This window comes from Carcharhinus amblyrhynchos, chromosome 1 (assembly GCF_965287045.1).
Source record: "Carcharhinus amblyrhynchos chromosome 1, sCarAmb.v2.hapA, whole genome shotgun sequence".
In the NCBI taxonomy this organism is placed as follows: domain Eukaryota; kingdom Metazoa; phylum Chordata; class Chondrichthyes; order Carcharhiniformes; family Carcharhinidae; genus Carcharhinus; species Carcharhinus amblyrhynchos.
In genome coordinates, this window is record NC_137324.1 from 26,263,461 (window position 1) to 26,335,549 (window position 72,089).

Sequence of the window (72,089 nt, forward strand, 5' to 3'; positions counted from 1 at the left end):
CTTTATGCAACAACCTGTCATGTGGTGCCTTGTCAAAGGCCTTGTTAAAGTCCATGTAGACAACATCAACTGCACTGCCCTCTTTGATCTTTTGGTTACCCCTTCAAAAAACTCAATCAAATTTTTTTGACATGATTGTCTACTCACAAGGCCATGCTGACTGTACCTAATCAGTTCTTGCCTCTCTAAATGCCTGCAAATCCTGTCTCTCAGAATTCCCTCTCACAACTTACCTACTACAGATGTTTGGCTCATCGATCTGTAATTCCCAGGCTTTTCTTTGTTTCTGAAATAAAGGTACTCTCCAATCTTCAAGCACCTCATCTGTGGCTGTCAATGATTCAAATATCTCTGCTAGGGGACCCACAATTTCCTCTCTAGTCTCTCACAATGTCCTGGGATACACGTCATCAGGTCCCAGGGATTAATCTGCCTTGATGCACTTTAAGTCTTCCAGCACTTCCTTCTCTGTAATATGACGTGGAGATGTCGGCGTTGGACTGGGGTAGGCATAGTAAAAAGTCTCATAAACACCAAGTTAAAGTCCAACAAGTTTATTTGGTAATACGAGCTTTCAGAGCGCTGCCCCTTCATCGAATGAGGTGCTCACCAGCACTCTGAAACCTTGTGCTCCGATTTAACCTGGCGTTGTGAGACTTCTTAATGCTCTCTGCAATATGTACACTCCTCAAGACATGACTATTTATTTCACCAAGTTCCCTAACACCCATGCCTTTCTCATCAGTAAGTACTGATGAGAAATATTAGGATCTCACCCACCTCTTGAGGATCTGCACATAGATGACCTTGTTGATCCTTAAGAGGCCCTACGTCCTAGTTGTTCTTTTTCCCATTATATATTTGTTTTACCTGCCAAAGTCTTCCCCACAGAAATAATAGGGGTTCCTCATTCGTTCTTTGATTACTGGACGAGACCACCAAGAGAATTCCAGTCTATAAATCAGTGTTCAAATATTAAACATAGCAGTTCTGAATTATGAACTGACCCAAAATATATCTATACATGTCCCTTCACATCTCTTAGCTTCACAAAGTTCTGACCATACAGCAGCATCTGTTGCTAATATCTATATTATTAAATCATTTGTAAATAGTAATTCAATCTGATATTGCACCATCCTTTATGATTCAAATGCTGTCTTGTGGGATAGATGTTTTCAGTGACAACAGGTGTACATATTGGGCACTTGTGTTGTGCAAATTAACAAAAGCAAAATACACGATGTTGGAAATCTGAAATAAAAACTGAACAAGCTGGAAATACTCAGCAGGTGTGTGCTGAGAGATATTCTAGGATGGCACGGTGGCACAATGGTTAGCACTGCTACCTTACAGTGTCAGGGATCTGGATTCGATTCCCAGCTTGGATCACTGTCCATGTGGAGTCCATATGTTCTCCCTGTGACTGCATGAGTTTCCTCTAGGTGCTGTGGTTTCCTCCCACGTTCTAAAAGACGTGTTGGTTAGGTGCATTGGCCACGCTAAATTCCCCCTCAGTGTACCCAACAGGTGCCTGAGTGTGGCGACTAGGAGCTTTTCACAGTAACTTCATTGCAGTGTTAATGTAAGGCTACTTGTGATAATAATAAATAAACTTCAAACAGTGACCTTCCAGCAGAACAATGAGTAAATTAACTTGTCTAACACAACAACGGGAACCACAAATTAGATGCCTGAAAAGTGAAACAGAACCAGAAAAAGCTGCAAGCGCAAAGCATTTTCTGTTTTTGTTTCAGATTCCGGCATCTACAGTATATGTCTGTTACATTGGAATCTGTGTAGTACATGCTCTTGTTCAGACCTGTAAAAGAAACCAGGCGTATAACAAGATCCAAAGATGAAGGGAGGCTAAACATCAGAGAGCAAATATCAGTGGGATGAGGTATGTAATGGCCAAAATCAGTGAAGAAAGAGACAAGATGGTTCCACTTGGAGGGAAGTCCAAATATAAGAGTACCACTAATAAAGCCAGTTGGGAATTCATGAGGAACCTCTTCACCCAGAAAGTGTCACTTTACCATTGGGAATAACTGAGTAGAATAGTGTAGATGAAACTGGGAGAGTACACGAGCGAGAAAGGAACAAGGATCTTCAGGTAAAGTTAAATTATTTCATTAATTACTTTGAGCACTTAGCTTATGAAATCATAGAATCCCACAGTGCAGGAGGTGGCCATTTGGCCCATTAAGTCTGCAATGACCACAATCCCACCCAGACCGATCCCCATTCGCCCATGCATTTACCCTTGTTAGTCCCCCTGATACTAAAGGGGCAATTTTAGCATGGCCAATCCACCTAGCCCGCACATCTTTAGAGTGCGGGAGGAGACTGGAGCACCCAGAGGAAATCCACGCAGACACAGGAAGAACGTGCAAACTCCACACAAACGGCGACCCAAGCCAGGAATTAAACTCGGGCCCTTGGCGCGGTGAGGCAGCAGTGCTAACCACTGGGCCACTGTGCGCACTTATAAAAAGAGATGGACTATGGGGTTTGGAGGACACCATTGCCACCCCCTCCACCCACCGAAATGATATTTCACTTTGATTTGATAAGCTTCCTTTCAGATTTTTATCTTTTTAAAGGGTATGAAGACAGATTTTTAAAAAGATAAAAATCTGAAACATCTTAATTTGCCCATTTGTTTCATGCTGTTTTTAAAAGATTATAAAGAGAGCTGATAGTTTTTGTTTGGAGTTTTGTTTCTGCTGTGCCCTTTTAAGAGGTTATTTTGTTAATTTGTTCATTCATTTTGAGTTTGTACATAATGGAGCATAAAGAGAGATGCAATGGCATACCTCAGGCCTGCTATGACAGGTGGGCAGCGTGGGGCCTAGAGTATTCCATCAGCCCCTAGAAGAGTATATTCATTTCAGATTTCCTTTATTTTCTTTTGCTGCGCTGTCCTTTAAGGGGATATCAATGTATTTATTTGCTTTATTTGATTAATCGGTCTATTTTACTTCCTCTGCACTCAAAAGAATATAAAGATGGTCCTTTCGCACACAGTTGGAATGCTCCATGGTGTTGGGCTGCTTTATCAGCCTCAAAAATACCATTTTAATATCACTGAAGTTGAAGTTGAAGTCTATTTATTGGTCACGGGTTTGAGTTATAAGGACAGGCTGGATAGACTGGGACTTTTTTTCTCTGGAGCGTAGGAGGCTGAGAGGTGATCTTATAGAGGTCTATAAAATAATGAGGGGCATAGATCAACTAGATAGTCAATATCTTTTCACAAAGGTAGGGAAGTCTAAAACTCGAGGGTATAGGTGAGATGGGAGAGATACAAAAGGATTTGGGGGCAATTTTTTTCAATGGTGATTGTCTGGAAACAGAGGTAGTAGTAGAGGCAGGTACAATTTTGTTTTTTAAAAAGCGTTTAGGCAGTTACATGGGTGAGATGGGCATTGAGAGATATGGACCAAATGCAGGCAATTGGGATTAACTTAGGGGTTTAAAAAAAAGGGTGGTATGGACAACTTGGGCCAAAAGGCCTGTTTCCATGCTGTAAACCTCTATAACTATGACACAAGTAAGGCTTACATTAACACTGCAATTAATTTACTGTGAAATTCCCCTAGTGACCACAGTCCAGCATCTGTTTGGGTCAATGCACCTAACCAGCATGTCTTTCAGACTGTGGGAGGAAATCGGAGTACCTGGAGGAAACCCACACAGAAACAGGGAGAATAGTGACCCAAGCTGGGATTTGAACCCAGGTCCCTGGCTCTGTGAACCAGCAGTGCTAACCACTGTGCTACAATGCTGCCCTATATAGTTGTGCAAATATCCTTTAATTTTTTTGTATTTTGTTCCAGGTGCCCTTTTAAAGGGCTGTCAATTTGTTAATCAGGGTGGCACAGTGGTTAGCACTGCTGCCTCACAGCACCAGGGACCCGGGTTCGATTCCTGGCTTGGGCCACTGTGTGGAATCTGCACATTCTCCCCGTGTCTGCATGGATTTCCTCCGGATGCTCCAATTTCCTCCCACAGTCCGAAAGATGCGCTGGTTAGGTGCATCGGCCCTGCTAAATTCTCCCTCAGTGTACCCGAACAGGCTCCAGAGTGTGGCGACTGCGGGATTTTTGCTGTAACTTCATTGCAGTGTTAACGTATGCCTACTTGTGACACTAATAAATAAACTACACTAATACCTTGCTTGGGATCTATTCAAAATGACACAAGCACTCTGCTTCAGCACACCCTCTGCTAAAAATTACAAAGGAATCTGCAATATGACAGACCTCTCGTGGGTTTGAAAGACTAACTAGGAGAGAGTACATGCTTCATTCGTAAAGGGATCAGTTTTTCAAAGCATGTTCACGTCAGGGTCTTTGGTATTGAACATAGAATGTAAATGCACATCAGTGAAAGCCTACTTGTCCCAGTGGCTGAGGAATTTGTAATTAACCGTTACAAAAAGACGTCTCTTTTGGCAATTTGGTAATTATTTAATGGAGGAAAAATATGGGAAGTATAACTTGTCACGAAGCCACAATAGACAGAAACACATCCAATCAGATAACACAAAAAAGCATGATTGACAAAAATCAGTCAGCAATTTACATGGGTGTAAATTTCTCTGGTTAGATGTCTGCAGGACAAAGAGAGAGATGACTTCCTTATTGGTTCATTAAGGAACTGAAGGCAGATTGCCAATACCTTTAACTCTACAGGGCAATTTGCTGAACTTACTTCCTATGAATGGTTCTTGTATTGTTGCACAGTGAGTTACGCTTAAACAGTGATAATACAAGGTTGTGAGGACTTTTGTAGATTTTCTGAGTGTCTGGATAAATTAGGCTATTTAAATAAAACATCTCAGCTAGTGGGGAAGAAGGGGCTGCCCAGCTGAAATGGTTACAGGATGATCAGAATAGTGCAAATGCTACAAAGAAAAAGGTTTATTTCAAAGGAAATAGCAGCAGACTGCTGCACTAATACTTGTAGTATCAGGGTACCAGACATAGAACAGCAAACAGTGCAGCACAGGGACAGGCCCTTCAGCCCATCAAGCCTGCGCTGACACACGATGCCTTTCAAAGATGCCTGTCAAAGAACATAGCAAGGGTTAACGTGGGACTGACAAACAGTACTGCACACAGCGTGATGTAAAGAGACACATGACCTGAGACTACAGACAGTTGTAGATTAGTCAGAGACCTGTGCAGATGCAAGCATGTGGTTAGATCATACACCATCGCCCAAACTACATGCACATAGTTATCAGTTATTAATAAACACTTAATCTTCAACCATACAAGACTCAGGACTCTTTATGAGACTGAGTGAATATGCAACATGATGGCAGCTAATGGAAAAACCCAGTACCTGAAAAGAAGCTGGAGAGGAAACTCAAACGCTGCAACACTAAAGGAGAAGTATTAACAAAGAACAACAAAGAACATCCCAGCACGGGAAACAGGCCCTTCGGCCCAACGAGCCCGCGCCGCCGCATCTCCCCACACCTACCCTGTCCTGTGTGTATGTGAGTGGAACCCCTAATGTAGCCAGATTCAGGGGAGAATAGTGTCAATTTGGTAAAACCAATCAGCCTAAGAGCACATCTTTGGGGTGTGGGAGGAAACCGGAGCGCCCGGAGGAAACCCACACAACCACAGGGAGAATGCACAAACTCCCACAGACACAGGCCCAAATCCATGTATCTGCACAGCTAGCAGCGCTAGTCACCGAGCTGTTGTGGTGCCAATTATTCTGACCTGATTAGATGCATCTGAAGTAAAGATCACCTGAAATAACCTCCTCTGTTGAATTGGGGCAGAAAAACGGCAAGAAAATGGCTCCTGGCAGCTGAGGACTCCACAAGATCATGTGGATGTCTACGGTGAGTGCACAGAGTATATCAAAGAACAAAGAACAACACAGCACGGGAAACAGGCCCTTCGGCCCAAAGAGCCCGCGCCGCCATTTCAACATTGTGAGTCCCCTCTCCACCCATGACCCTTATCTAAGCTTATGGCACTCCACATTGGAAACCAGATTGAGGGGAGACTAATTTAGGGACAATTTGGTACACGAATCAGCCTAACAGCACATCTTCGGGGTGTGGGAGGAAACCGGAGCACCTGGAGAAAACCCACGCAAGCATGGGGAGAATGCGCAAACTCCCACAGACACCGGCCCAAATCCATGTATCTGCACAGCAAACGGTGATAGTCACTGAGCTGTCGTGTTGCCCAGCATCTGGTCCAGTTTAGGCACACACTAACGACATGAAGCACTGGGCTACTCTCAAAACATCCAAGAGCAGCCCTCGTACGACCCATCGCGTGTATGCCCCTCGTTGGACAAGGTGGACCGAATCACCTGTGAATTAAAAGAGAAAAACATTATATCATCCACATCCTTATACAAACATTCAAGGAAATCCCCAGAAGCTCAAAAGTAAAACAAGTGAGCAAGAAAATATGTTGGAAGGCCCATAGGAATCAATTGATTCCCAGGAACGTCCCAAGGCTCTTGATCCTTATTGAGAACAGTTTCCTGTATCCCTCCATCTCCATCTCGCTCATGTGCCTATCTAAGTAAACCTTAAACAACTCTAGCATGCCTGATTCCACCACCTTGTTTGGCAGAGCATTCCATATCCCCACAACCCTCTGTGTGAAAAACCTCCCTCTAACATCCGTGTTATACCTCTATCCCCTCACCCTAAGCCCGTGGCCCCTCGTGATACTTGTTTCCAATCTAGGAAAAAGCTTACCACTGTTTACCCTATACCCTTCATAATCTTATATACCTCTATTAGATCTCCCCTCAGTCTCTGTCTTTCTAGGGAAAACAGCCCCAATTTGCCCAATCTTTCCTCATAACCCAGTCCTTCCATACCAGGCAGCATCCTGGTAAACCTCCTCTGCACTCTCTCCAGGGTCTCCACGTCTTTCTGGTAGTAAGGCGACCAGAACTGGACGCAGTACTCCAAATGCGGCCTAACCAATGTTCTATACAACTGCAACATTAGACTCCAGCTCTTGTACTCTATACCCCTTCCTATAAAGGCTAACATACCATAGGCTTTCTTCACTGCCTTCTCCACCTGTACTGCCACCTTCAAAGATTTGTGCACTTGCACTCCCAGATCCCTCGGTGTTTCTATACTCTTAATAGGTCTACCCTTTATCATATAACTCCCCCCTACATTATTTCTCCCAAAGTGTATCACCTCACATTTATCAGGATTAAATTCCATCTACCATTTATCTGCCCAATATACCAGCCTATCTATATCCTGTTGTATTGCCTGACACTGCTCCTCAGTGTCTGCCAGTCCAGCCATCTTAGTGTCATCTGCAAACTTGCTGATCACACCACATACTCCCTCTTCCAAGTCATTTATGTATCCTACAAATAGAAGAGGTCCCAGTACTGAACCCTGAGGCACACCACTAGTGACAGACCTTCCACTACTACTCTCTGTCTCCTATTACCAAGCCAGTTATCAATCCATCTAGACACCTGTCCTTGTATTCCATGAGCCTTAACCGTTTCAACCAACCTACCATGAGGGACTTTGTCAAACGCCTTACTGAAATCCATATAGACGACATCAACAGCTCGTCCTTCGTCGACCGTTTTTGTCACCTCCTCAAAAAATTCTACCAGATTCGTAAGGCAAGACTTCCCCTTAACAAAGCCATGCTGCGTATCCCTAATCAGATCGCAACGCTCCAAATGCTTATACATCCTATCCCTAAGAATCCTCTCCAACAACTTCCCTACCACTGACATCAAACTCACCAGCCTATAATTACCAGGGTTACCCCTCCTACCCTTTTTAAACAACGGTACCACGTTTGCTATCCTCCAGTCCTCTGGGACCTCACCTGTGTCCAAAGAAGTGACAAAGATTTGCGTCAGAGGCCCAGCAATCTCATCTCTCGCCTCCCTAAGCAGCCTAGGATAAATGCCACCAGGCCCCAGAGATTTATCAGTTTTTATGCTACCTAAAGGCCCTAACACTTCCTCCCTCGTAATGGATAGTTCCTTCAACTGGTCTACAGCTCCCTCCAAAACAGTACCGGACATCAAGCCCCTCTCCTTCGTGAATACCGATGCAAAGTATTCATTCAGGATCTCCCCCATTCCCTCGGACTCTAAGCACAGTTCCCCTCCTCTGTCCCTGAGAGGACCAATTTTTCCTCATCAAAGGATATAGCAGAGCTGAGCAAAAATTCAATTCTCAGCCATGACTAGCTTAAAAAGCTTCAGTGCTGTTAAAAAAAAAGCTCGTTTCTGAAATCACCGCGACCAGCCAGGGTCCGAACTGGTGCAATGCCGTGTAGGGAGCTGAACTCACTGGAAGAATAAAACTGTAGAAAATCTAAGAATAAAACTGTTCAAAAATCTAAGCCAAAGCTGGGAATGGGCTATAAAATGCTCCAAAATCTTCCCATGCATAGCTAAGAGACCCAGATGGGTGATCCCAGGACAATCCATGGAATTGAGATATCACACCAGGAATAATCACACCAGCCATGGTTCTTGAGTGAGGTCAAGGATCTTGGATTCTGTATTTTGGAATGCAGCCATTTCAATAAACGGTCACCTCACTAATTTTAAATTGGACACTGGAGCCAGTGTTGTGGATCTCTCAGATAAGGAACCTTAGCTGAGAGACCACTGGCTATGAATGACAGACACACTATTCTATGGACCTGGAGGAACCTGACTTCCAATCATAGGCATGACCCTAGAATTATTACTATATGGTGACAAGCAGATATAAGTCATGCATGCCATCCAAAGCCAATCTTTTTCTCTCTTGAGCACAGATGCTTGTGCTGTCAACCTTCTTAAAATAGCATAAAACTTCAAGACAACATTTTTCATTAACTACATGGAACTGTAAGTCCCCAAGGGGCCTACCAGTAAAGGGACTATCGATTGAGATTGGTTTTCACTCTTCGCAGAGCTAGTTTGTCCAATCTCTTACTTCTTGATACGCTCAAGATGGAAAGTTTTCAGTATTCTAAATTGCATTAAAGTAAACAAGTCCCCAGGGCTGAATGGGATCTATCCCAGGTTACTGGGGAAGGCAAGGGGAGGAATAGCTGGGGCCTTATCTCCTCACATTCTCTTTGACCACAGGCAATGTTCCAGATGACTAAGGAATAGCCAATGTTATTCCCTTGTTTAAGAAAGGATAATCCAGTAAAGTATAGGCCGGTGAGCCTGACATTGTGGTGGGGAAGCTTTTGGAGAAGATACTGAGGGACAGGATAAATGCACATTTGGAGGAAAATGGACTAGTTAGTGAAGGGCAGCGTGGTTTTGTATGGGGAAACGTAGAAACATAGAAAAACTACAGCACAAACAGGCCCTTTGGCCCACAAGTTGCGCCGATCATATCCCTACCTACTAGGCTTACCAATAACCCTCAATCCTATTAAGTCCCATGTACTCATCCAGAAGTCTCTTAAAAGACCCTATTGAATTTGCCTCCACCACCACCGACGGCAGCCGATTCCACTCACCCACCACCCTCTGAGTGAAAAACTTACCCCTGACATCTCGTCTGTACCTACTCCCCAGCACCTTAAACCTGTGTCCTCTCGTGGCAACCATTTCAGCTCTGGGAAATAGCCTCTGAGAATCCACCCGATCTATACCTCTCAACATCTTATACACCTCTATCAGGTCACCTCTCATCCTTTGTCTCTCCAAGGTCTCACTGACTTGATTGAGTTTTTTGAAGAGATAATAAAGAAAATTGATGAGGGAAGAGTTGTGGATGTAGTTTATATAGACTTTAGTAAGGCTTTTGACAAAGTCCCACATGGCAGACTGGTCCAAAAACTGAAAACACATGGGATTAGGGTGGGCTGGCTAGATGGATACAGAACTGGCTTGTTTGTAGAAGACAGAGAGTAGCAGTTGAAGGGTGTTTTTCAGAATGTAAATCTATAGCTAGTTGTTGTTCCACAGGGATCAATGCTGTGACCTCTGTTGTTTGTAGTATGTATAAATGACCTGGAGGAAAATACGGGTGGTCTGATTAATAAGTCTGCGGATGACATAAAGACTGGCGGAGTTGCTAATGGTGCCGAGGATTGTCTGAGGATACAACAGGATACAGATAAATTGGAGACTTGGGTACAGAAATGGCAAATGGAGTTTAATCCAGACAAATGCAAGGTGGTGATGCATTTTGGAGGATCAAATTTAGGTATGAATTATACTGTAAATGGCAGAACCCTTAGGAACGTTAATATAAAGAGGGATCTGGGCATGCAGGCCCATGGTTCCCTAAAAGTGACAACACAGGTGATTAAGAAGGCATATGACATGCTTGTCTTCATCAGCTGGGGCATTGAGTATAGGAATTGGAAAGTTATGTTGCAGCTATATAAAACCTTGGTTAGGCCGCATTTGGAGCATTGCATGCAGTTTTGGTCACCACATCATCAGAAGCACATGGAAGCTTTGGAGAGAGTGCAAAGAATGTTCAGCAAGATGTTGCCTGGTCTTGAGGATGTTGGCTATGAGGAGAGGTTGAATAAACTAGGATTATTTTCACTGGAAAGACGGATATGAGGGGAGACCTGACAGAGGTCTACAAAATTATGAGAGGCATAGGCATGGTGGACAGTCAGAGGCTTTTTCCAAGAGTGGAAGTGTCAATTACAAGGGGGAACAGGTTCAAGTGAGCGGGGCAAATTTTAAGGGAGATGTATGGGCTAAGTTTTCCATGCAGAGAGTGATGAGTGCCTGCTACACACTGCCAGAGGAGCTGGTGGAAGGAGGCACATTAGCAATATTTAAGAGGCATCTGTATGGGTACATGAATAATGAGGAAATAGAAGGATAAGGACTGAATAAGGGCAGAAGGATTTTTCTTTAGTTTAGTTCAGGCATCGTGATCGGCACAGGCTTGGAGAGTCGAAGGGCTTGTTCCCATGCTGTACTTTTCTTTGTTCTCTATACAGATTAGGTAGATTGACCACACTAAATGCACATGGTTACAGAGATAGGCGGAGGGTTGGGCCTGGGTGGGATGCTCTGTCAGCGACTCAGTGCAAACTCAATGGGGCAGATGGCCTATTTCTGCACTGCAGGGATTCTATGGTTCTATGATACTATACTGATTGAAAATGGTTGACTATTTTTTCTCAGCTTTACAGTGATAAAAAATACTTACGATCATTTTGTGTGCATATTTAAACCATAGGGAATGCAACATTGCTCAGAATAGGAGATGCGTTGTTCTTGCTCACTCTGGCCCATAGGGAAAACACCAAAAAGAAATTAAAATGTTTACTTTTCTGGGCCTTTGCTGATTCTGGACCCAGGTTTCCACAGCTTTAGCCTGGAGCCAAAAGCACAAATTTGTCATCACTCAGATCGCAAAATTCTCACTATCAACATCCTCTGGCTACAATTGTAAGTTAGAAGCTGTGTATTTACTGTAGAGTAACTCACCTCCTGATTCCCCGCAGCCTGCCCAACATCTACAAGGCACAAGTAAGAAGTGAGGCTTGACTTGCCTTGCCTGGATAAATGCACTTCCAACAATACTCAAGAAGATTGAAACCAGCGAGGACAAAGCGACTCGCTTTACCAGCACATTATCTATACTCCAACCATTCACTTGCTCCCCGTAGCCATACAGAAACAGCAGTGTGTGCTATCTACAAGACTTCTTGGACAATCCAAATCCATGACCTCTATCACTGAGAAAGACAGAGGGAGCAGGCATATGGATACTTCACTACCCAGAAACTCCCCTTGACTTCACAAACCATTCTGAGTACCATATTGCAATGTTGTGGGAGAATGTTCACCATAAGGACTTCAGCAATTTAGGAAGGCAGCTCACCACTTACTTCTCAAAGATAATTAGGGATGTTGCACAGTTCTATTTCCTGCCATTTGTGTTCGCCCATGAGGAGCAGTTCTACATGGGGGGAAGCGGATTCAATAATAACTTGTAGAAGGGAATTAGATAAATACTTGAAAAGGGCACAATCACAGGGCTAAAGGGAAAGAGCAGTAGAGTGAGCCACATTCAATAGTCTTTTTGAATATTAGGCATCAATTTGATGGGCCAAATAGACTCATTCTGTTCCATGTGGGCTATGCTTCCCCACTCCATTGCTGGCTCAGAGGTCTGGGGCTGGGGGTAGGAGCTTACCCAGGGGAACATGAGCAGCCTCACACCTACTAGGCTGGAGGCTGGATTTCCACGCTTCTGGATCAGGAAATGCCGCCTCAAGAGTGTTGCCAGCTAGAGGAGCATGCTCAGTTAGGTATAATTGTGGGGTCTCATCAGGTGCCATGCTGGCAGCCCTGGTGAGGGAGGGGGTGGAGTGGGTGAGGGCCTGGCTTGGGCCTCTCCTAGTGCCTGGCTGCAGTGGGATGAGGCTAAAAACAAATTACTGCAGGTGCTGGAATCTGAAACCAAATGAGAAAATGCTGGGAAATCTCAGCAGGTCTGGCAGCATCTGTAAGGAGAGAGAAGAGCTGACGTTTCGAGTCCAGCTGACCGTTTGCCAAAGCTGGGATGAGGCTCTTAGGCGGCCATTAATTTCCCACCTATGCGCCTCAATTGGCACACTGGCGGGCAGACTGTCCGACATCACTCCTGCTGCTGATATAACTGAGGCAAGATGGGTATGATGGCAGAGGACAAGCCGGCTGTTGGGTTTGATAAGTCCCCTACCTTCAGACCAGTCAGTGGGTGAGAGCATTCAATCCATCCTTATCATTCTATGACTGTAAGAGACTGCGAGAGAAAATATTCAGTAGATTTCATCTCCAAGAAGATGGACCGAGTATTTTTTAAATTTATTAGTCCCGAGTAAGACTTACATTAACACTGCAACGAAGTTACTGTGAAATTCCCCTGGTAATCTTACCGAGGCCAATCTTCCATCACCATCACCCTTCATTTATGATGTGCTCAAAGTGCCTACAGTGTACAGGTCAGCCCTGAAATATTTCGACTGCAAATCTAAATGGAACCAGTTGGTTTTAAAACCTCCTTTGCTGCTCCTTCTCTATTGAGCAAGCCTCCGCTCGGCTAACAGGGGGTCATATTTTATGACCCCCATGGGGAAATTTATTGATGATTCCCTGAGACCGTTGTAACAATGCGGAAGTAGTATAATTAGGCAAGGAATGTTATGCAAGGAAGAATTGGCACTGTATCTGTTTCACCCTGCGGAGAGCTCCCCTCCTGGATCATGGTGCAAGGATAACCTTGATAAGAGATTGGAATCCAATCCATCTGCTCTGTGACTATAGGATAATGAATGAACAAGGAAGATTAGACAAAACTCAACAAAAATAATAACTGGAACATGCTTGGCTCTGGATGTGACTTAGATATTTGTGTATTTAAGCAAAGTTGGCATTCAATCCGCTATGGTTTACTCAGTGTAAGCACTTCAACACAGAGCTCTAGAAATCCCAATACATAGCCTTAAAAGAAAATCCTCTGACTTAAAATTTATGTACCAAAGAAGCCCAACATACATTTAGTACCAAAAGCCACTAACCTCACACATCTTACAGGGAAAAAAATTCAATTAAGTAGGGTTTTAACAGTTTCAATAAAAATTGGACTTACCCTCCCCAAGATAAGAGCTCGCACTGCCGCTGCATGCATTGTGTGGAAGGAATATCCACTTCTGCTAAACATATAATCCTGGCTCAGAGGACAATGGGGGGAACATTTGTACAGCGGCGAGAAAGAAGCTACCCGTTTGGTAGAATTGATTTTAAATTACAAAATATACTGAAATATACAATATAACCGGAAAAAATGACTTCCCGAGAGATGTAGGATTAAATGCATCTTAAATGTTAGTTCATCCAGGATGCATATCTAGCTGCATCTGTAGTGGGGGAGAAAAATGATTTTCTAATAATTGAATACGATTTTGTGTAAATGTTTTGTGTTCTTTGATAGGAATCACTTTTTTTTGCCAAAAATCACTCGGAGCTGAATTTTTAAGACTTCCTTTTTAAACTTAGCAATTTGGAAACCTTCCCTAATGTTTATTTGAAAGGGCAACAACCTATTGTAGGAAACACAGGGGAAGTGATTAACCCTTTCTGTACTGAATGCCATAGCACTAGCGTTGTCGTATCGTTGTGTGCTGGAGATGGGGCAGGGTGTTTGGCTTATCTTTTAAAAGTGACAGGGATTGCTTTTATCATTTCCTCCTTTTTGTAGATCAGGTTTGTTGCATCTATGCTCGTTGACAACAAACTGTGTTTAAAAAAGTTTGAACATGTATTTATTATTGTCACAAGTAGGCAGATGTCAACACTGCAATGACATTACTGTGAAAATCCCCTAGCCGCCACACTCCGATGCCTGTTCGGGTACACTGAGGGAGAATTTAACATGGCCAATGCACCCAACTGGCATGTCTTTCGGGCTGTGGGAGGAAACCAGAGCAGAGGAAACCCATGCAGACACAGGGAGAATGTGCAGACTCCACACAGACGGTGACCCAAGCCGGGAATCGAACCTGGATCCCTGGCATTGTGAGACAGCAGTGCTAACCACTGTGCCACTGTACCACCCAGTATTCCAAGCCTCTCTGCCACTATGCCATTGAGAAATCTAACTCACAGCTCTGCATAGAATTATATCACAAGCTATGTTCACGTGAACAAATGGAATTCAATATTCCTAAAAATGCATCAAAATCTATGAGGAATGGATAGACTTCTCCCTTAGAACCACAGAATCCCTGTCTGAAAGGGCATCCTACCGAGGCCCTCCCTTCCATCCTCTCCCTGTAACCCAACGCATGTACAATAGCTGATCCACATAACCCATACATCTTTAAAAATTGAGGGGCAACACAGCATGTTCAATCCACCTAACCTGCACATCTTTGGACTGTAGGAAGGAACCGGGGCATCCAGAGGAAACCCACACAGACCCAAGGCTGGAATTGAACCCAGGTTCCTGGCATTGTGAAGCACTAGCCACTGTGCCCTCCTAAGAATTGAAGGAAAAGGGTTGCCACTTACGATGGTCATGATATTTATGGAGAGACAAGGAGGATATGAGGAAGTTTGAAAAATAGCAGAGGAACCCAACAAAGCAAGGAGACGAAGACCCTGCAGATAAGGCCCTTACCATAATATTCTGGTCCATCTCCTGCCTGGCAGCATATCACATGTGTATTTAACATGTTGATTAAGAGCTTGTCCTACCTTTGCTGGAGCCTTGAACTATGTACTTCCAACTTAAGGGGACTGGGATGGGTAGCAATTTTATTTTGCCACTTACCCCTTAATTGTGTTGGCATTCATCTTCTTAAGAAGTGTCCTGCCTGGATCTTTGCCAAGCAGGTTCTAAAAGTTCACACACACAATACCTACTGCACTGTCTTGACTAGCTTCCCCTGCTACCCTGATAAAGAATTCACTCATGCTTGTCAGACACAAGTTGCCTTTAACAAATGCATTTTGATTCTTTTGATGCCTTTTGAAATGAAAGTTTGTTCCATCTCTGACAATGGTTTCCAATAACCACTTCACCACTTACGTTAGACTGATTAATCTGTGGTTTCCATGTTGATTACTCTCTTCTTTCTTGATTAGTGGTATAGCATTAGCAACCCTCCAGTCTTCTGGCACTATTTTTATATCTAATGGAGAATGAAATGTCTCTGTTATTTTTTCTTTGCATCTTTCAGGAACTTAGAATGCATTCCATCTGGACCAGGTGATGTAATGTCTTTCAATAGTACTCATTTTTAATATGTCAATCTTAAATGAAATATGGCTGTCTGTTAATTTTACCCTTTGGTTTTTTACTGGGCTCAATTCTTCCCTGGTTCATCTCTTTATAAAATTATTCAGAGTTCAATTTGATGTTGTCTGTTAATCCTTTCTTGTTGTAATGTCCTGATTGTGCTTGGGATTGTGAGCTTTAAAGGAAAAGAAAATAAAGTGGTTTGCACGTATAGATTCAAAATAACAATACTAACATATTGCAGGAGCTGTTACCTGTACAGAGTAGACAATAAACCAAACAGCAACTTGTGAAACACCCCAATTATATCAAACCATGCGTCTGGCTCTAAAGCAACCATGCAACCAATTAAATATATAACACTTGCACTCTCCTGTTGGCACTCATTTGGACTCCTTCAGTTCTCACCTACAAACTTCCTGGTGATTGACAAAATTTGCTCTGGACATTTTCACTAGACTGGAATTACTAGAACATTACAGCGCAGTACAGGCCCTTCAGCCCTCGATGTTGCGCCAACCTGTGAAACCAATCTAAAGCACATCTAACTTACACTATTCCAATATCATCCATATGTTTACCCAATGACCAGTTACAAACTAAGCCCCATATTTTGTTAATGATAATCTGTATTCCCTTTGTCTGTCAGGGTGCATTAGCTTTGTATGCCCCACCTTTAGCCTTCAATGGAATATGCCTGGATTGTATCTGAACTCTCTCTTACCTGAATACCCTCCATTGTTTCATTGTGTTAGATTGAAATCACATTCTTCAATCTTGATCCCTCACTTAATTATTGAAAATAACTCTTCCCCAGTTTATTACAAAATGGTTCTGAGCTTTGTATAGTTTAACAGTGTTTATTAACTACTCATATATACGTACAAACATAGTATAAGGTCTTAGCTAGTTGCTGTTTCCATGCTTGCCGATGCAAAGCGTCTCTGTCCAGTTTAAGACTATTATTTAGACTTAGGTCATGTGTTCCTTTATATCACAGTGTGTGTAGTTTTGTACCCAGTCCCAGATTAAACCTTTCTATATCAGGCACTTACGCTACCTCCTCCCAAGTCAATATCCATCATGTTTACTTGCTCAATATTTACGTTACTTTCCAAAGATGTGTGGGTCAGGTTGATTAACCATGCTAAATTGCCACTTAGTGTTGGGGGCCCAGCAGAGGGCTGGTTGGATTGTTGTCAGTGCAGACTCGATGGGCCAAATGGACTTCTTCTGTACTGCAGGGATTCTACGATTCTATGATTCTTTGGAGTTCAACTGCTCCTTGTCAACTCTGCGTCTGGTGTGATGGCGAACAAACTCTCAGCTCATTTGTTACGTGCATTCTGTATTCTACCTATGCATAGTTCACCATGATGCATGTTGGCATTTATTTTCAAAGATGGAATTGACATTTTCCACATGTTTTACCACTTCACCCAAATAATTCAAATTCCAATTCTCTTCCCATGCTGTCTCCATTGCTAGTCATTCCCGGAACTGGTCATTGTTTGTCACCAAGAGCTAATAAGTTGAAGGGGGTCACTCCACATCAAACATGCTGACCAGGATTGCCCCCCTGCCAGCTGTTGACGTGTTTGGAAGGATTTTCAGGTTGACGCTCAACCTGTTTGACTGTTTTATGAACACACTTCACTTGGCCATCAAATACTGGGGTGGGACTCAAACCTGGAGCTCTTGGCTCAGAGGCAGAGTCATTAGTCACTGCACCACAAGATTTCCCCATCCAAATAATTGATGACTGTCTTATTTTCCAGTTGTTTTTTGAGCTTATGAAACTTTCCATTCAGCTCAGCAACAACTCTGGTAAGATTGGTTGTCTTTTGTTTCAGAGTATGGTATGGAACTCTTATACAAGTTCTTCTGGGTGTTCAGTTTTCAAAACGTTTTTTCCATGCTCACTCTTAAGACTCTTCTAGCTTATCTGTTAGACCTTCAGTTCATTTCATAGAATTTTTGTTATCTGGGTTCAAAGTCAGAATTTGCTCTTCCAAACTGTGCAACTTTCACGTTGTTCAGATTGGATCAGAGTTCGAGAATTTCATTAGGTTTGGTTGTTAATTGTTCTTTTAAACAACTGTTCTGAAGTTTTATTAATTCTTCTTCCTGTTCCAGGCATTTTCCACAATGCTTAGTGGTGACTTCTGGTGTTTGAGGTTCATCAGGTCTTAATTGAAGATCTACCTTTGTTGAATTTGGTTCTCATTTAAGTATTTCAAGTGTTTGACTTCCTCTGAGTGACATTCCAGTGTTCATCAGTTCTTGTTTTCCTTCATCCTTTACATGAAAGTTTGTTATCTACACTGATAGGGCTTTTTTTCTGTGATGTTTTTTGAGCTCACATTCTGTAATTACACTACCAGCAACTGTTTTTGAGACTTTTCAGGCTCTTTTTTGAGAATTTTCTCTTTGCCATTCTAGGTTCTTGATTTTCATTTATTTCAGGGAGTTGAAGCTAGACTTTTGTGGGATTCAACTGAGTATTCTGCTGCAGTGTTGAGTTTAATTTCTGCTTTAGAGTTATTCTCTGGCGATTTCCTTCTGCACCTTCCCTTCTTAGTGCTTTGCATCAGTCAGAATATTACTTTTTTAATATTTCAGTAATGTTCTGGGTTGTTCTGAAAACTGAGACAATGTTGTAAAGTGTTGCGTGTCGGTTGCTAGGCTTAAACGCCGGCATCTCCACATCATAGCTTAAAGGTAATTCCTTATTAACAACTCATAACTATGCACATATATATAGAATGAAGTCGAAGCTGGAGTGGTCTCCGTGCTTGCTTCTCCACACATCTCTGTCCAGTACAAGACTGCCCTCTAGACTTGGCTCTTGCATTCCTTTTTATCATAACAGTACCCAGTCTCATGTTAACCTTTTCTAAAGACCCTTTCCAGAACCTAATATCACACAGTTCAGCATTTCTGCCTCTAATAGTTTCTGATCTCTTCCTATATTTGCTTTATACTGAATTATGTTACGATTAGCTGAATGATCCCTCCTGCAATACACCCACTGATCCTACCTAATTTCCAAGATTTCGGATTCAACATTGTGGATCTGATTTTACCATGTTGATTCTAAGCGCTGAATCTGGGTGTGATTCAGGTCCGGCTTGTAAATCCAGGCGCGCCCATATGTACTCAGCCTGAAAAAGAAAAGTCACGAATCTGAATTGTGATTTGGGCACAATTCAGCCTGAAACACTGCTGCTCCGATCACAGCCTACAACTGTGCAGACGCTGTTAAAACAAATTGAAAAAACGCTCGCCTGCCACATCTCTGCCAGGCCGCAAAAAGCAGATAAAGAGGCTTGGGAGATATCACCCGACCCCCACAACATAACTGTTCCTCTCGTCCACCCCACCCCACCCCCCCCCGCATCACACCCCCCGCTTCTCCCGCCCCCGGTACCCAGACCGATCGAGACCCCCACCCTCCTTCCCCCCCACTGATTGCTCTCAGAGTGGCAGTGGGTAGTCAGAGGCTTTTTCCCAGGGTGGAAGTGTCAATTACAACAGGGCACGGGTTCAACTTGAGACAGGGAAAGATTTTTGTGCGGTTTTGGGTCCTTAGAACGCACTGCCAGAGGAGGTGGTGGAAGCAGGCACTTTAGCAATATCTGAGAGGCATATGTATGAGTACATGAATAGGGACGGGATAGACAGATATGGATTGAGTAAGGGCAGAAGGTTTTTCCTTTAGTTTAGTTAGGGCATCATTATTGGCACAGGTTTGAAAGGCATGTTCCTGTGCCATATTTTGATTTTTGTTCTAAAATGTGAGCAAACAGGTAACAATGTCTAATTCCTTGAACGTTTCGAGTTGCTATGAGAACCTGCTGCAGTTATCCAATAGCAAAGGTCCAGTTGAAGTACACCGACAGTTGCTATCACACAAATATGCCTGAGCGAGGTAAGGATGTCCCACAGACAAAAGAAAGATTAACTGTTCGTCAAAGTGTACAAAGTCACTGTTTGGAATTGAAGAGGAATCTTACTCTATTCACTTTCCACCAGTAAGGATAGACTTTGCAAGCCTTTTTTTGAACAGTCAATCCCACATCAGTGACTAATTGATTGCTTTAGGTGAGATTAATTAATTAATTTGTCGTATAGTTGCATTAAAGATGTAAGGCTTAGGAAAAAAAGGTGTTTATTGAGTCTTAAAAGGCCTATTAAAAGCACATAATGTATGGAAGTTGAAACAATTTATATAGAACAGAATAAATTGTTGATACTTCCATTTAATAAACCATAAAATTACTTGCTTCATTATGTTTTTAGTTACTGCACAGGCAGGGGAAAAAAAAAGTATCTTCCACCTATTGCCGGCAAGTTTTAAGTGCCTATTTGAAATCAATTTCTCTAATAATGGGTTTAATGAGATCATCAATTAAGCCTGCCATAATGTAATGTAACTGTGTGGTTTCAGTTATCAGTTAAACTCTGGAACTAATTTCCATGCTTCATCTATCAAAAATGATTGGCTAATATTGTTTAGCTTCTGCTTGAGAATGATAGAAGGATGAGAGGGCCATTCTCCATGTCCACATCGAAAGAAGCCAGCAGAGGGACGATAAATGGCAATTAATATTTGCCTCCCATTATTTGCCCCCCAGCAAACTGTGATATGCTCAACATTTTAAGAAAAAAAATCCACATGGTAATTAGCTGTAATGGATTGCATTTCAGCCTTGCTTAGATAAGTGAAAACATTCCAAGGACTGTTCCACTTCAAGAATTCAATTATTATTTTCTTCCTTCGTCTTTGGATTTAATAAGCTTTAAGTAACTTCTGACCATCGAATGCAGGATTTGTTCAATATTCCAAGATGTTCATTCCCAGTGGAAAAAAAAGATATTTTACCATCCAGCACCACATTGCACCTCCCCCCCCCCAACTTCACTCCTCATTTTTTAAATAAAAAATTGATGTTTTCTTAAGGGAAAGTTGCTATCATATTCTGAAGGTCAATGGAGAAGAATAGTTCTGGCACCTTGCGACTCTGTAATGCTGCTACTGTATTGCACATCTTGACCTAAAGTAGAAAGCATTCTGTCGATCAAACAATCCACATGGTTTTCCAAAGTCAGTCCTCGAAAGCAGCTGAGAGGTGCAAAGGGAGGATATGTCCATGCACAAATATTGAAGCCTGGCTTTCACAATTCATTTTAAACCATGTTGCCACTACATGACATATTGAAAAGATTGAATCCAGATTATGGTAGCATGCATTGGAAAAAGGTATTTATTATTTAAAGCAGGTCAGGTTGTAACTAATACTGCACTGTTCTGGTTTTTTTTTAATAGAGAAAAGGTCATTTTACAACCAACAATTAAACTGTTTTTCATTATATTGGGTGGTAAAGTTGCAGAAATTCTGGATTTAGTACCAAACAACTGAATTAAAAATACATGTTTTTTTGTTAAAGGTTCTTTTTCAAGGGTGATACGAAGAAAGCTGGTAGATAAAGAACTCTTATTATTATGATTGTGACATATTACTCTGAATGCGCACTATGTATTAAAGGCTCTACTGCAGAGAAAATAATGAAATGCAAAAAAACCGCACAGACTGACAATTCAGTGCCTGTGTAGCAGCTTACCCTGTTGGTCCATGGCTATTTGTCATAATCAGCGGCACTTTTCTCATTAGCAAAAAGCCATTACCAGCCGACTTTATCAGCCGCTGCAAGTTATCAAAGAGCACACAGCAATCGTAGCGTGCAGTCTGAGGGTTGAGAGGGGTCTCTCGGCTTCTAATAAGTGAACTACTTCAGAAGTTCTGAATCAGGTGTCACTCCTCGGCAAATCGGTCAAGTATATCCTTGCTGTTAACTCCTTCTGAGTCAGAACTGAATGGGCTCTGATATTTGTCCCTCCAAGGACCCTCACCGTCGTTGATCCAACCTGGTTCACAGCCAGCTTAACGTTTTTGAAGGACTGGTTCATTTATTTTTTTTTAAACTGCTTGACAGAAAAGGAGTGGGAATAGGACAAAGAAACATGTCTTATTTTAAATGCATGCACGCATGGTCTGGTCTGAAAGGTTCAGATAAAACCACACATTACCAGATGCTCAAAGGATTTATAATAAATGTAACGTACTCTCACAATGCAGCATCTTAATATTTTCTTTTAATTCCTGCCTGGGATGTGAGCATTGCTCGCGAGACCCAGCATATTGCCCATCCCTATAAGCTGGTTGGCTTGCCCAACCATTTCAGAGAACAATTAAGAATCAACCACAGGAGTTAAATGTAGGCCAGACCAAGTAAGGAGGACAGATTTCCATCCTAAAGGATATTAGAGTGAATCAGATGTGGGTTTGTAAGACAATCCGGTAGTTTCATGGTCACTAGTGGTGAGATTAACTTTTTTTTATTTCAGATTTATTCAATTAACTACATTTAAATTCCACACTTTCTCTGAAGGAGTCTGAGCTCACGTCTCCGGAAGATTACAGTGGCGCAGTGGTTAGCAACGCTGCCTCACAGCTCTAGTGACCTGGGTTAAATTCCGGTCTGGGATTGCTGTCCGTGTGGAATTTTCACATTTTCCCCTTGTCTGCGTGGATTTCCTCCGGGTGCTCCGGTTTCCTCCCACAGTCCAAAAATGTGCAGGTTAGCTGGATTGGTCATGACAAATTGCCCCTTAGTGTCAGAGGGATCAATGATAGGGGGAGTGGGTGGTGGTTCCAGGGATAGGGCTTGGGTGGGATTGCTCTTGGCGCAGGCTCGATGGGCTGAATGACACTGCCAGGATTCTATGAGTTTAGTATCATAGCCACCATGCTATTATATCCCACACATAGATATAGAGACTTCGCAAACACAATGGACCAAGATCTGTGTTAGGCAGTAATGTGAAATGAACAATTATCGCCTATTTTGCATTCTGCCCAGTTGCTCACTGGGGTCAATGGAAAGAAAACGAGGTGGTGTGCAAGTTGGATCAGAGTGGTGGGCAGCTCAAAGTGAATTTATGGAGCAATGACATTGGAGTCCAATTTCTCTTGTAGTTCTGGGGAGGAGACATAGAAACATAGAAACTAAAAGCAGGAGTAGGCCATTCGACTCCTTGAGTCTGCTCTGACAAACATCTTGACCATGGCTGATCATCAAATTCAATATCCTGATCCTCCCTTTCTCCCATATCCCTTGATCCCATTAGCCGCAAGAGCTATAACTAATTTCTTATTGAAATCAGACAACGTTTTGGCCTCAACTACATTCTGTGGTAGTGAATTCCACACATTCACCATTCCCTGGGTGAAGAAATTTCTCCTCACCTCAGTTTGAAAAGGTTTACTCCTTATCCTCAAATCCTCGTTCTGGACTACCCCACCATTGGGAACTTTCTTTCTGAATCTCCCCTGTCTAACAGTGTTAGAATTTTATAAGTTTCTATGAGATCCCCTCTCACTCTTCTAAACTCCAGTGAATATAATCCTAACCAAAATATCCTCTCCTCAAGACAAATTTGCCATCCCAGGAATCAGCCTGTTAAACCTTTGCTGATCTACCTCTACAGCAAGGACATCCCTCCTCAATAAGGACACCAAAACTCCACATAGAAGTCTGAATGTGGCCTCACCAATGCCCTTTACAATTGCAGCAAAACATCTCTATCCCCATACTCAAATCCTCTCGCTATGAAGGCCATCTGTGTGCCTACTTTCAACAACTGATGCATGAGGACATCAAGATCTTGCTGAGTATCCACCTCTCTCCATTTACACACAATTAAATAATAAAGAATGTTGAGTAGGACACCAGGAAAATCGCTAGATTTGTGGCATCTCCCTGAGTTTTAATTTATTCATTTATGGAATGAGGGTAGTGCTGGCTAGGCCAGCATTTATTGCCCATCCCTAATTGTCCTTTGAGAAATTGGTGATGAGCTGACCTTGAAATGCTGCTGTCTACAAAATTTTAGGTAGAATAAGGTTAATGAACTTTTGTTTTTTGATCCAAAAACAGCAGTCCTCCAGTGCTGCGCAGGTCCATCTAGATGATGCAATCTTAACTCTTCTTTGGAACAAGATGGCGAGGCGATGGCCAAGTGGTATTACCGCTAATCTATTAATCCAGAAACTCAGCTAACGTTCTGGGGACCAGGGTTCGAATCCCACCATGGCAGATAGTAGAATTTGATTTCAATAAAAACTATCTGGAATTAGGAATCTACTGATGGTCACGAAACCATTGTCGATTGTCAGAAAAGCCCATCTGATTCACTAATGTCCTTTAGGGGAGGAAATCTGCCGCCCTTAATTGGTCTGGCTGACATGTGACTCCAGAGCCACAGAAATGTGGTTGACTCTCAACTACCCTTGGGCATTAGAGAAGGACAATAAATGTTGATGCTCATGTCCCATGAATGAAAGAAGAAAACATAATTTTTTAAATATTCCTGTTTGGAACAAGAGTGCTCTCAACCAGTCTGATAACCTAACAGCTTCATCTGAAGCCTGACCCGCATTATCTCTGTTATTATTTATTCTAGATATAAGCTCAATCCTTTCTTTATATTTTTAAGGGGTGCTTTAATTCATTTGTCAAAGAATGGTAGATTCCTGATTGAAGCTGCAGCTATATTTAACAGCTTGATTCAGTTCTTGTGTGCTTAATACTACATTGATACTGGTTTTATCTCGCAGAATTACAGATCTTGTACACATTATGTTCCCAGACAAGTCCCTTCACAGATGACTTCCAATTTAGACCAAATGTTAACTTGCAGTGCAAAAGGCAGTAATATAGAATTTCAGGCATTTCAGTACAGAAGGAATTAGTAAGATCATAGAAATCCAAAGTACAGAAAGAGGCCACTTAGCCCATCGAATCTGTACTGACCGCAAACCCACCCAGGCCTTACACCCATATCCCTATATATATTTTACCCACTAATCCCTCTAACTTATGCATCTCAGGACATTAAGGGGCAATTTTAGCATGGGCAATCAACCTAACTCACACATCTTTGGACTGTGGGAGGAAACTAGAGTACCTGAAGGAAACCCACACAGACACGAGGAGAACATGCAAACTCCACACAGACAGTGACCCAAGCCGGGAATCGAACCCAGGTCCCTGGAGCTGTGACGCAGCAGTGCTAATCACTGTGCCACTGTGCTGCTACAGGATGACTGCTTCTAGTTCCGTATTTTGCCACACTTTTCCTGTATCCCTTTGATAATTTCCCTCTTTGTATGTTCCAATTCCTTCTTAAATGACACTGTTCCAAAAGAGTCCTGTGTTAATAAATTCCATTCTAATAATCATTTGACCCAAGTTATCAGGTTTATAACGTAGGTAAGAAGCAGCTAAGTGTAGAAATTTTAGAGAGGTGGGAAAGGGAATAAGAGAGACAAAGAGAGAGCATGACCAGTTAGCTAACATAAAAGGGAATCCAAATATTTTCTGGAGACAGATAGGTAGTAAAGGTAAAGTCGCCATTGTCTCATAAGCTGCTCCCCACTTTGAGGGGAGGTGGTAGTTTAACCTGAGGATCACCACACCTCAGATGAGGGGAAAAGTTGAAAGGTGGTGCCTTCATGAATAACCTCAGCTAATATGGCAACTGAGCCCATGCTGTTAGTGCAGCCAACTGAATTAAATTGACCCTCCACACAGATAGCAAATGGGCAGTAAGAGGTAGATTAGGGAGCAGAAGATGGAGTTGGGAGAGTCAGTGCAGACCCAATGGGCCAAATGGCCTCCTTCTGCACTGTTGGGATTCAATGATAAAGGGAATCTCAGCATGGGGGCAAAGGGCATGGCTGAGGCACCAAATGAGGATTTTGCACCTGAAATTCCCAAGGAAAAGATGCAGCTGAAATCATAGTGGAAGAGAAAGTGGGATGAGTGGGTTAAAAATGGAGATATTAGAGAGGCTGACTGTACTTAACCTCGATTAGTCACTTGGGCCAAATGGGATAGATCCAAGGGTTTTGAGGGATGCAAAGGTGGAAATTGTGGAGGCACTGACTATAATGTTTCAATTCTCCATGGGCAACTTAGTAGACATGATGTGGAGATGCCAGCATTGGAACAGGAAAAGCACAGTGAGAAGTCTCACAACATCAGGTGGCTTGTGCTACCAAATAAACCTGTTGGATTTTAACCTGGTGTTGTGGGACTTCTTACTGCAAATTAGTAGAATCATTCTGGAAAGATAGGATTAACTGTCACATAGAAAGGCATGGACTAGTCAGGGATGATGATTGCCTCATAAACCTCACAAACTTGATCGGATTCCTTGAGGAAGTGACAAGGAGGGTCGATGAGGGTATTGCAGTGGATGTTGCCTACATGGATTTTAGCAAGGCATTTGCCAAGGTCCCACATGGTACATTGGTCATAAAGTATAAACCATGGGATACAGGATAATGTGGCAAACTGGATAATAAATTAGCTTAGTAACAGGATATAAAGGGTAATGATCAATGGATGCCCTTGTGAATGAAAGGTTGTTTCAAGTGGTGTTCCACAGGGCTAACTATTGGGATCCTTACTGTTTGTGTTAAATATTAATGATTTATTAACAAAAATAAGGAAGTTACGATGAATCATAGAATCACTACAGTGCAAAAAGAGGCCATTCGGCCTATTGACTCTGCCACAACTCTCCAACCAAGCTACAGGCCCTATTCCTGTAGCTCCATGTATTTACTCCATTAATCCTTAACCTACACATCTTGGGACACTAAGATTTAGCATGGCCAATCTACCTAACCCACACATCTTTGGACATATTGCACGTTGTGTCCAATTCTGTTAAAAAAACTCATGGCGGCATGAAAAAAATGTTTTTATTCAGCAAATGTTTAAGATCTGGAATGCATTGGCTGAGTCTGGAGTGGGAACAGATTCACTCATGGGCTTTGAAATGCAATTGGATAAGCATATGAAGGGAAAAGATTTACAGGGCTATGGGGAAAAGGTGGGAGAGTGGGGCTAGCTGAGTAGCTCCTGCAAAGCACTGATGTGGATATAACAGATTGAATGGCCTCCTTCTTGCTATAACCACTCTATGGGCTGGCTTTTATGTGATGTCTGCTCCTCATCCACTCAGCCCTCCCTTGGCTGATAAGTTGGTGGGGGAACCCCCCTTGCACCTCCTGATGCTTGCCCCAAAGTCATATAAAACAATGAGTTGTGTGAATTGCTTTAAGGCAAGACTTCTGCTGCTTTCTTCAGAGCAACTCCCAACTTTGACAGCTGGTGGCCAATGGGACTAGTCCTAGCAGCACTAATGGGAACTGCTCCTGGGACCTCAAGCAATTGCCAATGCAGAGGAGCCTGGACTGTTGGCTTAGTTGGCACAGTGGTTAGCACTGCTGCCTCACAGTGCCAGGGACCTGGATTCAATTTTCAGCTTGGGTCACTGTCTGTGTGGAGTCTGCACGTTCTCCCCGTGCCTGCGTGGGTTTCCTCCGAGTGCTCTGATTTTCTCCCACAACCTGAAAGACGTGTTGGTTAGATGCATCGGCCATGCTCGATTCTCTCTCAATGTACCCGAACAGGTGCCAGAGTGTGGCAACTTGGGGATTTTCACAGTACCTTCATTGCAGTGTTAATGTAAGTCTACTTGTGAAGCTAATAAATAAACTTTAAGTCCAGTGTTGGAAATTAAGGTGAGTGAAGTGAGTGAAAATGAGGGCAGTATGTAATGGTGCGATGGTGATAGCGTGTGGGCCCAGGTTCAAGAGGCCAGGGGTTGAGGATTAAAGGGGGGGAGGATGGTAAGTGATGTAGGGGATGTCCAGCAAAGGAGGCACCCACCACAGCCTGACACCAGCCTGCTCAGCTAAAGCTGTTAGGTTTTCTGTATGGTGTGGAACTGCCCCCTTCATGGTAAACATAAGAACATAAGAACATAAGAAATAGGAGCAGGAGTAGGCCATCTGGCCCTTCGAGCCTGCCCCGCCATTCAATAAGATCATGGCTGATCTGTCGCTGCTCAGTTCCACTTTCCCGCCCTCTCCCCATAACCCTTAATCCCCTCTCTTATCAAAAACCCATCAACCCGCTTCTTAAAAATATTTAGCGAGGCAGCCTCCACCACTTCAACGGGCAGAGAATTCCAGAGATTCACCACCCTTTGAGTGAAGAAGTTCCTCCTCAACTCTGTTCTAAACCGCCCCCCTTTTATCTTGAGGCTGTGCCCCCTAGTCCTACTGTCTTTTTTGAGCGGGAAGAGTCTCTCCACCTCTATCCTATCCATCCCATTCATCATCTTATACGTCTCAATGAGATCTCCCCTCATTCTTCTAAACGCTAACGAGTACAAGCCTAGTTTATTCAGCCTCTCCTCATAGCTCAACCCCCTCAACTCCGGTATTAGCCTAGTAAACCTCCTCTGCACTCCCTCCAAGGCCAAAATATCCTTGCGTAAGTATGGCGACCAAAACTGCACACAGTACTCCAGCTGCGGCCTCACCAATGCCCTATACAGCTGCAGCAAGACCTCCCTACTTTTATATTCAATCCCCCTCGCTATGAAGGCCAGCATCCCATTCGCCTTCCTGACCACCTGCTGCACCTGCAAGCTGGGTTTTTGCGACTCATGCACAAGGACCCCGAGGTCCCTCTGCAACGCCGCCTGCTGCAGTTTTTCGCCCCGTAAGTAATAATCCTTCCTACCATTATTCCTACCAAAGTGGACCACCTCACACTTGCCAACATTAAATTCCATTTGCCATTTCCTGGCCCATTCGCCCAGCCTATCTAGATCCTTCTGCAGACTCTCCACACCCTCCGCACAATTTGCCGTTCCCCCAATCTTGGTGTCATCAGCAAATTTCGACACCCTACACTCAGTTCCCTCCTCCAGATCATCTATATAAATGGTAAAAAGCTGAGGCCCCAGCACCGACCCCTGGGGCACTCCACTAGTCACCATCCGCCAATCTGAATAGCACCCGTTGACCCCCACTCTCTGCCTCCTATTTGACAACCAATCCTCTATCCACGCTAACACCCTACCCCCAACTCCATGTCCCTCGACCTTCTGCAATAACCTCTTGTGAGGTACTTTGTCAAACGCCTTCTGAAAATCTAGAAAGACCACATCCACTGGCTCTCCTCTATCCACCGCCCTAGACACATCCTCATAGAACTCCAGTAAATTTGTCAGACACGACTTCCCCTTAACGAAACCGTGCTGCGTCTGCTCTATCAAGTGCCAGCAACTGTGGAATGAGAACCTGAAATGACAATTAATTGTCCACCTCCGGGCTTCAATTAACACAAGGGTTGGTGGCAATCTGATGTCTGTGCTGGACTCCACTGTATAGTTTCAGATAGGTTGGGGGAAGACATAAAGACCACCCAGTGGATTTTATGTGCCTCTCCCTGCGCTCCCCACCCCTAGTGCCACACGACCACCTTCAAACCTGTCACCTGGACTTTGGAAGGAGGAATGGAGGCATTGACTATTTTCTAATTGGGAAAAGCTTAGGAAAACAGAAACACAAAGGGACTTGGGAGTCCTTGTTCAAGATTCTCTTAAGTTTAACATGCAGGTTCAGTCGGCAGTTGGGAAGACAAATGCAATGTTAGCATTCATGTCGAGAGGGCTAGAATACAAGAGCAGGGATGTATTTCTGAGGCTGTATAAAGCTCTGGTCAGACCCCATTTGGAGTATTGTGAGCAGTTTTGGGTCCCGTATCTAAGGAAGGATGTGCTGGCCTTGGAAAGGGTCCAGACGAGGTTCACAAGAATGATCCCTGGAATGAACAGCTCGTCGGATGAGGAATGGTTGAGGACTCTGGGTCTGTACTCTAGGAGTTTAGAAGGATAAGGAATGAGCTTATTGAAAATTACAGGACACTGCGAGACCTGGATAGAGTGACAAGGAGAGGATGTTTCCACCAGTAGGAAAAACTAGAACCAGAGGGCACAATCTCAGGCTAAAGGGATGATCCTTTAAAACAGAGATGAGGAGGAATTCCTTCAGCCAGAGAGTGGTGAATCTGTGGAAATCATTGCCACAAAAGGCTGTGGAGGCAGGTTATTGAGTGTCTTTAAGACAGAGACAGATAGGTTCTTGATTAATAAGAGGATCAGGGATTATGGGGAAAAGACAGGAGAATAGGCAAGAGAAAAATATTAGCCATGATTGAATGATGGAGCAGACTCAATGGACTGAATGGCTTAATTCTGCTCCTATGTCTTATGGATTTATAGAAGAGGAGTGTAAAATCTATTCCAAGGATTTGATTCTGTTGGTACAAAAAAAGAAACTCTCTGACCTTCACTTTATGGCAGGAATTCTCTGATGACTCAGAGACTCCAACCAGTGTAGCGCTTTCCACCTGGTTTCCACTGACTCCAGTTTTGCCAGGGCTCCTTGATGCCGCACTTAGACAAGTGGTGCCTTGATATCAAGGGCAGTCAGTCTCACCTCACCTCTGGGCTTCAGCTCTTTTGTCTATGTTTGAACTGAGGCTATAATATGCTCACAAGCTGAGTGACCCTGACGGAAGCCAAACTGAAGATCAGTGAACATGTTATTGCTGAGCAAGTGTCACTTCTGATGACTCCCCCTTCCATCACTTTACTAATGAGCAAGAGTTGACTAGTGGGGCAGTATTGGGCAGGTTGGATTTGTCCTGATTTTTGTGTGCAGGATACACTTGAGCAATTTTCCACATTGCTGGTAAGAGTCAGTGTTGTAGCTGTGTTGAAACAGCTTGGCTAGGGGCATGGCAGGTTCTGGAGCACAAGTCTTCAGGACTATTGCTGGAATATTGTCAGAGCCCATTCCCTTTCCAGTATCTAGTGCCTTCAGCCATTTCTTGACATCACATCGAATGAATCAAATTGGCTGAAGACTGGCATGGGGATGTCTGGAGGAGGCTAAAATGGATTATCCACTAGGTGCTAACGGTTGTATAAAATTCTCAGCCTTATCTTTTGCACTGATGTGCTGGGCTCCTCTATTATTGAGGGTGGGGATATTTGTGGAGCCTCCTTCTTCAGTGAGCTGTTGTCCACCACCATTCACAGTTGCAAATGGCAGAGGTGCAGAACTGAAACCTGATCTGTTGGTTGCTAAATCTGTTTGGCATGCAAGAAGTCCTGTCTTGTAACTTTACCAGGTTGGCACCTCATCTTTAGGTATGCCTGGTGCTGCTCTTGATATGCCTTCTTGCACTCTTCATTGAACCAGACCAGGGCTGATCCCCTGGTTTGGGGGTAATGGCAGAGTGGGGGACATGTTGGCTACAGATTGTGGTTGAGTACAATTATGCTGGAGCCGATGGCCCACAGCACCGCATCGATGCCCAGTCTTGAGATGATCGATCTGTTTGAAGTCTATCCCATTTAGCATGTCGTGCTACCATACAACACAATGGAGGGTAACTTCAATGTGAAGACAGGACTTCATCTCTGCAAAAACTGATACTGTCATTGACAGATTCTTCTGTGGAAGACAAGTTGGTGAGGATGAGATCAGGTAAGCTTTTTCCCTCTTGTTAATTCCCTCACCCCTGCCACAGCGCCAGTCTAACAGCGATGTTCTTTAGGACCCAGCCAGCTCGGTCAGTAATGGAGCTACTGAGGCACTCTTAGTGATGGACATTGTGGTCTTCCACTCAGAGCGCACTCTGCACTCGCGTTTTTATGACTGTCAGCAATATGTTCATGGTCATCATGAGACTTTTAATTCCAGAATTCAAATTTCACAATATGCTGTGGGTGAGAATCAAACCCTATAGCATTATTCTGAGTTCAACAACAATACCACTGCGCCACTGCCACTGTCTAAAGTTTTAACCTGATTTATTAGTGTCATAAGTACTCTTAAGAACATAAGAACATAAGAAATAGGAGCAGGAGTAGGTCATCTAGCCCTTCGAGCCTGCCCCGCCATTCAATAAGATCATGGCTGATCTGAAGTGGATCAGTTCCACTTTTCCGCTTTGTCCCCATAACCCTTAATTCCCTTGTCTGTCAAAAACCTATCTATTCGTGACTTAAATATATTCAGCGAGGCAGCCTCCACCACTTCAACGGGCAGAGAATTCCAGAGATTCACCACCCTTTGAGTGAAGAAGTTCCTCCTCAACTCCGATCTAAACTGCCCCCCCCCTTTATCTTGAGGCTGTGCCCTCTAGTTCTGCTATCCTTTCTAAGCGGGAAGAATCTCTCTACCTCTACCCTATCCATCCCTTTCATTATCTTATACGTCTCTATAAGATCCCCCCTCATCCTTCTAAACTCCAATGAGTACAGTCCCAGTCTATTTAGTCTCTCTTCATAGTCCAACCCCCTCATCTCCGGTATCAGCCTAGTGAACCTCCTCTGCACTCCCTCCAAGGCCAATATATCCTTGCGCAAGTGCGGCGACCAAAACTGCACACAGTACTCCAGCTGCGGCCTCACCAGTACCCTGTACAGTTGCAGCAAGACCTCCCTGCTTTTATATTCTATCCCCCTCGCTATAAAGGCCAACATCCCATTCGCCTTCTTGATCACCTGCTGCACCTGCAGACTGGGCTTTTGCGACTCATGCACAAGGACCCCCAGGACCCTCTGCACCGTAGCATGCTGCAGCTTTTCACCCTTTAAATAGTAATCCCTCCTACTATTATTTCTGCCAAAGTGGATAACCTCACACTTGCTAACATTATACTCCATCTGCCAGGTCCTCGCCCACTCGCTCAGTCTATCCAGATCCCTCTGCAGGCTTTCCACACCCTCCACACAATTTGCTTTATGCTCATCTTTGTGTCATCAGCAAATTTCGTCACCCTACACTCAGACCCCTCCTCCAGATCATCTATATAAATGGTAAATAGCTGAGGCCCCAGCACCGATCCCTGCGGCACGCCACTAGTCACCAACCGCCAATCAGAGTAGCACCCATTGATACCAACTCTCTGCTTCCTATTAGACAACCAATCCTCTATCCATGCTAACACCTTATCCCCAACTCCATGCACCCTAACCTTCTGTGGCAACCTTTTATGAGGCACCTTATCAAACGCCTTCTGGAAATCTAAAAACACCACATCCACCGGTTCCCCTCTGTCTTACATTAACACTGCAATGAAGTTACTGCAAAAATCCCCCAGTCACCACACTCCTGTTTGGATGCACCGAGGGAGAATTTAGCATGGCCAATGCACCTAACTAGCACGTCTTTCGGACTATGGGAGGAAGCAGGAACACCCAGAGGAAACCCATTCAGAAACAGGGAGAACGTGCAGACTCTGAACAGGCAGTGACCCAAGCCGGGAATCGAAGCCGGGTCCTTGGTGCTGTCAAGTCTACCCTTCACTCAAGGGTACTCAGCAAGGTCACTGACAATTGCGAACTCAGAAAAAAGCATGTTCTGGGACAAGGGAAGGAGTGGGGACGTGATGATGTCAGCAGAGCCTTAAGTGCACTTGTGACCGCAAATTGAAATTCTTCCACGTGTGTCGTGTGGCCGTTCTTTGTCCCACGATGCAAGACATTAACCATGAAAATAAAGACACAGACACCCAAGGAATCAGATGTAATTAGGCCGTGGGAGTGAACCATATTTCTGCTGCCGAGTGGATAATAGCTCACATCAGTAAAAAAATAAAAACGCGAAAACATTTGTGAGTTATCACTTAATGGCTGGCAGCCGGGTGAAGCATCCCGGAATTAATTTGAAGGCTGCTCCGAGATTCAAAGGACTGTTCACTCCCATGGAACTAGAAAAGAGCAGCTGATGCTAGTCGGACTAGACTTGTACCTATTAGCTGATGCATTCCCTCATTAACCCAAACCTAACCATGAAATTGGATATCAGGTATCCCCGTGTCCCTCTGTAATTAAAGCAAACACTTGCTAAATACGCAAACAGCAAACAAACCGCAAGGTCAAGTGCAGCTTGTAATGAGTGCTCTGCTTCTCGACTGAAAGGCACACTCGTCTCGTCGTTGTGCCATGCAGGTGCCAGGATTAGACAGGGGCAGGACTATGTAACACTATGCAAAATCCTACGTAGCAACCAGGTCAGTCTGCTAAGGCCTGCGAAACAATTTCATCGGTGTAAATTCAAGACTCTTTAATTAATTAGATGCAATTCCTGATCATTACACAGTACATAATAAGGCTAATACCTTCCCACATTATTTACACTAAGGTGGATTGAGGTCTGGATCAACTTGCGAAACATTTCAGAGACACTAGGAATAGAGTATGAGCATCTTGATCAACTTTGATCATTCTGGATCTCTGTTTGTTAAATGTCCTTCGCTGTGTGGCCTTGCTTTTCACTCTATTAGATTTCCATTTCTACATTGCATAGTAAACAATGACCAAAGAATAAAGAGTAGGAAAGTACAGGAACAGGTCATTCAGCCCTCCAACCCTGCGCTGATCACACTGTCCTATCTAGAGCAAACGCCTCTATCCCTCTATTCCCCATCTGTTCATGTGTCTGTCCAGATCAATGTTGTTAACGTGTCTACCTCAATCATCTCACTTGACAGTGCATTCCAGGCCTCCGCCGCTCTATGTAAAAAAACTCCTCCCGCATATCTCCACTGAACCTTTTCCCCCTTCCCTTGAACTTGTGCCCCTAGCAATTGTCATTTCTGCCCTGGGGCAAAGCTTCTAACTGTTCATCCTATCTAAACCTCTCATAATTTTATATACTTCTATCAGGTCGCCCCTCAGTCTCTGCCTTTCCAGGGAGAACAATCCCAATTTATTCAATCTCTCCCCATAGTTAATAGCCTCCATACCAGGCAACATCCTGATAAACATTTTCTATATTCTCTCCAAAGCCTCCACACCCTTCTGGTGGTCTAGGTGACCAGAATTGGATACAGTATTCCAAATGTGGCCTAACCAACATTTTATACAACTGTAACATCATTTGCCAACTTTTATACTCGATGCCCTGGCCGATGAAGCTAAGCATGCCGTATGCTTTCTTCACCACCATTTTTACCTGTGCTGCCAATTTTAAGGATGTGTGGAGCTGCCTGCCCAGATCGCTCTGTGTGTCCATGCTCCTCATTGTTCTGCCAGTGGTCAGGGGTTTGCATTTGGTTGGCAATGTGTGTTGAATAGCTCCTGCTAATCCAATCAGGGATATCGCGGTTGCAGCTAGAAATGCATTTCTCTGCATAAACCGGCATGATCCTTAAAGATCGTCTCAAAATGAAAACAAAACATGGAACTTAAAGGCAAGGACATGCTGGTGTTAATGTGGAGGGAACCAAACATGGTGAGGAACAAGGAATAGACCAACATTTTCTGGGGCTCCTTGATGCCATATGCAATCATTCACTGCCTACGTGTCTCACCCCACCTCTGAAATTCAGCTCTTCTGTCCATGTTTGAGTTAATTCAGAAATGAAGCCAGGAGTCGAACGGTCCTGGAAGAACCTAAAGTGGACGCATTGGTGATCATTTTCCAGCATTCTATAGACACTGGAAGAGTTCCAGTAGACTGGAGGTTAGCTAATGTCGCTCCATTTTTTAAAAAAAGAGGGAAAGAGAAAACCAGGAATTATAGACTGGTTAGCCTGACCTGGTAGGGAAAATGCTGGAGTCAATTATTAAGGATGAAATAACTTGAGCATTTGGAAAGCAGTGACAGGATCAGTCCAAGTCAGCACGGATTCACGAAAGAGAAATCACGCTTGACAAATCTTCTGGAATTTTTGAAGATGTGACCAGTAGAGTGGACAAGGGTAGCCAGTGGATGTTATGTATCTGGACTTTCAAAAGGCTTTTGACAAGGTCCCACACAAGAGATTAATGAGCAAAGTTAAAGCTCATGGTATTGGGAGTAATGTACTGACGTGGACACAGAACTGACTGGCAGACAGGAAGCAGTGAAGGGGAATAAACAGGTCCTTTTCAGAGTGGGGCAGGCAGCGACTAGTGAGGTACTGCAGGGTTCAGTCCTGAATTCACAATATACATTTAGATGAAGGAATTGAATGCAATATCTCCAAATTTGCAGACAACACTAAGGTGGGTGGAATTTGTGTGTTTTGAGCAGGATGCTAAGAGGTTGTAGGCTGGCTGAATGGGCAAATAATTGGCAAGTGCAATATAATGTGGATAAATATGAGGTTATCCACTTTGGTGGCAAAACAGGAAGAAAGATTATTATCTGAATGGTGGCAGTTTAGGAAAAGGGGAAGTGCAACGTGACCTGGGTGTCATGGTGGAACAGTGGCTGAAGGTTGGCATGCTGGTACAGCAGGCAGTGAGGAAAGCTAATGGCATACAAGAAGATTTGAGTATAAGAGTAAGGAGTAAAGATGTCTTGCTGAAGTTATAGAGGACATTGGTGAGGCCACACATTGAGAACTGTGTGCAGTTTTGGTCTCCTATTCTGAGGAAGGACATTCTTGCTATTAAGAGAGTACAGTGAATGTTCACCAGACTGACTCCTGGAATGACAGGACTGACATATGAAAAGAGACTTCATTGACTGGACTTGTACTCACTGGAATTTAGAAGAATGAGATGGGATCTCATAGAAACATATAAACTCCTGATTGTATTGGACAGGCTAGATGTGGGGAGAATGTTCTCGATGTTGGGGAAGTGCAGAAATAGGGGTCACAGTCTCAGAATAAGGGGTCAGCCATTCAGAATTGAGATGAGGAAAAACTTCTTCACTCAGCGTTGTGAACCTGTGGAGTTCTCTACCACAGAAAGCTGTTGGAGCCAGTTTGCTAGATATGTTCAAGGAGGAGCTGGACATGGTCCTTGAGGCTAAAGGGATCAAAGGGAATGGAGAGAAAGTAGGAGTGGGATACTGAAAGTGTATGATCAGCCATGATCATATTGAATGTCGGCTAGAAGGGCTGAATGGCCTACTCCTGCACCTGTTTTCTAAGTTTCTATGTTTTAAGCATTGCCGGGTAGGCTATTGAAGAGTAACTGCTACTTGATAGCACTGTGATGGCTCCTTCAATCCCATTACTGATAATCAAGAATAGGCTGATAGGATGCTATTTGATCAGATTTGCTATGTCCTGCTTTTTGTGGACAGTTCCCCATATTGTCGGGTGGATGACGAAGGAACATAGGGTTTAGGAGCAGGAATAGGCCGTTTGGGCCTGCTCCATCATTCAGTAGCATCATGTCTGATCCGCTTGCTGTCTTAGCTCCACTTTACTGTAGGAGCCTCTTGTCTAACAAAAATCTATCGCAGACAGTTTTGAATAAATGTAAAGAGCCAACCCCCAGTGCTTTCTGGGGAACAGAATTCCGCAGAGCAACGAGAGAAAAAAATTACTCCTCATCTCTGTCTTAAAAGGTCGACCACTTCTTCTTAAACTATGTCCCCTAGTTTTAGCCTCCCCTACAAGAGGAAACATCCTTTGGGTACCTACACTGTCAAGTCCCCTCAAGGTCTTACATGTTCCAATAAAATCAGGTCTCATCATTCTAAACTCCAGTGGGTGCAGGCCTAACCTGTGCAACCTTCCTTCAGAGGAGAAGACCTTCATCCTAGGAATGAATCGAGTGAACCTCCTCTGAACTGCTTCCAAAGAAGTTATAAACTTTTTCAAATAGGAGATCAAATGAGCACCCCAGGTGTGGTCTGACCAAGGCCCTGCAGTAAAGTCTCTTTGCTTTTATATTCCATTCCTCTTGCAATAAATGCCAACAGGATATTATTAAACTAGAAAGAGTACAGAAAAGACTTATTGGGATGCTACTGGGACTTAATGGTTTGAGTTATAAGAGGCTGGATAGATTGGGATTTTTTTCCTTGGAGCATAGGAGGTTTAGGGATAATCTTATAGAGGTCTAAAAAATCATGAATGGCATAAATAAAGTAGAAATTTAGAAATTATAGAAACCCTACGGTACAGAAAGAGGCCATTCAGCCCATCGAGTCTGCACTGACCACAATCCCACCCAGACCCTATCCCCATATCCCTACAAGTTTTACCCACTAATCCGTCTAATTTACACATCTCAGGACACTAAGGGGCAATTTAAGCATGGCCAATCAACTTAACACTCACATCTTTGGACTGTAGTACCAAATGAAGTATCAAAATGACATGTGCTTTGACCATTAACAACAGGTTAAAATCCAACAAGTTTATTTGGTAGCACGAACTCTCTGAGTCATTGTGGCACTTGATCATTAACAATTTTCAGAGCACTGAACTTTTATTCAGTGTGAGCTGAGCATTTTAACCTCTGCACATTTTTACCTTTTGACAGGACCAAAGCAGGGAGGGCAGACGCAGCCAGAGAAGAGCAGATGGCATATTGCTTCTGGGTTATATTCACCCTGCGATGCCAACGGCACCAAGTCTTTGTGGGAGCAAACATACGGCCACCATGACACATATTGCCAAAAGCACCCAAATTGCCAAAAGTAGATGGTCAACATTTTTCCCAAAGGTCGGGGAGTCTAAAACTAGAGGGCAGAGGTGGAGAGATACAAAAAGGTCCAGAGGAGCAATTTTTTCACACAAAGAGTGGTGAGTGTCTGGAACGCGCTGCCAGATGCAATAATAGCAGTGGGTACAATTTTGTCTTTTTAAAAGCATTTGGACAGTTACATGGGTAAGATAGATATAGGGGGATATGGGCCAAATGCGGGCAATTGGGATTAGCTTATTGGAAAAAATAGGATGGCATGGACAAGTTGGGCCGAAGGGCCTGTTTCCATACTGTAAACCTCTGTGATTCTAACATTTTGTTTTTCTTTCTATTCACTTGCTATACTTGCATACAGACTGATTAATATACCAGGACATGCTTGATCCTTCTGTACTACTGATTTCTACAATTGCTCTCCATTTATTGAGTATATTTCTTTTCTATCCTCCCTGCCAAAGTGAAGAAATTCACATCTACCCACATTAGACACCATCTGCCAATTTGCTTCCCACTCACTAAACCTGTCTATTTCCTTTTATAATCTCTCTACCTTCTCTTGACAACTTACTTTCCTACCTATCATGGTGTCATCAGCAAATTTAGCTACCAACAATTTGCTCCCTTCATCCAAGTCATTAAGATAGATTGTAAAACAATGTGGGTTGTGGGACTGCTTAGCTATATCTATAAAGTGCTGGCTCCATTGTTTGCCTTGCGTGTAGAGCTGTATTGTAACTTCTCATTTTTGGATGTGCCTGGTGCTGCTCCTGGCATGTTCTTTTAGGCTCATTCAATCATGCTGGTCCTCTGGCTTCATGGCACAGTCTAGTCAGGGATACAGAAAAACACAGCAAACATAGAAAATAGGTGAAGGAGTGGGCTATTCGGTCCTTCAAGCTGCACCACCAGTCAATATGATCATGGTTGACCACGCACCTCCAGTAGTCCACTCCTGCTTTCTCTCTGTACCCCTTGATCCTTTTAGCTGCAAGGGCCATGTCCAGCTCCCCCTTGAACGTATCTAATGGCCCAACAGCTTTCTGTGGTAGAGAAGTCCACAGGTTCACAACTCTCCGAGTGGAGGAGTCCTTCCTCATCTCAGTCCTTAATGGTTTACCCCTTATTCTTAGATTGTGACCCCCTAGTTCTGGGCCATGAGGTTACAAAATATGGTGGAATAGAATTCTGCTGCTCTATGACTCTACTTGCGATTAGCTGGGAGGGCACCATGGTCGGCATGGACCAGTTGGGCGGAAGGACATGTTACCGTGATGTAATGGTCTATTCTCTGATGGCCCATCACGCCTCATGAATATTCAGTTTTGAACGCTGCTCTAAAGCTTCCTATTTAGCAGACTGGCAGTGTTAGACAATAAGGTGCAGGTTATCCTCCGTGTGAAGGTGAGACCCCATCATGTTACTGTCTTGTAAATATGTATTATTGTAGATCTGTCCCTTCTCGAGTTCGGTACAACTATCATCCATCACAGCTAGAAAACGTAACATCTCTTAACATCCACTTCACCCTTAAACAGCAGCAGAACGCTTGGCTGCGTCAAGGTGGTTGGGAAGTGAGCACACACAGAACAACAAGCATTACATGAGAACCTATTTCCCAGTGGATGTGTACAACCAGGAGTCGTGAAATAATTCAGTTGATAGAAATAAGGGCACTTCCTATAGAAGTACCATTAGTAATGTGAGTCATTCATGCATTCCTTGTACCTTGAAAGACAGTGGGGTAGACCTTAACTTTAAGTGATAGTACAAGACAAGTTGGAAGCCAAGTTTACATCGTGCACTGTGCCAAGGACCCAGATTTGATTCCTGGCTTGGATCACTGTCTGTGTGGAGTCTGCACATTCTCCCCGTGTCTGCATGGCTTTTCTCCCACAGTCCGAAGCATAGAAGGAGGTTATTCGGTCTATCATGTTTGTAGCTGTCGACAAATAACCACCTGGTCTAACCTCACTGTCCAGTTTTTGGTAGTGGCACATGAATTATGTCATTTGGCCAACCAAATTTCATCCTTCCATTTGACAGAATAATATGGCAGCATGGTGGCACACTGCTGCTCCTCAGCACCAGGGACACCGGTTCAATTCCCAGCTTGGGTCACTGTCGGTGTGGAGTCTGCACATTCTCCTTGTGTCTGCGTGGGTTTCCTCTGGGTGTTCCAGTTTCCTCCCAGTTAGGTAGATTGACCACGCTAAATTCTCCTTCCGTGTACCCGAACAGGCGCCAGAGTGTGGCGGTGAAGGGATTTTCACAGCAACTTCATTGCAGTGTTGTCAGCCTACTTGTGACACTAATAAATAAACTTAAACTTTTTGTGTTTCCGTTGACCTCAATGTAGAGATGAGGAATTGGTTGTTGGCTCACGATCACCTGTTTTACATGATACACCAGCTCGAGATCTACTGAAGTAGCTACTATCTCTCTGGTGTTGCATCATATGTGTGTCTGCTGACTGAGATCATGGCCCTGATTTTACTGGCACACCCCCCCGCTGAAATCGGGATGGGCGAGGCTCGCGGAACGGCATTCTCTGTTGGTCTCAGGCTTGATCTTATGAGCCTTGGTCAGGCGTGCCAGTAAAATCCCAGCTCATGTCTCAATCTGGCACCTGGAAAGAACAGTGGGACTTTAGTGTGCTGGCCATTTCCACCCCTATCTGTAGTGCCTTTTGGCTGTTGTTCCTTCACTGCTGATTTGGTCCAGAACTGGACAAGGGTTGATAATTACATCTAGATAAGGAACAGGCTATTGTTTTTTTTTGCTGGCGCATAAGTTATACACTGTATAGGGGATGACTCAGTATTGATGGGCATCTCCCTTTGTTCTTGGATAGATTTCTTACTGGTCCTCATCCAAAGTGTCTAACAAAAGCTCTTTTTATGTTACAATCATCCTACTGTGTTCTGAGAAGGCTTCTGCATGGAGTCTTTACTCAACAAGCAAAATAAAAACAGAGTGAAGGTTAGGTGGATTGGCCATGCTAAATTGTACTTCAGTGACAGGGCAACGAGCAGGGTAAATACATGGGTATCAAGGTCTAGGTGGGAACATTGTCAGGGCAGGCTCGATGGGCCGAATGGCTTCCTTCTGCACTGCAGGGACTCTGTGAATAGCACAAGGCAGGTCTTGTTTTGTTGCACAGTAGCAGTTATTGCTGGCAATCGCTTAGTATATCAGGAGCAGGAGGACTCAGAAGTGCAGAGCACACATTGAGGCACATGACTCAGAGCCAAGTAACCTTTGCAGGGAACAGGCAATGAAAATGTTAGCTACCTCGGTGTGACCAAGAAGCAGTTCAGGCTTAGCAGGGAGATTTCTGCTGCGGTGTGGCACCTGATCCATGAAGACCAGCAGTAACTGTTAATCAGTGCAGCCACCGCACTGAGTTACAGTTAAGATTACCACAGCCCCCAGCTATTATGCAACAGGAAAATCAGCTTTCACAACTTGAGCTCTGGTCCATTTTTGCACATTCCATGCTCAGAATCATTACTGCTCCCTGGTTTATACCAGTTAATACATTGCTTCAGATGTAATTGACGATCGTTAATAGAAAGGCCTGGAAGTTGGGCTGATTTCTTGCCAATCTTCTGTATTAAATTGTTTCGCATTAGGTAACCTTTTCAAAATTACGTGGAGCCACTATCTCACTGCTCGTAAGGAATAAGTTTAAAGAGAGCACCAACCCCTGTTATGAACACAAAAGGAAAATCGTAAAGCCATCGTAAATCGTAAGAGTGTTGAATGTATCAGTCATGCTAGCAGAACATTTCATCTGAGGTTAGAAGGTAACACTGTTGTGGACACCTGCTCTTCCTTGTGATGGTTATATGTTGTATGTTCAGTAGGTCTCATAGAGCCATAGAAAAGTTACAGCACAGAAGGAGGCCATTCAGTCTATTTTGTCCATGTCAGCCCAGGGACACTCAGGTAATTTTTCTAATCCCACCTTTCTGCACCCTACCCATAGCCCTGTTTCTTAAAGCCCTTAAGGTTCAGATCCAAATACTTGTTCAAAGAGTTTAGGATGTCTGCCTCTACCACAACTCAGCAGTGAATTCCAGACACCCATTATCCTCTGCTTAAGGAAGTTCTTCCTCGTGTCCTCTCTACATCTTTTGCCACTTATCTCGAATCTATGTCCCCTGGTTCTTGAATTCTCCACCAGGAGAAACAATTTTATCCTGTCCACCCTATCTCTTGCCCTCATATGTCATGAGGAGGTTCTGAGCTTTGTAAGGATGAACATTAACTGTTTATTGATACCATACAACTATGTACACATATATAGGCTGTTGCCCAAGCTATGAGCAAACCCTATGCTTGGTTCTACAAGATCTCTTGCCCAATTCACAACTGGCTCTCGTCTCAGGTCATGTGTCTCTTGACATCATGTTGTGGGTGGCACTGTTTCCCAATATACATTAACCCCTCCTAAACCAGACACCTTTACATTACAATGATAAGGGCCAATGACAAGCAGGGGAAGATGGTGGTGAATATGCAAATGTGGATTAATGCTGCCTGAAAATGAACTCTATAAGAATAGCAGAACGATGAACGAAAGATTTAAAATATATTAATTATAGGAAACAAGTTAATATTAGATTCTTCAAATCACAGGGCACTGAAAGAGGTCATGTGGCCCATTGTGCCAAGTCTTTGGAGCAGTTATCTAATATTTAAACAGAGCCCTGTAATGTTGTGTGGAAATCTTTTAATCTCATTATTCGTAATTGGGCTTTATCTATGAAATTGACACAAATCTCTCATGAATGGCCTGCTTATTCAACTGTAGATTTATCATTAGGATAGTTCCCCAAAGCCACAAATTATTGGAGAATTAGAAAATTTGATATATTAAAATGTTGTCCCCATGGTTTATTACAGAAAATCTGGTGGAATATTAATATCCCAAAACCTCTTATCAGTGTTACTTAACATTGCAGAATTGACAAAGGCGAATGTGACTGAGAGGAGTGTTGGTTCAGCTTTTGTCCCCATTGCGACACGGGTAATGATACATTAAGCTGCGTTGTAGCAATGCTGTCACTGTGATGCCATTGAGTGCACTTACAAAATCCAATAGATCTTCTGTTGCTGAGATAATTAGAACCTCTCACCAGAGGGATCCAACCTGTCAGGGGTGAGTAATGTTGATTGGAACAGATTGATATCCCGGAATGTCATTTGACTACCTTCAGGGGTCAGAGAGATAGATTCACTGAGCTTTACCATTCTGGATGTTTGACCTGTGGTTCTTCAACCTCTTTGAGACATTAACTAAGTTTGGGAAAGTCCTTGGGTGTTATTATGTCATTGTGCGATCATTGTAAAGGGGTCATATTGGCCCATCTGTCCACTAAACATCTCTCCTAATATCCACTCCATTAGAATTCAGTTGAAATGAAAACTCGGAGGGTTGCATAACAATCTGATATCATTCATTTTACGCTAGTATCCAAAGTCTCCCTTTTTTTTTGAAAGTTTATTTATTAGCGTTATAAGTAGGTTTACATTAACATGGCAATGAAGTCACTGTCTGTGTGGAGTTTGCACATTCTCCTTGTGTCCACGTGGGTTTCCTCCAGGTGCTCCGGTTTCCTCCCACAGTCCAAAGTTGTGTGGGTTAGGTTTGATTGGCCATGCTAAATTGCCCCTTAATGTCCTGAGATGTGTAGGTTAGAGGGATTAATGGGTAAAATATGTAGGGATATGGGGGTAGGGCCTGGGTGGGATTGTGGTCGGTGCAGACTCAATGGACCGAATGGCCTCTTTTTGTACTACAGGTTCTATGATTTCTAAAATCCCTTCGTCACTATACTCCAGAGCCTGGATACACTGAGGGAGAACTTAGCATGGTCAATGCACCTAACCAGCATGTCTTTTGGACTGTGGGAGGAAACCCACACAGACATGGGGAGAACGTGCAGACTCCACACACACACACACACACACACACACACACACACACACACACACACACACACACACACACAGAGTGACCCAAGCCACGAATCGAACCCGGATCCCTGGCACTATGAGACAGCAGTGCTAACCACTGTGCCGCCACATTGTCCTGTCAGATGGAAGGATGAAACTTGGTTGGCCAAATGACCTAATCCATGTACCTCTACCAAAAACTGGACAGTGAGATTAGGCCGGGTGGTTATTTGTCGACAGCCGCGAACACAATAGGCCGGATAGCCTCCTTCCATTGCTGTACATTTTTACGAGTTCCTATGAACTCTTTCATACTGACATATTTCTTCCAGCTGCAGGGTGGCACAAACGCAATAGACTGAAAAGCAAGTGAGGCTTATGCGATTCCCTGATCATTAATCACAATTGATTATCGGTGCAGTCAATAGAGGCTTTCATCGAACTGGGTCAGTCAACCAAAAAGGTCAATCTGTCCCCTCAGCAAATCCAATATGAGAGAGTTCAAGCTGGTAACTTGTTTAAAGTGAAACAAAATTAAAGAGAAAGGAGTACGGCCTGAAATGTTAAGCAATTTTTCTCTTTCAGGCACTGATCAAACTGCTGTACTTTCCCGGCATTTCAAATTTCCAGCTTTTGTGTAGCACGGGTGTGGAGGTGGAAGATCAGCCATAATCTAGTTAAGTGGAGCAACAAACTCAAAGGGCTGAAGGGCCTATTCTTGCTCCTGTGTTCTGATCTTTAGTAATCTCTGCTATTGGATCAGTTCTTTATGTTGCATATACCCCATTTCCATTCATCTGGTTAGCGTGTTGACGCCAGATGCATGATTCTGCAAATTCGAACTGGACTAGACAAGGTAACTGCAGGAAGGACTTTCCCGGAGGTGGTTGTGTCTAGAACCAGGGCTCACAGTCTGGGGATACAGCGTTAACCTTTTTGGACTGAGATGTAGAGGAATTTCTTCGCCCAGTGAGTGGGAATTCGCTATCACAGAAAGCGGTTGAGGCCAAAACATTGTGGGTGGGATTTTATGGCCTTGATCATCCCGAAGCCGTAAAACCCCACCCGAAGTCAACAGAACTTTCCATGGTCGGCCCCTTGCCTGCTCCGATTCCCGTGGTGAATGGGACGGTAAAATTCCAGTCTGTATGTTTTCAAGAAGGAGATAGATACAGCTCTTGGGGTTAAAGGGATCAAAGGATAATTTGGGAGCAGGGCTGGGTGTGGGGAGGGAAGAACAGGTTACCAAGTTGGATGACCAACCGTGACCATAATGAGTGATAGAGTTGGCTCAAAGGGCTGAATGGCCTACTCCTGTTCTTATATTCTATGTTTCAATGAGTGTTAACTGTTGTTTTTTTCTCAAAATTCTCATTTTGGACATTCCCGCGATAGCTTTTCAAATCCTTACGAATGGGAAGGTCAGTGTTGCTGGTGAGTTTTTTTTCATCACGGGATAATATGAGGCAACACCAGGATTCATTCCATTGGAATGGCCTTAACTGCTTCAATAGGTCCTCATGATGGCACTTAGGTGCACATGCATGATCTTTCTATGATGGCTGAAGGACCATGAGACAAAGCAGTATTTTGCTGGCGTGTAGACTAGGGCTATTGCCGTGGAGCAAAGTGTTCCAGCAAGTCTCAGCGAGAGCTGTGTGCAGGGTAACACCCAGGTATTTTTGGTGCGGTCTTGGATCAGTCACTTTTTGCAGTAAGAAATTGTGTGCTCTTTCCCAGAGGTGTTACTATTCAGATGGACTGCTGGTACAAGTGTCTCCCCTGGATTAGGGAGGAGGCACCACATTTGGAAGAAACATTCCAGTAGATCCCTTGTGAACATCCTCCTTGCTTCCTCTGTACGACAGGGTTATGTCACAGACATGTTTTGGGATTTGATGCAATGCATGTTCACCACATACTTAAGTGATTGGGGTAGCGTGGTGGCATAGTGGTTAGCATTGCTGCCCCAAAGCACCAGGGATCCGGGTTCGATTCCCGGCTTGGGTCACTGTCTGTGTGGAGTCTGCACGTTCTCCCCGTGGGTTTCCTCTGGGTGTTCTGGTTTCCTCTCATAGTCCAAAGATGCCAGTTAGGTGGATTGACCATGCTAAATTGTCCCTTACTGTCAGGGGGACTAGCTAGGGTAAATGCATGGGGTTATGGGGATAGGGCCTGGGTGGGATTGTGGCTGGTGCAGACTCAGTGGATCAAATGGCCTCGTCCTGCACTGTAATGATTCTATGATAGTTGAGCTTGTGTAGACATTGTTCCCTGACGTTTAGTCAAAAGATCCAAATTCTTTGTACTTTAACACCCAATCACTGCTGAAGCCAAACTCACCTTGGTGCAAACCTACTCATTGATAGAATCATCGAATGGCACATAAGAACATAAGAACATAAGAAATAGGAGCAGGAGTAGGCCATCTAGCCCTTTGAGCCTGCCCCGCCATTCAATAAGATCATGGCTGATCTGTCGTGGCTCAGTTCCACTTTCCGGCCCTCTCCCCATAACCCTTAATCCCCTCTCTTATCAAGAACCCATCAACCCGCTTCTTAAAAATATTTAGCGAGGCAGCCTCCACCACCTCAACGGGCAGAGAATTCCAGAGATTCACCACCCTTTGAGTGAAGAAGTTCTTCCTCAACTCCGTTCTAAACCGCCCCCCCTTTATCTTGAGGCTGTGCCCCCTAGTCCTACTGTCCTTTCTGAGCGGGAAGAGTCTCCCCACCTCTATCCTATCCATCCCATTCATCATCTTATACGTCTCAATGAGATCTCCCCTCATTCTTCTAAACTCTAACGAGTACAAGCCTAGTTTATTCAGCCTCTCCTCATAGCTCAACCCCCTCAACTCCGGTATCAGCCTAGTAAACCTCCTCTGCACTCCCTCCAAGGCCAAAATATCTTTGCGCAGGTGCGGCGCCCAAAACTGCACACAGTACTCCAGCTGCGGCCTCACCAATGCCCTATACAGCTGCAGCAAGACCTCCCTACTTTTATATTCAATCCCCCTCGCTATGAAGGCCAGCATCCCATTCGCCTTCCTGACCACCTGCTGCACCTGCAAGCTGGGTTTTTGCGACTCATGCACAAGGACCCCGAGGTCCCTCTGCACCGTCGCCTGCTGCAGTTTTTCGCCACGTAAGTAATAATCCTTCCTACCATTATTCCTACCAAAGTGGACCACCTCACACTTGCCAACATTAAATTCCATTTGCCATTTCCTGGCCCATTCGCCCAGCCTATCTAGATCCTTCTGCAGACTCTCCACACCCTCCGCACAATTTGCCGTTCCCCCAATCTTGGTGTCATCAGCAAATTTCGACACCCTACACTCGGTTCCCTCCTCCAAATCATCTATATAAATGGTAAAAAGCTGAGGCCCCAGCACCGACCCCTGGGGCACTGCACTAGTCACCATCCGCCAATCCGAATAGCACCCATTGACCCCCACTCTCTGCCTCCTATTTGACAACCAATCCTCTATCCACGCTAACACCCTACCCCCAACTCCATGTCCCTCGACCTTCTGCAATAACCTCTTGTGAGGTACTTTGTCAAACGCCTTCTGAAAATCCAGAAAGACCACATCCACCGGCTCTCCTCTATCCACCGCCCTAGACACATCCTCATAGAACTCCAGTAAATTTGTCAGACACGACTTCCCTTTAATGAAACCGTGCTGCGTCTGCTCTATCAAGCAATTCCCTTCAAGATGCCTCGCAATTTCCTCCTTAATGACAGGTTCTAACATTTTACCTACCACAGACGTTAAACTAACCGGCCTCTAATTCCCCGCCTTTTGCCTGGCACCCTTCTTAAACAACGGCGTAACATTAGCTGTTTTCCAATCATCTGGCACTTCCCCGGAATCCAGCGACGTCTGGAAAATAACCACCAAGGCATCCACTATCACCTCCGCCATTTCTTTCAGAACCCTCGGATGCATTCCACCCGGTCCTGGGGACTTGTCCACAATCAGCCCCTCCAGTCTGTCGAGCACCGCCTCTCTAGTAACAGTAATGTCATTAAGACCCTCCAGTCCTACCATCTTTCCATCTCTAACACCCGGCAAATTATTCACGTCCTCCTCCGTGAAGACAGAAACAAAAAAGTTATTTAATACCTTAGCCATATCCCCATCCCCTACCACTAGGTCCCCTTTCTCATCCTCTAAAGGACCAATGTTCACCCTAGCCAGCCTCTTTTTATATATTTATAAAAACTCTTGCTATCCTTTTTTATATTAAGCGCTAGCCCAGCTTCATAGTTTCTCCTACCCTTCTTTATCAACTTCTTTGTCAATCTTTGTTGACATTTAAACCTCTCCCAATCCTCTTCTCGCCCACTACTCTTAGCTACTCTAAATTCCTCCGCTTTTAATTTAACACTTTCCTTCACCTCCTTCGTTATCCACGGCTTATTACCTCTCCTCCTACGGTCCTTTTTGACCATCGGAATAAATTTCCGCTGAGCACCAAGAAAGATCTCCTTAAAGATCCTCCACTGCTCCTCAGCAGACCCTCCCTCCAACGCGCTCCCCCAGTCCACATTCGCCAATTCTTCTCTCATCCCCTCTATTCAAACAAAGTACGCGTGTCCGGGAACCCACTTTCTCCTCCTCCATCTGCATCAGAAACTCCACCATACAATGATCACTCTCCCCAAGAGGATCCTTCACCACAAGGTCCCTAATTCTACCCGCCTCATTACATAACACCAGATCCAAGATAGCCACACCACGGAGAATAGTTGTGCAGCTCCTCGTGTCGACACACATCAACTTGTGATATGAAGGCTGCCACCTCACTGGTGTGTGCTGTTTTTCCTCCATCCCCACTCTCTAATAGGCCTGCATAGTATCAAGAAGAAACAGCAGATGCAGACAGCCCAGTCCAAACTAAAAGCCATTAAGGCTGCAGGACGGAGAAATACTTGTGAAGCTGCTAGAGATTTCAAAGTATTGAAGTAGATTGTTAGAGATTGGAGGAAGTTCTCTACACAGAATAGGCAGATGCTTAAGAATCAAGATGCAAACAGAGGAAAGTCTAGCATGTGAGTTTTTTAATTCATTCACAGGATATGAGCATTGCTGGCTGGGTCAGCATTTATTGCCCATCCCAAACTGGCCTCATTTCGGAGGGCGTTTAAGAGTTAACCACATTGCTATGGGACTACAGTCACGTGTAGGCCAAGCCAAGTAAGGTTGCAGATTTATTTCGTTAAAAGACATTAGTGAACCAGATGGGTTTCCAGAGCAACGGTCATCATTAGAATTTCAATTTCAGATTAGTTTTTATTTAATTCAAATTTCACCATTTGCCATGGTGGGATTCGAACGGGGGTCCCTAGATCTTGCCCTGGGTCTCTGGATTACAGATTATGCCACCACTTTCCTGGGCGCTTAGAAAATGAAGTTGCAATGAAAATTGCCAGGATGGACTCTGTTTTACACAGGTCTGTCTGAGACAAACTAGAGAGTGAGGCTCCGCAGATCTGAAAGCCAGCCTTAGGTGTAGTGTACCAGGCTTATGAGGAGAAACACTTTTGTTCTGGCACGGAAGACCATGGCATCTCCCAGCAGGGCTGGGCGATAGGTTTATCGCATTTCAATGGTTTATAATCAAACATCGGCAAAACAATTGATCTAGAGTGGCCTGTTATTGGGAACATGAGTGAGACTCCTGTGAGTTTTGACACGTCAACCAGTCAAACAGGGAGCACAGTTGGAGAGAAAACAGTGTTAGTGAAGAAACTGGCCACGAAAAACACTGCCAAAGTCATGGTGGGCAATCGGGAGAATCTGCACAGAAATTCAGGGTGAGACTAGGCAGAGATGAAGGAAGGCATTGGTCTGGAAAGCCATTCAGAACAAGAGGCAAAACGGCAGACAAAATTATTGAAAATCCGTTTCAAAACTAATGGAACATCAGGGTGGCAAGCACTGCTGCCTCATAGTGCCAGGGACCTGGGTTCAATTCCTGGTTTGGATCACTGTCTGTGTGGAGGTTGTACATTCGCCTCGTGTCTGCAAGGATTTCCTCTGGGTGCTCCAGCTTACTCCCACAATGTACCCGAACGGGCGCTAAAGTATGGCGACTAGGGGATTTTCACAGTAACTTCATTGCAGTGTTAATGCTATCTGACATGTACATAGAACATAGAAAACTACAGCACAAACAGGCCCTTCGGCCCACAAGTTGCGCCAATCACATCTATACCTACCAAGCCTTAGAACTATCTGTAACTCCCAATCCCATACACCCATCCAGAAGTCTTTTAAAAGACCCCAGTGAGTTTGCCTCTACCACCACCGACAGCAGCCGATTCCACTCACTCACCACCCTCTGAGTGAAAAACTTACCCCTAACATCTCCTCTGTACTTGCTTCCCAGCACCCTAAACCTGTGTCCTCTCATAACAACCATTTCAGCCCTGGGAAATAGCCTCCGAGAATCCACCCAATCTATTCCTCTCAACATTTTATAAACCTCTATCAGGTCGCCTCTCAACCTTTGTCTCTCCAGGGAGAAGAGACCTAGCTCCCTCAACCTATCTTCATAAGGCATGCCTCCCAACTAATAAATAAACGTTACATTGCTATAAGTTAAGGTTTGCTCACAATAAAGATTTCTTTCTGGTTTTTGATTGAGATTTGGAAATACTATTGAAAGATTGAAAGGATTAACTTTGATGGGAAGGTGAGTGGGATTAATTGTAGGGCTGATCTACCACACCTTTTAGGTAGCATTTGCCCTGCCTGTGACAACTCTGCACATCATACATTGGATTTATCAGCAACCCCGGAATGCACTGGAGTGGAAGTGAGTCATTCTCAATCTGAAGTTCTGCCTAAGAATGAGAATAAGAAGAAGGGTCTGATAAGTGACAAGTAACGTTGGTGCTACACAAGTGCCAGGCAATGACAATCTCCAACAAGAGAAAGTCAAACAACCTCTTCTTGACATTCAACAGTTACCATTAACCAGAAACCTAACTGGATCAGCTATATGGATACTGCATTACAAGAACAGGTCAGATAGTTGGATGGGGTGGTAAAATTCAGGCCAAATCATCCATTCATAAAGAGATGTGGAGGCAAGGAGCATGATTGTGACTGAATGGTATTAGAACTTACCAGCAGAATAATTGAGCTTGTGAAAGCATCCATAGCAAAGGAAGCATTCCAAATGGACATCTTGAAGCAACTCAAAGGTTACAGTGTGGAAGCATAACTGTAAAGTGGACACAAGTATGAAGCCACACTATTGAGGAGATAGACCATACAGGCCATGTATAATTCATCCAATGTAGGCATGAGAATCTTTGCTTTTGGAGAGAGTGCAGAGAAGGTTTACCAGGATGTTGCCTGGTGTGCAGGGTCTTAGTTATGAGGTGAGATTGAGTAAACTAGGGTTGTTCTCCCTGGAAAGACGGAGGTTGAGGGGCAATGTAATAGAAGTTTATGAAATTATGAAGGGCATAGATAAGGTGAACAGTTGGAAGCTTTTTCCCAGTCAGAAATGACAAACACATGGGGTCACAAGTTCAAGGTAAGGGGGGCAAAGTTCAATACAGATATGCAGGGGATGTATTTTACACAGAGGGTGGTGGGGGCCTGTAATGCACTACCAAGCAAGGTGGCTGAGGCAGATACACTAGGATCATTTAAGACTTATCTAGATAATCACATGAACAGGCTGAAATAGAGGGATACAAGTGGATGGTGTAGTTAGGAACACGTGGTCGGTGTAGGCTTGGAGGGCTGAAGGGCCTGTTCCTGTGCTGTATTTTTCTTTGTTCTTTGTTCAGACAAGCCTGGGATGCAGCCTCATACACGCACTCAGAAATAGCCTTTATATGCAAATCAAGTGGCAGCACAGGGTACCAGGACCGTCAATGCAGAAAGCAATAAATAACAAGCAGTTTGGCATAAATAATCAAAAGTGTGTACCAAGCAGTGTCAGGACAAGATCTATATAATGTGCAGCCAAGCCACAGCGTCACATGATGAGGATAACTCTTGGTGCCACACAATGTGAGCAGACATTCAGCATGGTGAACAAACAATGTGTTGGCACAATGATACCAACAGAAACATTAGCCAACATCCAGATTATCCCCACAGATGATCCACATGCAAAACTGGATAAGGCTACAGGGAAAAACATCCTTTCCACATTGTACCCTGAAAGAAATGTACTGACAGAGTGGAACCTGATGGTTCAACCAAGCTCACCACATTCAATAACACAGCAGTTTCACCCCTGGGATCCATTGCACTCTTGTGTCACTACAACAACTCCCCAGATATTTTATCCTGTGGACACCAAAGTCCAGTGATTGCTGGCCTACCGGTGAGCAAGGACCTGGCTTTGGTCACCATTAATGGTATGGTCAAGACAAAGGCAAAACCCACAGGCCAACAGGAGCACTGTCCAAACCCCATGGGTGAGATTCTCTGGCCTTCCAGCCGCGTGTTACCCAGTGGTGGAAGGCTGCGTGCTGTTTGCTAGCAGCGGGATTCTCCAGTCCTGCCGCTGTCAATAAGATTTCCCATTGATATCACCTCACGCCACTGCAATACCCATGGATGGGGGTGCACTGCCGGTGGAACTGGAGAATCCCACTGGCATGAACGGCTAGGGAATTCATAGAAATCATAGAATCCCTCCAGTGCAGAAGGAGGCCATTTGGCCCATCGAGTCTCTACTGACAACAATCTAGGTCCTATCCTCATAACCCCGCTAATTTACCCCGCTATTTACCCCGCTAATCCCTCTAACATGCACATTCCAGGACACTAAGGGGCAATTTAGCATGGCCAATGCACCTAACCTGCACATCTTTGGACTATGGGAGGAAACCAGAGCACCGGAGGAAATACATGCAAACACGGGGAGAATATGCAAACTCCACGCAGACAGTGACCCAAGCCGGGAATCGAGCCCAGTTCCCTGGAGCTGTGAGGCAGCAGTACTAACCACTGTACTACAGTGCTGCCCCAGTTTAAACATTCACTCCATCCTCAAATGATACACAATAGCAGCACTGTGTATTACATAGGAGATGCACTGCAGCCAATCATCAAGGCTTTTTCAACAGTAGCTTCCAAACCTGAGACCTCTACCGACTGGTAGGATAAGGGCTACTGACACATGGGACACCTGGAAGTTCCCCTTCAGGTCACTCACCATCCTGATTTGGAAATATATTATTGTTCCTTCACTGTCACTGAGTCAAAATCCTGGAACTCTCTCCGTCACAACATTGTGAGCGTACCTACAACAAATAGGTTGTAATGGTTCAAGAAGGCTACTTACAAGATAATGAAGAGGCTAGATAGGGTAGAGGTAGAGAGATTCTTCCTGCTTAGAAAGGATAGCAGGACTAGAGGGCACAGCCTCAAGATGGGGGGGGGGCACAGTTTAGATCAGAGTTGAGGAGAAACTTCTTCACTCAAAGGGTGGTGAATCTCTGGAATTCTCTGCCCGTTGAAGCGGTGGAGGCTACCTCGCTGTACATAATTAAGTCACAGGTAGATAGATTTCTGATCAATAAGAGAATTAAGGGTTATGTGGAGAAAGCGGGAAAGTGGAACTGATCCACTTCAGATCAGCCATGATCTTGTTGAGTGAGGGGGCAGGCTCGAAGGGCTAGATGGCCTACTCCTGCTCCTATTTCTTATGTTCTTATATTATGTGGGATTCTCCAGTTCCACTGGCAGTGCATCCCCACCCGTGGGTATCGCGGTGGCGTGAGGTGATATCAATGGGAAATCTTATTGACAGCAGCAGGACTGGAGAATCCCGCTGCTAACAAACAGCACACAACCTTCCACCACTGGGTAACACGTGGCTGGAAGGCCAGAGAATCTCGCCCATGGGGTTTGGATAGTGCTCCTCATGGCCTGTGGGTTTTGCCTTTGTCTTGACCATACCATTAATGGTGGCCAAAGCCAGGTCCTTGCTCACCGGTAGGCCAGCAATCACTGGACTTTGGTGTCCACAGGATAAAATATCTGGGGAGTTGTTGTAGTGACACAAGAGTGCAATGGATCCCAGGGGTGAAACTGCTGTGTTATTGAATGTGGTGAGCTTGGTTGAACCATCAGGTTCCACTCTGTCAGTACATTTCTTTCAGGGTACAATGTGGAAAGGATGTTTTTCCCTGTAGCCTTATCCAGTTTTGCATGTGGATCATCTGTGGGGATAATCTGGATGTTGGCTAATGTTTCTGTTGGTATCATTGACATTCACCATGCTGAATGTCTGCTCACATTGTGTGGCACCAAGAGTTATCCTCATCATGTGACGTTGTGGCTTGGCTGCACATTATATAGATCTTGTCCTGACACTGCTTGGTACACACTTTTGTACCATCACATTCTTAAGGGCATTCAGGGATAGGAAATATATGTCAACCTTGGCATGATCCCAGGAACGAACAGAAGATTGGATTGCACTTTGCAGAGCCAGTTCAGATAGGATGGGCTGAATGGTGCTGAGAAGACTAAGGGGACTCTATGTTACACTATGGGTGCGACTTTACCTGCTGTTCACGCCAGGCTCCCTCTTCAGCATGGTCAGAGAATCTGGTGGTGTGTAAATCTTGTCGGCGGGAACAGTGGTAAGATCTGGCCTATCTCAACAACTGACAATTTGTGCGAATGATTTCCGGCTGCTCAGGTCAGAATGAAAAGTAACGATCATTTTTTCTAAAAAAATACCTTCGTGTGTTTTCACTTCTTCCAATGAAAAGCGCTTGAAACGTGAGTTGAAAACATCTCACCCTGTGTGCTGTTTAGTGTAGCCAACAGGTTATCACCAAAGCTGTACCGGCGGTGACAGAGTTAAGCTGGTTGTGCTGTTTGAAATGGCTGCGTGGTTCGTGAATGGCTCTCTGCTTCCCCTGTTAATCTGTATTTTACGAGTGAGAAGCTTTGCATTATGCAAATCGTTAGATAGGAACAGGTGACATTTCTGCAAAGAACATGATCAGCGGCCCAGACCTGCAGTGGGCTGCTGATTTATACATTAGTATATGTCACCAAAACTGTAGATGGCTTGATCTGCATACCATCATTTATTTTGCTTCCCTCCCTCCCAACTCCATTTTCTCAAAAAAAATTACCATTTGCACCCCCCCTCCCCTTGTCTTAACGGCTGATATCAGATGGTGCCGTCCCGCTCAATGCTAACGCTTTGCCTCCAATAAAGAACAAATCAGCCCGCAACTTGACTCTGTCTTATCGCGCAGTCAAAAACTGATGGCTAAGAAGTCATAAAGATCCCATTTAATCTCTTGCCTATCTATCATTGCAATGTCTTTATCCTCTTTGTGCCGGGTAATATCTGCTCATTATGAAAGCAAAATAGATCTGGCATGAATAAATTGGAATGAAGTGCTCACTTTGATTTGACAGTATGATCAGTGGACGCAGTAATCTGCAAGAATCAGGGCTAAATTAGTCTGTAACAGTAATTTGGGGGAACAGCTCCGAGCAGACACATCTGGTCTCATATATTGTGACGCCGTTCTGATAAAACATCCCAGCCAATTTATGCTTTTCTGTGCATGGAATAATCTCCAGCAGCTTCTACAAATGTCTAATCAATGCCGTCAGCTGAGGAGAGGGAAAAAAAATAAAAGTTCAATTGAGAGCAAAATCAAAGAAGATTGGAAAACTATTCTCAATTGAAATTACATTTGTAAATTACCCACAGTTCTTTATTCAGGGGCATTATGGTAAATCTATCTGCAAGGCAGTAATTCAGAGGAACATAAGCATGTATGGGACTGACATTCCATTACTGTTATGGCAGAATCATACTTTGGTGAATATTATGGGAAGAAGGTACAATGTTATTCCGCTTTGTGTTAAGGTAAAATTGCCCAAATAAACTTTACTTATTTGCCAGCACACTTACGGGCATTTAAAATGTGGCAAAATTAATGGAAATGACTCACATTTAATATTTATAATCAAGTCCTTCTCTCCATAACCGCACCACTGTTAGCAACATGTAGACCAATAAATGGAGTTTGAGAGTGAAGCACCCTGTGAACTAGATACAGTCAATTGATAAATGCCATCTTCATAAATGTGCGCCGGGTTTGAACAAGTCTTGTGCGGAGAATATCTCCCCTCACTGTTTCCAACACAGCTAATTCCAGACTTTGACGGGTCACAATGCTCCTGGAAAATTGCAGGTGCCTACGCCATGCCCATTAATTTTAACGGGTGGAAAATCATAAGTTGTGCACGTGCATTGCGTGTTCTAAGAGCTTAATGTGCATGCAAGATTCTGCAAATGGCCCTACAATATACAATGCTTCTTAATGATAGACCATTGATGGCTTTATATAATTGTAGAACTGTATACAGCAGAAGGAGGTCATTCAGCCCATCATGCCTGTGCTGGCACTTTGAGAGAGCTATTTAATTAGTCCCACTCTCCTGCTTTTTCTCCACAGCTTACAAATGTTCCCTTTTGCAATTATGCAATTATACAAGGCCTTGGTGAGGCCACACTTAGAATATTGTGTGCAGTTTTGGCCTCCTTTTCTGAGGAAGGATATTCTTGCTCTTGATCAAGGGAGTGCAGCGAAGGTTTACCAGGCTGTTTCCGAGTATGGCGGAACTGATATTTGAGCAGAGATTGAGTAGGTTAGGATTGTTTTTGTTGGAGTTCAGATGAAGGAGGGAAGATCACATGGAGACGTATAAAATTCTAATAGGACTAGGCAGGGTAGATGCAGGAAAGATATTCCCGATGGTGGGGAAGTCCAGAACCAGGGCTCACAGTCTGAGAATTCAGGGTAGACCATTTAGGACGGAAATGAGGAGATATTTCTTCATCCAAAAAATGGTGAGCTTGTGGAATTCATTATTACAGGAGGTAGTTGATGCCAAAATATTGAATGTATTCAAGAGGCAGCTGGATATAGTAGATGGGATCAAAGGCTAAGGGGAGAAAGCAGGATTAGGTTACTGAGTTGGATGATGAACCATGATCCTGATGAATGATGGAGCAGCCTCAAAGGGCCAAATGGCCTCCTCATGCTCTTATCTTCGGTATTTCTACATTTTCAAATATGCAAACAATTCCCTCTTGTAAATTATTAGTGAATCTGCATCCAGTAAACTTTTGTGCAGTTCCAAACTTTTTGCAATAAAATGTCCCCTCTTCTTTACCTATGACTTGAAATCTGTGTCCACATTTTATTGAGTCTTCTGCTAATGGCAATGTTACCCATAGTGCTATATATAATTGGCTCAAATATTGTGATATTGATGCCATCTTCAGAACCTCGACATACCAGCACAGGCATGATGGGCTGAATGACCTCCTTCTGCTGTATACAGTTCTACAATTATATAAAGCCATCAATGGTCTATCATTCAGAACCGTTGTATATTGTAGGGCCATTTGCAGAATCTTGCATGCACATTAAACTCTTAGAACACGCAATGCAAGTGCACAACCTAATAATGCCGTTAGAAATTGCAGTGCTTTGCACAATCAAAGAGGGAGACTCAGACAATGATGGTGTCCAGCTTTTCTGACGATAACAAAAGGAGCTTTAAAGGAAGGAAAGTTTTCCGACAGTGCTTCAAACGCTTTGCACTCAGATCCATTTCCAGACTTGGTGAGGTTCTCAGATTGCACACCAGGAGTTAGAGACTCGACACGACTCTGAAATCTGGCCTCTGGATTCATCAGGATCCAATTGGATAACAGCGGCAACTCACTGCTTGGTCACACACCAGTTTCACTGATTCACTGACCATTTGCAGCACAGAAGAAATTCATTCGGCTCCTCATGTCTGACCCAACTCTCCAAATGAAAAATCTCATGACACTCCCCCACCTTCTCCCCATAACTCTACATTTCCTCCCTTTTCAGATAATCATTCAATTCTTTCTTAAATGCCTTCATCACTAGTTTTACATTCCAGATTTAGTCAATGAATTTTTAATCCACCAGTTAGCTGTGGTGGGCTTTGAACCCATGTCCTCAAAGCAGTCTAGGCCTCTGGCTTACTAGTCTAGTGACAATGCAGTTACACCACTGCCAACCCTGCCTGCTTGACTAGCATCATAGTAGTCAATAAGTACTGCAATACACTCTCATTCTGAGCAGGGGTAATATCTGGGTATGAGCACATATTTGACATAGATAAAATTATATTAATTTTTATTATACTATGGTCTCAGGATGTTAGAGATTCTGTCAAGGTCCTATCTTAATATTCCTGAAAATGTGGTGGACATTCTTCAAGAATGACTGCAGTTCTCTTGGTGACATTTTGCCTACAATGGGGTTAGGTTGGCCATCCCAGGATATTAACCCAATGTCAGAAAAGAAATGGCAGGATGTATCAAAGTCAGGATGGTATGCAAATTGGAGGGGATATTGAAGGGTGATAGTCATAGAATCATAGAAATCCTACAGTGCAGAAAGAGGCCATTTGGCCCCTCAAGTCTGGACCGACCACAATCCCATCCAGACCCTACCCCCATATCCCTACATATTTACCCGCTAATCCCTCTAACGTACACATCTCAGGACACTAAGGAGCAATTTTACCATGGCCAATCAAGCTAACCTACACATCTTTGGACTGTGGGAGGAAACTGAAGCACCCAGAGGAAACCCACGCAGACACGAGGAGAATGTACAAACTCCACACAGACAGTGACCCAAGCCAGGAATCGAACCCTGGTCCCTGGAGCTGCAGTGCTAACCACTGTGCCACCGTGCCACCAAATGTTATTCCAAAGACATTGCAGTTCCTGTCTTCCTCTCGTGGTAGATCTCATAGAGGAGAAACATGGGCTAGAATTCTCTGGCCATTGGGGCAGGCGGGATTCTCTGATCCTGCCGACAGCCTGGATGCAGGTTTCCCATCAGTGTGGGGTGAGTGATGGTGGTGGAACCAGAGAATCCTGCTGCTAGCAAACAACGTGCCACTTGTGAGTGATACTGTCAAGGGCCTATCTCTAATATTCCCGAAAAGGGGTGACATTCTTCAAGAATGATTACAGATTTCTTGGTGACATTGTTCCTACAGTTGTGTTAGGGTAACCTTCCCCCTTTCGCCAAACTTCACGTTGCTAGTGGGGCCAGTAGATTTTATCCAGAAAGTGAAATCTCGTGGATAGTTTCTTCATTCAGTAGATCTGGTTATTTTGGTTTATGAATTCCCCATGGCGATTGTAACAATGCCGTTCCTCAAACAGTTAAAAGTGTAATCGGAAAGGGCAACATTCACGCTCATAGGAATGTTGCCATTCCCAATCACTCAGAAAAATATCCCGAAAGAGAGGCCTGTGGTTTGGAAATATCTCATTGAGTTGCAGATTTTTTTATTTGAGGAGAAACAGTGAAGACAGAAAGAACTTAGATTTCAACCAGAAGCATTGTGGATGGGAAATAGTTTGGTACTAGAATTCAGTGCGAGGATCTCAAATTCTGCCTAATGATCTACCAGTGAGAATAATAGTGTTGCCTCTCGATGTGCTGACATTGGCATGTTTAAGCAGATTTTAACATTATCCTGTTTTTGCTATAGATGATGGCCCATGCTCCCATTCTCATAAGCCTTAACTGAGGCCATGATAGTTCAAAAGATGAACGTGCTTACTTCTCTATGTCCCAGCCTGTAATGATTGCAAAGTTGAGGGAAAGGAACCCTTCTCAATTGATGCACATATTTTGTTCATTATAAACCATCTCGGTATATATGAGGATGTGTACCAATTGACTCAAGAACAGCTTCTTCCCTGCTACCATCAGACTTTTTAATGGACCTACCATACATTAAGCTGTTCTTTCTTTACGCCCCCATCTGTGACTGCAACATTATATTCTTCACTCCTTTCCTTCTCCTCAATGTACTCTATGAACAGTATGTTTTGTTCATATAGTGTGTCAGAAACAATACTGTTCACTGTATCCCGATACAGCTGACAATAATGGCCGGAATTCTCCCATCCCGCCCATCACTGGAATTTTAGCGGGTGGGTTGCGGACAATGTGAAACCCCATTGACAGTCAGGCAGGAATTTCTGGCTTTTAGACTAGCATGGCTGGAGAATTCTGCTCAATAAATCAAATCAAATGAAATCACAGGTATGTTTGTTATCTGAACAATGATTTTCATTGAATGTTTACTGATGAAATGAAAATGTGCAGATTTGTTTTATAGCTAGTTCAGTGCGCAATGAATGCTTTAGGCCAATGATCTTTCTGCTCAATGCTGATGAAAGATCATTGAATTAAAATGTTAACTGTATTCCTCTATCCATTATTGAAGTCCTGTAATTGAGGGGGCAACTCTGCTTCTCAGGTAGGTTCCTGTACTGAGGAACATATCTGTCATAGCCCAGGATATTAATCTTTGACATTTGAATATTAGAATCATATAATCTTGGAATCTCTGCAGTGCAGACGGAGGCCATTCAGCCTGTCAAGCTGGCAGCAACAACAATCCCACTCGGGCCCCATCCCCATAACCTCACGTATTTACTCTGCTGATCTCCCTGACACTAAAGGGCAATTTAACATGGCCAATCAACCTAATCCTTGGAGTTTGGGAGGAAACCGAAGCATCTTAAATTGGGATTTCTGTTTTGAATATACCTGTTGTAACTTAAGTATATAATTTTGATTTCATTTGATTTATTATTGTCACATGTATTGGGGTACAGTGAAAAGTATCGTTTCTTGCGCACTATAGAGACAAAACATAACATCCATAGAGTACATGGGGAGAAGGAAAGGAGAGGGTACAGAATGTAATGTTACAGCCATAGCTACAGTGCAGAAAAAGGTCAACTTAATATAAGGTTGGTCCATTCAAAAGTCTGATGGCAGCAGGGAAGAAGCTGTCCTTGAGTCGGTTGGTGCATATTTTTGTATCTTTTCCCAATGGAAGAAGGTGGAAGAGAGAATGTCAGGTTGCATAGAGTTCTTGGTTATGCTGGCTTTTTTCCCAAGGCAGTGGGAAGTGTAGACAGAGTCAATGGATGGGAGGCTGGTTTGTTTGATGGATTGGGCTACAGTCAAACTTTTTAAAGTTTCTTGCGGTCTTGGTCAGAGCCATACCAAGCTGTGAGATATCCAGAAAGGATGCTTTCTGTGGTGCATCTTTTTTAAAGTTTATTTATCAGTCACAAATAGGCTTACATTCACACCACAATGAAGTTACTGTGAAAATCCTCTAGTCGCCACTCCAGTGCCTGTTCGGGTACACTGACGGAGAATTTATCAGGACCAATTCACCTTACCTGCATATCTTTGAACTGTGGAAAGAAAGTGAAGCCCCCACGGGAAACTCACACAAACACAGGGAATTGAACCCAGGTCTCTGATGCTGTAAGGCAGCAGTGCTAACCATTGTGCCACAGTGCTGCTGTATAAAAGTTGGTGAGAATTGTAGCGGATATGCCAAATTTCTTTAGCCTCCTGAGAAAGTAAAGGCCGTGGTGGGCTTTCTTAACTGAAACAGTGGTTAGCACTGCTGCCTCACAGCACCAGAGACCTATTTCGATTCTCCGCTTGGGTGACTGTCTGTGCAGAGTTTACATGTTCTCCCTGTGTCTGCATAGGTTTTCTCCGGGTGCTCTGGTTTCCTCCCACAGACTGAAAGATTTGCCGGTTATGTGCATTAGTCATGCTAAATTCTCCCTCAGTGTTCCCAAACAGATGCTGGAGTGTGGCGACTGGAGGATTTTCACAATAACTTCATTGCAGTGTTAATGCAAGCTGCTAATAAATACACTATTTAAAATATAGCATGGAGGGAACTGGACAGGTTGTTGGTGATTTGGACACTTGGGAAGTTGAAGATCTCGGACCATTTCCACTTCATTCCTTTTGATATAGACAGGGGCATGCCCTCCACTACACTTGCTGAAGTTGTTGAGTATCTCCTTTGTTTTACTGACATTGAGGGAGAGATTATTGTCATTGCACCAAATTACCAGATTCTCCATCTCTGTCCTGTACTCACACAGTGAGGTTATTCACTGACAGCCATATTCATAACTCTATTGTGTGGCTTGATCTGTGCGTGTTTTCCAATCCTGATTAAAGGTGATGTGGAACAACAGGCGTTCATATCGAATCTGAAGAGAAGTGAGTCCGGGGCTCAGAAATCTTAACCGTACGCTCCACCAATTGGAGAACAATCTTTGCTTTACTCCAATTTGGTCTTATTTTGAAAATACTAGTTAATATTCTAATTTACATACAAGTGCAACAAACGTCACCTTGAAAAATAAAACACGTTTCCAATCCTCCAAACAGAATGGATATTCAGTGGATGTGGAACATTCTAGCAAATGGAAAAGGCAGAGAATAATTAGGAATAAGTCAACCTATAATTTAAAAAGCTGTAGATGCACCACAGCCCTGCAATGGTTAAATACTGTTTTGCTGAATTCGCAATGTTATATTAGTGAGATTATATCAGTTAATTATACAGCATCAGGATTGCATTAATCATTTGAAATAACTCCCATACAGTGTAATAAAATGGACTGGAGATGGTGCTTCAATTACTAGCCCATTTCATTCAGTTTACAGTTAAAAGTCCCCCAAAAAAGCAGTAATTTCAGGAAACAAGACAATTGCTGCCAAATTTATATGGAAATGTGTTAGAAAATCAGAATATCACCGAGCAGAATCAACATGGATTAATGAAAGGGAAATTGTGTTTGACAAATCTGTTAAAGTTTCTCTAACAAGCCAGATAACGGGAACCAATGGATGTATTGTAGAATCATAAAACCCTTCACAGTGCAGGAGGAGGCTATTTGGCCCATCGAGTCTGCACCGCCTCTCTAAACAGCATCTTACCCAGCCCCAACCTGCCCACCTTTTCTCTGTGAGCCCACACATTTACCATAGCTAATCAACACGTTTTGTCTGTGGTGTTGGGGGTGAGGAGAGGGGAGAGGGAGAGAGAGAGTGGGGATTAATGGGGGAGGGGGGGGAAGGGGAGGGAGAGGGGGGTCCCCTTTCAAAGGCACTCATTGTCTGATTGAGGGATCCAGCATGGGTAAGGAGTTGGGGCCCACTGAGAGAGATCCAACCTCCTGCCCTTGCTGCCAATCACCTTCCAGCACCCCTCCTCACTCCCCACCCCGTGACACCACTCCCACCATCATCTACGGATGAACACAAGAGTCCAGTGGCTATCGCTCAGGCAGTAACCACCGCTTCCCTGCTGGAGCTGCTGAGCAAAAGAGCTGCTGACCTCTGACCTCTTGGCAAAAGGACCTCCCACTGTGGGGTCCTGCTGCAAGGTTGGCCAGTGGTCTGTCGACTGCCTGATTGGCTCTTGGTTCTGTAGGCCATCACCTGCAAGCCCTCTGGTAAGCAGGTGAGCTCACAAATCTCTGCCCTCTGCTTTTCTCTCTGCAGCAGACATTGCCAGACTTGCTGCATCTCCAGAATCTGCAATAGTTTGCTTCTGCGTGAGGTCCTCGATGGGAATGAAAATAGAAAAGCAAAGTATATTTTAGAATATCAGAGGTTAGGAGACGTTGGCATTCAGAGGGACCTGGGTGTCCTTGGAGAAGGAATCACTGAAGGTTGCCATGCAGGTAGAGCAAGAAATGAGGATATCAAATGGACTGTTAGTCTTCATTACAAATGGATTGGAGTATAAAAGTATAAGAGGTCTTACTACAATTACGAAGGGCAATTAAATGAGACCACATTTGGAGCAGTGTGTACAGTTTTGAATCCCTTACCTAAGGAAAGATATCTCTACTTCATAGGCAGTGTAACAAAGGTCCACTAGACCATTCCTGGGATGAGGTGATTGTTCGATGAGGAGAGATTGTGTAACCTGAGTCAATATTCCCCAGTGTTTGAAAGAGTGAGAGGTGACCTCATTGAAACATATAAAATTCTTAAAGGGTTTCAAAGGGTCGGTCCTTGGAAGATGTTTCCCCTGGCTGAAGATTCTAGCAATTGGGCTCATAGTCTCAAATGAAGGGGTTGGCCATTTGGAACTGAAATGAGGCGAAATTTCTTCGCTGAGTGTGTTGAGAATTCTCCACTCCAGAGAGATGTGGCAACACACTGGTCATGTATATTCAAGAAAGAGTTCAGTATGTTTTTAGATAACGGTAATTAATAGAAGTGAGAAGAGATATGGTAAATGGTGCTGATGTAAAAGGGCAATCACAGGACATAGAACATTACAGCGCAATACAGGCCCTTAGGCCCTCGATGTTGCGCCGACCAGCGAAACCAATCTAAAGCCCATCTAACCTACACTATTCCAATATCATCAATATGTTTATCCAATGACCGTTTAAATGCCCTTAATGTTGGCAAATCCATTACTATTGCAGGCAGGGCATTCCACGCCCTTACTACTCTCTGAGTAAAGAACCTACCTCTGACATCTGCCCTATATCTATCACCCCCTCAATTTAAAGTTATGTCCCCTCGTGCTAGCCATCTCCATCCGAGGGAAAAGGTTCACACTGTCCACCCTATCGAATCGTCTGATCATCTTATATGCCTCCATTAAGTCACCTCTTAAACGAACACAGCCTCAAGTCCTTCAGCTTTTCCTCATGAGACCTTCCCACTGTACCAGGCAACATCCTGGTAAATCTCCTCTGCACCATTTCCAATGCTTTCACATTCTTCCTATAATATGGCGACCAGAACTGTACGCAATACTCCAAGTGCAGCCGCACCAGAGTTTTGTACAGCTGCAACATGACCTCATGGCTCCGAAATTCAATCCCTCTACCAATAAAAGCTAACACACTGTATGCCTTTTTAACATTCATGGTCTCATTGAAGTGTGGAGCAGGATTGAAGGGTTGAATGGCCTTGTGTGCCCGTGTTCTTATGTTTCTCTGTAAATGTTTGATTTGCTTGATGCCCGCAATGTGTAAGTCTAAAAGGTAGTGAATTGATGATGACAATGGTGAGCAACATGATTTAAACTTCACTATCAGGAGGGGTTTCATTAACCATTTGCAAACACCTAGCTATGGCGATGATTGTCAATCATTAATACCCCTTGGAGGCAAATCTATAGAGGTTTACAGCATGGAAACATGCTCTTTGGCCCAACTTGTCCATGCCAGTTTTTACCACTAAGCTAGTCCCAATTGCCCGCATTTGGCCCATCTCTCTCTGTATCCATCTTACCCATCTAACTGTATAAATGCTTTTCAAAAGACAAAATTGTACCCTCCTCTACTACTGCCTCTGGAAGCTCATTCCAGACATTCACCACCCTCTGTGAAAAAATTGCTCCTCTAAGCCTTTTGTATCTTTCCCCTCTCACCTTTAAACTATGCTCTCTAGTTTTAAACTCCCCTACCTTTGGAAAAAGGTAGGAGAGTTGGTTGGTAATGATCTCAGACTTTTGCATCTTTTTGTGAGCAGTAAGCAGAGGAAGAAGGTGGAAGAGTGTATATTCAGGGTGCGTGGGTCCTTGGTTATGCTGGCTACTTTTCTGAGGCAGCAGGAAGTGTCGACAGCGTCAATGGATGGGAGGCTGGTTTGCGTGATGGGCTAGGCTACATTTACAACCCTCTGTAGTTTCTTGAGGTCTTGCGTCCTAATTGACCCAAGGGATAGCTAGGAGTTAGACTGCATTCTGACAAAGGAGCATTGCCTGAAATGTTAAAGTATCTTTTCTCATTTAAGAACATAAGAACATAAGAAATAGGAGCAGGAGTAGGCCATCTAGCCCTTCGAGCCTGCCCCGCCATTCAATAAGATCATGGCTGATCTGTTGTGGCTCAGTTCCACTTTCCCGCCCTCTCCCCATAACCCTTAATCCCCTCTCTTATCAAGAACCCATCAACCCGCTTCTTAAAAATATTTAGCGAGGCAGCCTCCACCACTTCAACGGGCAGAGAATTCCAGAGATTCACCACCCTTTGAGTGAAGAAGTTCCTCCTCAACTCCGTTCTAAACCGCCTCCCCTTTATCTTGAGGCTGTGCCCCCTAGTCCTACTGTCTTTTTTGAGCGGGAAGAGTCTCTCCACCTCTATCCTATCCATCCCATTCATCATCTTATACGTCTCAATGAGATCTCCCCTCATTCTTCTAAACTCTAACGAGTACAAGCCTAGTTTATTCAGCCTCTCCTCATAGCTCAACCCCCTCAACTCCGGTATCAGCCTAGTAAACCTCCTCTGCACTCCCTCCAGGGCCAAAATATCCTTGCGCAGGTGCGGCGCCCAAAACTGCACACAGTACTCCAGCTGCGGCCTCACCAATGCCCTATACAGCTGCAGCAAGACCTCCCTACTTTTATATTCAATCCCCCTCGCTATGAAGGCCAGCATCCCATTCGCCTTCCTGACCACCTGCTGCACCTGCAGGCTGGGTTTTTGCGACTCATGCACAAGGACCCCGAGGTCCCTCTGCACCGTCGCCTGCTGCAGTTTTTCGCCACGTAAGTAATAGTCCTCACATGCTGTAAGACCTGCTGTATATTTCAAGTATTCGCAAAGAACCACTTGGTGTGGTATAGTACTAGAAAAGGCCACTCAGCCCATTGAGTCTCTACTAACTCTCTCGAAGCTGAGAACAACCCAGTTAGTTCAACTCCCCACAGATTGTTCCTCACAGCTGAGCAAGTGTTCTCTTTTTATCCGCTTTTGGAAATGATTACTGACTGCTCACAGCCAGGAAACGCATTCCCGATCACAGCAGGTTGCTGAGTAAAATATGTTCTACTTCCCCCATCCCTTTCTTGAATCTTTTGGAAATTGTATTAAATCCTTTTTCTAGGGTTGGCAATCCTCGCGCCAATAGGGACAAATTCTCTCTCTGTTATCTATTAAAATAAAACCCTTATGAATATGTGTGTGCATTTGCAGATGGCAGTAGCTTTACTTGGTATAAAATGTGGCGTGTTGTATATCTGAACCCACATGTAGGGACCAGGGTTTTGTCACAATACTATGGGAAAATCCCAACTCAATCCAAAATAAAGGGAAAATGAGTTTCAAATCTACAAGACTGGTTTACCTAAAACTTTCAAATGGTGCGTTTCACCATCAGATCCCCTAGTTAACGGTTGTATTGTGGTTAATTGTAACAGCGCTTATTATTTTTCTCTCCTATTTTTGTCTTTTTGTAACTATTTTAAGCATGGTCTGCTTGAAGTGGGAACATTGATGATATCTTTGGGGAAACTGGCTTTGAGAAATTACTGAGCCTGTCAGCGTGACGGAGGTGAATTAACATGCACAGCTGAAATCACACAATCATTGAAGCGCTCAGGGTTAATGACAGTGGCTTTCTTGATATTAATACGGCTCCCTCACACTGTAGGCCTCAGTGACTTTCTCAAGACAGCTCTCCCCCTTCATTCCTATGGGAATGATTTCAACATTTAGATGGAAGGAAATGCATTTTTAAAATAAATAACAGAAACAGGGCAAAATAGATATTAAAAATTGAATTTGATTTTTAGAAAGACCCCGATAGTAAAACTCTCTCTTTAAATACCTTTTGCATTTCAGGAAAATTTTGATAGTTTGCAGGAATTTGGCTCATTTATATTATTTAGCCGGATTTTATGAATTGCAGAAATGATGGTCCAAGGTATGTCTCTACAATTACATGGGAAAAATGGCACCGAATCAAGACATTTAGTCCAATCAGCCCATGCCACTTTGGTATGAGCGGATTTGTTTTTTATTTGATTTATTATTGTCACATGTATTGGGATACTGTGAAAAATATTGTTTCTTGTGCTATACAGATAAAGCACACCATTCATAGAGTACAGAGGGGAGAATGAAAGGAGAGAGTGCAGAATGTAGTGTTACAGTCATAGCTAGGATGTAGAGAAAGATCAACTTAATGCAAGATAGGTTCATTCAAACGTCTGACAGCAGCAGGGAAGAAGCTGTTCTTGAATTGGTTGGTACATAACCTCAGACTTTTGTATCTTTTTCCTGGAAGAGAGTATGTCCGGGGTGTGTGGGGTCCTTAATTATGCTGGCGGTTTTTCAGAGGCAGCTGGAAGTGAAATGGAGTCAATTGACGGGAGGCTGGTTTGTGGGATGGACTGGGCTTCGTTCACAACCTTTTGTAGTGTTTTGCGGTCTTGGTCAGAGCTGTGAAAAAAAGAAGCTTTCTATGGTGCATCTGTAAAAGTTGATGAGGGTCGTAGTGGACATGCCAAATTTCCTTAGCCTCCTGAGAAAGTAAAGGCTCTAGTGGGCTTTCTTAACTATAGCATCAGCGTAGATTGGTACCATAGTGCAGATTCTCACTGGAGAGTCCTCCCATCTTTTCTCGTTATCATGGTTATCCTTTTCTCTTGTATGCTTGTCCAGTTTTCCCTTAAACATGCTCTTTGATTAAGGAAGCGAAATTATCTTTATATATTTCCGTATTAATTAATTTAACATGTGCGTAGTCAGGGGATCAAACAGTAGCCTTATCAGCAGCTGGATGGTGCTCTTTAAGCCTGCCTTCAAGTTTAATTAGTGGATACTCCTGGACAATGTCAGGCATGGTTTGGACTGCACCACAGTTGCAGCCTGGATGGTCTTGGCTATCCCACTGATGTTGCGTGGCTGCACAGAGACTTTGGCCAGTTTGGGAAAGGTTGAAAAGGGCTTTCTGAATCAGCGTCCTTGTCCATCAGTGCGAGCTGTATTCATGAAACGTATCTCCCAACCTCAGTTGAGGGGCAAGAGTGAGAAGGTGGGCCTTTATGAACAAGTTCAGGCAGTGCGGGTATTGAACTCATGTTGTTGTAATTGCTCTGCATCACTAACCAGCCAATCCTGCCAACTGATTAATAGCAGATGGGAGACACTATCAAAGGATTTGTTGCCAACTTGAATATAATAAATTAATAAAGCTTATTTATTTGTCACAAGTGGTTTTACATTAACACTGCAATGAAGTTACTGTGAAAATCCCCTAGTCGCCACACTCCGGCGCCTGTTTGGGTACACTGAGGGAGAATTTGGCATGGCCAATGCACTGAATCAACACGTTGTTCAAATGGTGGGAGGAAACCAGAGCACCTGCAGAAACCCGTGCAGACCTGGGGAGAATGTGCAAACTCCACACAGACAGTGACCCAAGCTGGAATTGAACCCAGGTCCCTGGCATTGTGAAGCAGCAGTGTTAACCACTGTGCCATCGTGCTGCCCCAATATGACTTGCAGAGCTGATGAGGAGAATTGATCAGGGCTCATGTTTTTCAGACCCTTGTGTTGAGAACATCTGAGTAAGGCCTTGAAAGGCTGGAATGGAGATAGAAATTTGACTGAAAGGGACACTCTTCGAGGATTCATTGCTGTGGCCAGAGTGGATTAGTCAAAGAGACTAGGGGGGAAGGGTCAGGAAGGGAGAGATTGACCAAAGTGCCCACCTAAACAAGGTTATTAAGAGACCTGGCAATGAATGACCCAAGGAGAATTTTACCATTTGGGGAGCTGTCTTGAACAGACCAATCTGGGGTTAACATTTGTAATATAGAATTTATCTGGAATATAGTGTGTATGTAAAGTGTTTTTTAATAGCATTATCTTTCTTTTTTCTCTAAATCCTTATTCATTGTTTGATAGTTGTCTAATAAAGAATGTTGTTTACATATGTTGTTAAATATTGAATTATTCATTCTACTTCATCTAGAGTATAGCTCTGAACCCCAAGGTGAGACTCTGCAAGGGGCTCTCATCCTCTTACACTTTCTCAGGGGCAGTTTTGGGATGGACAATGCATGTTGGCCTAGCCAGCAATGCCCATATCCCAGGAATAATTGTTAAAAAAAACGTGAATATCTGGCACCTTCATGCCAGTAACTCAGTCTGGGTCTCGCTGTCAAGCAGAATTTGGACCCAGGCCCTCGTATCCAGCTATTCACTATCTCTGCTATTTGGAGCCATGCCTGCTTGGCCTGGGTGGCTGGCCTCTCCACTCACTCTCAGAGGAGTGGACTTCTCTCTGTGTCCTCATCCCATTCAACTTGATTTCCAGGGATAAGTCTGAGTTGGTGACACAGTGGCACAGTGGTTAGCGCTGCTGCCTGACAATGTTAGGGAACTGTGTTTGATTCCCGGCTTGTGTCACTGCCTGTGTGGAGTCTCAACATTCTCCCCATGTCTGCGTGAACTTCTTCCAGGTGCTCCGGTTTTCTCCCACAGTCCAAAAGAGAAGGTGCATTGGCTGTGCTAAATTCTTCTTCAGTGTACCCGAATAGGTGCTGGAGTGTGGCAACTAGGGGATTTTCACAGGAACTTCACTGTGTTAATGTAAACCTACTTTTGACTAATAAATGTGTAGTGGTCCATTTTGGCAGGACCAATGGGATGAACGAGTACACTATCAAGGGCAGGAGTCTTAGCAGTGTTGAAGAGCAGAAGGATCTTGGGGTCCGGGTCCACAGGACTCTTAAATCGGCCTCACAGGTGGAGGATGTGGTCAAGAAGGTGTATGGTGTTCTGGCCTTCATTAATCGAGGGATTGAGTTTAGGAGTCGGGAGGTAATGCTGCAACTTTATAAGACCCTTGTCAGGCCTCACTTGGAGTACTGTGCGTAGTTCTGGTTGCCTCACTATAGGAAGGACATAGAAGCTGTTGAAAGGGTACAGAGGAGATTTACAAGGATGTTGCCTGGATTGGGAGGCATGCCTTATGAAGATAGGTTGAGGGAGCTGGGACTCTTCTCCCTGGAGAGATGAAGGTTGAAAGGCGACCTGATAGAGGTTTATAAAATGTTGAGAGGAATAGATAGGACGGATTCTCAGAGGCTATTTCCCCGGGTTGAAATGGTCGCTACGAGAGGACACAGATTTAAGGTGCGGGGAGGCAAGTACAGAAGTGATGTTAGGGGCAAGTTTTTCACTCAGAGGGTGGTGAGTGAATGGAATCGGCTGCCGTCAGTGGTGGTGGAGGCGAACTCACTGGGGTCTTTTAAAAGACTTCTGGATGAGTATATGGGATTTAATGGGATTGGGGGTTATAGATAGGTCTATGGATTGGTAGGTATTGATGTGATCGGCGCAACTTGTGGGCCGAAGGGCCTGTTTGTGCTGTAGTGTTCTATGTTCTATGTTCTAAATAAACAGGGTGGGGTCAGCATTCCCACGACTTTCTATAATCCTGCACCAGTCTCCTCCTTACCATTTTTCACTGTTTGCTTTGGTGTGTCGGCATGATGACAGTGAAAACTGTTAATTAATTCCCCACCCACAATCAGTCTCTCCCTGTCAGCTGGTCCAGAGAATCCCACGCAATGCCTTTATCCTCCTCATCGCTAACTCACAAAGTTCTGGGTCCCAAACAAGACTGGAACACAACAAATAGAGGTGATATTCAATTGAGGCATCGAAGGAACCGATTTTCAGATCAGATGTTAAAACCAAGGTTCTATCTGCCCTGATGGACGGTACTATTGTGGTTAAGAACAGGGGAATTAGGCGCCCTGTGCTGGATGATATTTATCCCTCAATCAACATTACAAAGAACAGATAAGCACATGGCTGGGAAAGGATAAGAGGGCAATTGGGATTAGTTGGGAGAGCACCATGGTCGGCAGAGACCAGTTGGGCTGAAGACCCTGTTTCCATGCTGTATGGCTCTATGATTCTATGGCCGAAATTTCACCACTTTGCCCGTCCCAGAATCGGGACGGGCGAGGCTTGCGGAATGGCATTCTTTGTTGGCCTTGGGTGGGATCTTCTGAGCCTCGGGCAGGCGAGGTAGTAAAATTCAGGCGTATGACTCTATTTGGTATTAATCACCTTGTTGTCTGTGGGGGCTTACTGTGCACAAGTCGGCTGCTGTGTTTCCTGCACTATAACAGTGAATACAGTTCCAAAATATTTGGTGGGTGCAAAGCACTTTGAGCAGCCTAATGGTCACGAAAGATGCGATAGGAATGCAAATATTCCTTTCATTCTGTTTCTCTTTGGAGGTCAGATATAACATTTAACA